Genomic DNA, 68903 nt, shown 5'->3' with positions numbered 1-68903 from the left:
AAAAGTCCACATACATGTCTTACCGGTACAGTATCACTAACTATTTAGAGTTTTTTAATAGTACTTTTATTACGTATTGTTGCATTTTTTAATGTACTTTGTTGACAGATGTTTCGAAAGATCATCCCAAGATGAATTCAGATATGGTAGCTACCTTAATACTACCAACGGTGAAGACGGATCCCAGAACTTCAGTGCTGGTCTTAATTGTCAATATTCGTAGCCAGTTGAGGTACACACCCTCTTACCGCAAGGCTTGGATGGCTAAGCAGAAGACGTTGGAAAAGATTCATGGTGGGTGAGACGCTTCATATAATGAAGTGTGGCAGTAGTGTCAGGTGCTGGAGAGATATGCCCCAGGTTACGTAACAGACCTTGAAACGGAACCTGCGTACTACAACGACTGATTGCTCCATGGATGCCAAGTATTTAAGCGTCTGTTTTGGAGCTTTAAGCAATGCCGAGACGCATTTCTATATTTCAAGTCATTGGTACAAATTGACGGTACCTTTATATACGATAGATATACCTAACGACTATTGCTAGTTGTGACACAGGATGGCAGTGGGAGAATCCTTCCAATTGTGTTTGCAATAACACCGGGGGAGTTAGCTGATGACTGGGAGTTCTTTCTTTCTAAGTTAAGGAGGCATGTCTGCCACCAACCTAATATCTGCATCATATCAGATCGGGGCACCGAAATACTAGCCGCAATTGAGTGACAGGGAAGTCTGTGGCATCATACACACCATCGGTACTGCCTAAGGCATGTTGCATCCAACTACTAGGGGCAATTTCGATTTACAAGTGAAAAAAGACAAGTGACCAACATGGGTATTTAATATCTATTAATAAAATTTCATTTGTAATATTGAATTTATTTTAAATGGAAAAGTGGTATGTAATTTCCGCTATCAACTTATATTAGTAGGGTATGAGATAAGTAAGGACCGTTTTCATGAGATGCTGGCAGTTTTGCATTCAGTTAACAAAGAAGGCGCAGACTACCTTTGTAACATACCTTTCGAACAATGGACACAAGTATACGACTGTGGCCTACGATATGGTCATATGACCTCAAACCTGACTGAATGCATAAATTTTGTTCTAAAAGGAACACGTCATTTGCCGATAACATTATTTGTTCGAGAGATATATTTTCGTTTAGCGGCACTATTTCTGAAGCGAGCAGTGAGTTATAAAGACCAAATACAAAAAGGCCGTGTATGGTACGCAAATTTATTACAAGAAATTAACAAGGCGAAGTTGCGGGTGATCACCATGCACACAGTCTGTCATGATCGAGACAACCTATGGTTTCTTGTGACGGAGTTTGACAGACCACACAAAGGTATTATTGGCGGGCAATATCATGTACACTTGAGAAATAGGACTTGCGACTGTGGGAGGTTTGACGCATTTCATTATCCATGTGCTCATGTAATTGCAGCTTGTCAGAATCTCCGTCTAGATTCCATGAGCTACGTTGACGAAGTGTACAAACTAGAAACCATGTACAACGTGTGGAGACACGTATTCCCACCTGTCCCAGATGAACGCAAGTGACCGTCTATATCGCTTGCTCTGTTTAAGCTGTTACCGGATAGAGAATTGAGTCGTAAACCAAAGGGTCGACATTGCTCGACTAGAATATATACCAATATGGATATCCGAGAAACAATCGATCAACAGAAGTTGTACGGATGGTATTGGAGCCCAGCCCATACAAGTAGATCATGTCCAAATTGAAATAGTTGATAGTTGTCGTAAAAAACTATGTTGTATTATTTATATTTTATTAAATGAAACTATGTTATATTACAATTGTCTTATTCAAAAGAACTTTTATTTTATTAAATGAAATAATATAAAAATTTTATACAAATATATAAAAAAATTAATGTCCGTTGCGGTCGGAATCAGTGCCATATGGGGGTCGTCGACGGGTCCATGCTGGATTCCTCCTACGATAAACTTCCGGCGGGGGTTGTGGTTCCTCCAGCAAGGGATCTAGTTGTGAGTGTTAGGAGGGTAACTCACCTTGATAGAATAATGACTGCGACAGTATTTACATCACCCATGGCAAAGGTGTTTGAATCACATAGGGTGATGGGGATTAGAAGAAAAAAGAGCTCCCCGATGGCGCTTCGTATGATCCCTCATACGATGGCATCCTATAGATCGGCGGTTGACTTGGAGTAATCGGGAACAGAGATGAACCGGGCCATGGATTCTAACCTACCATAGGACTAGGAAAAGGAAACATATAAGGTCTAGGATATGCACTTGGCATAATCTGAAAAGGCTATGATGTGGGTGTCGTCAGTTGAACTGTTCGACCTGGTGATTGTGTGGGCATTGTTGATGGGCCTGGGTCGTCGTCCGTTCTTCTTGGATTTAAAAGCCCCCGTCGTTCCCTTTGGGCACGAATTTGTCGTCGCCTCTCCTCTTCCGACAATAAATATATGTAACAGTCTAATTTAGACCCTAATCAGAACAGTGATTTCGAGACCACGAATTCGAGTCAGAAAAATATTTAAATATTATTTTTCGTGTTTATTATATGTGAATTTGCATGTGTGAAAATTTTGTACGAAAATTTGATTATTTGTGTACTTAATTAAATAAAAGAGCTTAATCGCATAGATTAAAAACTTGATAGTTAAAAGCTTAAGTGCCAAATTGTTAATAGCTTTCTAAGTTGAAGCATTTATGTTACAAATAATCCTTTAGATTATTGATGGTCGAATGTACCCTTATTATGCATGTTTATGTTATTAATTTTACAAGGTTAAATAAGTAAATAAATAACATGTAATAATAACATAAAACATAAAAAAAATAAGACAAAAGTGTTCATACACTTTGCATGACCAAAACTAAAAGAAAAAAATAAAGCTTTAGAAAGTTTCAAACATTCGACACTTTGGAAGCTTGATTAAAGGTTAGTTTTCGTTTGGTTTTCGATGATTTTTATGTTTTTGATATCGTTGCTTCGAGTACTATCCGACCCATGCTTAAATTTCTGATTTTGATGCATATTTTGAGTTACGTTATTGATGAATATTTGTGTTTTGTGATGTTTGATGATGAAATATTAAAAATATGTTTTAGATTAACATGTTTTGTATTGAAGTTTTTGAAGATTTTGAGTAATTAGGACTAAAATGCAAAAATAATAAATTGAAGGACTAAAATGCAAAATAAATAAAATATATGGACTAGTATGAGTATAAGGAAGATTAAGCCTAATTATGATGTGGTGAGATTTTGTGTATTTTGTGTTTTATGCAATTAGGACTAATTTGTAAAAGTACGAAATAATGGGGTAAAATGGTAATTTTCCTATTTATGTGTTGTTGGATTAAATTAAATGAAATTGTGTTTAAATGAGGTTAATTTGAAATTATATAGATAAAGAACAAAAGAAATCAGACTTGGATCGGGGAAAAGCAAAAATAGTCGAATAGCCGATTTATAACATTCGTCGATATCCGAGGTAAGTCTTTAAGCAATTAAACATTATTTATATTGAATATAAATGGTTTGCTATGATGATTCGAATTTTATAGTTGTATGGTAGAGTAGCCGAATGTAGCCTAACTTAGAATTAATGTGGTTGAGTTTTATTCGACTGAGTTAAAAACCTTTGAAAGTTTGTATGAACTACATGAAATATTTGGACGATTCTATATATGAACTGTTTATGGAATGATTTTATAATAGTGATATTAGGGCTTTGAGCCTAGTAAGCTTTGTGCTGGTGAATTTGATTGGGCATTATGCCTAGCAGGCTTAATGCCAGTGAATAATATCAGACCTTGAGTCTAGCAGGCCTTATGCCGGTGTGTGTTTCAGGCTTATGCCTAGCAGGTTTTATACCGGTGATTTATTTTCAAGCCTATGCCTATAAGACTTCACATTGATGTGGATATTGAGCAAGTAAGTTGATCTAAATAATCTTGTATATTCGGCCATATAGGTATGTACTTATGCGATGATGTATTTGATTTGTAAATTTGGCCAAAAGAGTAATGTTGGTATAGAAAGTGAATAATGTGAGTAGATATGAGAAGTATGTTTCGGTTTTATATATATATACATATATATATGTAGTTAAGTTTGATTCATGAGTACATGTATTTGAATGTAAGTAAACTTGGAATAATGTACATTGGGAATGAAAAATTGAATGAATTTATACTAAATGAGAAACAATAGCATTCGGCCAAGGTAACTTATTAGTGTAAAAGTATAACATTAATGATTTAATTTGGCTTTTTTTTAAAATGTTTTGATTATTCTTTTGAATTGTTTAATTTGCTTAAGGCTTACTAAGCTAAGTTAGCTTACTCTGTGTGTTTTTGTTATGCTGTTTTATAGATTTTGGTTGTAAGTTACGAGCTCAGGGATCGTCATCGAAGTCATCCACACTATCGTCAACCTTTGGTACTTCTTAAAGTCTATTTTCGAACTTGTGGCATGTATAGGCTAGTTTTGGAGTTAGTTATTTTGGAAATGAATGTATATACAAGCCATGCGAAAATGGCTAAATTCTTAAGTTGGTTTTGGTTGTTGATTTTGGATGTGGTTTGGTTGATTCGGCTAAAATGTATACATATATATATGTACTATGTTTGGCTTGTTTTATTAAGGTTAGGTATGTGTTTTGATCATAAGATAAATTTGTATGTTAGTTAGGTTAGGTCATTTCATATGTTACTTGAATGATACGCATATTATATGTATGTGAGGTGTTTGATATGTACATGGTAATATGGTTAAATTATTTCGGCAAAGTGATATTATAAGTGAAGAATTTATAATTGTTTTTATCATGAATATTAGTTGTGTTTAGTTATGTGCTATAAGGCTTTATTGTATGTTTAGAAATGAAGGTCGAATATGTATATACAAGTAGTTAAATTTATTTGTTTGGTTAGGTTTGGATATATGATTTAAGTGAAAGTTATCAATGGTCGTTAATTTTCATAAATAAGTATTTTGATTGATGTATAATGAATTGTATATGATGAAAATATAATACTATTATTCGCTAATGATAGTGAAAATGAAAAGGAGTATATTCTTGAAAATAGTTATACTTGATTTGGTTAATGGTTCAATTGATGTATTTATTTATCGCATATTTAGGATAGTGAATGAATAAATATATTATGTCCTTGTATATTGATACATGTTTATATTGAAAATAGATGTATAGTTGAAAGTGATGTCATGATAAATTCGGCAAAAATTTGGATAAATTTAGAAGTATTTAAATATGTGCTTATGTCATGGTTGTAAATGTTTGAATTGGATTTTGACTTCATGGTTTATTTGTTAGCCAAATTGATGATAGGAAACGGTAATGTTTAAACAAGTTTTAAACTCGGTTAGTTAACCATTTAGGTTATAAATCAACTTAGTCATAGAATGAAAATGCATATTGTGCCGATTATGATATGGTCAAAATGTTATATATATCTATATATATATATATATATCTTGATTTGTTTGATTTACATGACTCATGTATGAAAAAATGGAATGAAATAATTATATTAGTTTGGAAATGCGCATATGCTTATATGGTAAAATGATATAATTGATATTTTTGTTTATGAGTTATGTGACTACATATATGTTCTTATTAACAATATTGTATATAAAACCCTGGGATTTTTTGTATATTGAATTGTAGTATGGTAATTATGTTATATTTCAATCGGTAATACCCCGTAACCCTATTCCGGCGACGGATGTGGGTTAGGGGTGTTACAATATGGTTTACCATGGATCCTAAACCATGGCATGTATTCCGGTACACACGCTAACTCTGGAACGATGATCGGTTCCCTAGTAGGTATATAATCATACTGATTTTCCGAAATTTTGATATAGTGTGACCAGAATCTTGGTCAATCCATATGCAGTTGTCGTAAGTCGACTTTGTGCTCATCATCAAACACCTCGGGTGCCACAGGAATCGGTTGTCGCAATCCAAATTGCAGTAATACTCTATCTGACTGGTGCATCTCCACGGTAGCATAGTTCACCAATGGGACCTTCACATGCTAAATGTTTGGATTTTGAAGGAATTCATCCGGAATTACTGGCCGAATTGTCGGATCCTCGTATGGTGTCTATTGAAACTATATGAACATGATAAAAATACTACTTATACACATAATACTTAATACTAAATACTAAATATTAAATACTAAATACGAAACGACTATTTTATTATGTATATATATTTTATTTAATACTTACTTCTGGTTCCGATCGTTGGTCTAATAGAAGCCGTATATCTTCGAGAGAGATAGGTATTCCGACATAACTCGCCGAATGGTTCCACCTAATTAAATAAATTTTTAGCATACAATTATATTCTAAATCTACGTAATAATTGTAAAAATATAAAATTTACTTCGTTATGAGTGGAAATGTATATGGGTGGTCCACTCGAGGTTGTAAAAATGGAAAGCGAAACCGTGCCCATGATTGCAGTAGTGATAAGCAATCTCCTATTTTGGCTTTGTTCGGTCGTGTCGCCTCACACATTTCCTTGTACAATGTTGCCAACACGGAAGACCCCCAACTCAATTGGTCGACTGCTCCAAAATCTACGAGTTTCAGCAGCCATTTCAGATGTATGAGGTTTCGTGACAAGTCTGGCATCAGATAACCTCCAATCATCTCAAGAATGTATGCCTGAGCATATCGTATTCTTTCGAGTTCAGTCGAATCATTGTCCGGCTCCGGAAATGTGTCTCGTAACCAGCCCATCTCGATCCGACCTCTGTTAATATTATCCTGTATAGCACCCAAAAGCTCGTAGTATACGGCTCCCCAATCAGTAGATGATGCAGACCTGGTGACTGCATATCGATCCATTGGCAATCCTAATTGCAAATGCACGTCTTCCAAAGTGATAGTACAATCTTCGCATGGAAGATGAAAAGTGTGCATCTCGGGTCTCAACCTCTCTATCAATGCACTGGTTAGTTTTGGGTCCAACTTGCACCCCCGGCCTATCGTGACCACGTGTCAAAATCTCGCTTCCCGCAAGTAATTCTCAATCAACGGCGATGGAGGACCAAACATATTGCGGATGTAGCATTGCAACACCCGATCTACATACTATTATAAAAATTTATAGAACAAAAATTAATTAAAATTGCATAAGTTAATTAATGCAAACATCATAAATGAAAAAAAATCAAGCAAGATTGAAATTTTAATTATAATTGTATAAATGAATAAAATATCAAATAGTATTGCAAATTTAATTAAATTTGCATAAATTAAAAAATATCGAATAGTATTGAAAATTTAAAATTATCACTTACCATTGTCATTTGATCAACGGAGATGTGCTTATTATCAAGACGGATTAATTCTCCGGCCATTGCTAACACGACCGGATTTTTTTAATTTAAAAAAATTAAATTCAAAAAAATTTTAAACAAAGAAATTTGACAGAATTTTGATAGAATTTTGAAAGAATTTTGAGAAAATTTCAATGAAATTTGATAGATTTTTGAAGGGAATATTGAAAGAATGTTGAGAATTATGAGAGAATTGTGTGAAAAATAAATGAAGGGAAAGGAATTTTGAGAGAATTATAGAAATTGTGAGACATTTGTGTGAAAAAAATGATTTGGGGGGCCTTTTTATAGTTTTTTTTTTGGACCATTGGAAACCAACGGTAAAATTTTTTGCCATTACATGAGCAAAACGCTTCCTTGAGGGGAGCGTTTTGCTAACGTGAACACTAAAGCGCGCTAACGTGGACACGTTTTCATAGAAAACGGCCTAATCGGTAAATAACCCAATAAACGGCCTATTTCAGTAATTAAATTTATAAAAGGGCCTTTTTGGGTAAAATAGCCTATTACTCCTCTATATTTCACATATCTCACAATTTAAGATTTTTAATTATTAATATTTTTAAATAAAATACTTTTGTTTGCTTTAGTTACATCTTATGTTTGAAATGTTACGTTTTAGTCACTTATGTTATCGTGTTATAACATTTTAGTCACCGAGCTGTTAATTGCCGTTAACGAGGTAACGATAAGCTAACACGACACGTTAAATCATCATTTCAAACGAAAATTTTAGGTTAAATTCTACAATTGGTCCCTATATTTTTTCATTTTGAGCAATTTAATCTTTTTTTTTTTGCATTCTCTTTTGCTTCTCCCTCTTTTTCCTCCTTTCTTCATTTCTTTTAACGTAGTTTTTCTATGTTTTCCATTTGTTAAAACAAGCCCACAAGCTTGCCTCACTCGAAAAGATTAAATTGTTCGAAAAAATAAAAGTATAGGGACTAGTTTAACAAATGAAAAATATAGAAAAACTACGTTAAAAGAAATGGAGAAGGGAGGAAAACAAAGGGAGAAATAGAAGAGAACGGAAAATAAAGAAAAAAAAAAGTTAAAAAAATATAAAAGAAAAAAATTAAATTGCTCAAAAAGAAAAATATGGGGACCAACTGTATAAATTAACCTAAAATTTTTTATTGAAATGATAATTTAACTTGCCACGTTAGTTTACTGTTACACCATTAACGGCTCAATGACTAAAATGTTACAACACGATAACATAAGTGACTAAAACGTAATATTTCAAACATAAGTGACTAAAATGTAACCTGAGGTAAACAAAAGTGATTATTTTAATAATTTACCCAAATAATAACTATAATAACATCATAATATTATATTACCTTATCATCAATTAAAATAACCTTTCGTATCTTTCTGATGTCATTGTCATTCAAACATGATTCGATATTTCCTCTTCAAAGAACAATTGATTTAGTGCATACTTCTAAATTATTAGTGCTAAAAGCTCTATTCTTTTACTAATAATTTTTCTTAAATGCTACTTTATTAAATATGTATAACCACTAAATACTATTTATAAATCTAAATTTAAATTTTAATTAGTATACAACTCCCACTAATGGATTTTTTTATGCTTTTTTTTCAAATTATAACTTTATTTTTAAGTAATAAAATATAATTATTACAACTTTTTTAATATAACTAACCTTTAGAAAGTTATTGTATATTATTTTTAACTAATAAATCTAAATTATATTGTAATTATCACCGACTTTTTACTAAAATAACCATAATCTTTTTTTTTCAACTTTTAAAATTACTATCATTTAAAAGAATTACGGTAAGTGATTTTTAACTAATAAATCTAAATCTAAATTATATTATATTATAAGACTTAATTGCATCAAACATCCCTAGACTATGACTTTTATTTTAAATTGGTCCCTAAACTTCAAATCATTTTAATTACACTTATAAACTATTGATGTTATATCAATTACGTCTTTTCCTTATAAAAGTGTTAATTTCACTATAAAATGACACGACAAATCTTATGTGACATAATTTAAAATGGAAATTTTAAATACATATTGTAAAAACATATATTTTAAAATATTAGTTTTGAGGTTTTCAAAATTTTACGAAAGTTTTATCGTTCACTTCTTTTTTTTTTTGAGTTTTACTAATTAATTTTTAGTTTTTTTTCCCCTTTTAAAAGTTATGTCACTACAATCTATTTCTTTAAAAATTTTCATTTTAAATTTAGCTACATAAAATTTGATGTGTCACTTAATGGTTAAATTGACGGTGTTGAATAAAAACAGGACTTGATTGATATAACAAGTAACACCTCATATCCAACTCAATCATTTGGTCTGAGCTGCCACATTCATTACTAAAGCAACTACAATTCCATTTGCAATTTAATTCAATGATTAATACATGCTATTAACATCATTATATATTTACAACATGTTACATAATCGAAAACGAGCTTACGAAAGCTCTTTCGGTAGCCCAAGACCTGTTGAAAACCAAAATGCAACGTTTTTAAAATTTATGGGTTGATTTCGCGACCATGAAAGAATCATGTTGCAAGTTCAAGGGCAGAAGCTTGGTGTTGTGACTTCCATAGTGCAATGTTGTGACATCAAAAACAAGTGGTTGACATTGCGACCTCAGCAGGGGACGTTGGGGGCTGATGTCATGACATTTGTAGGGTGGTGTCGCGATATTAAAGATATTTTCCATCTAAAATACATCAATTGATTCAAACTTCCAATTTTCAAATCCCATTTAGTCTTTAAACCTCAAAATGCATTTCAACTCACAAATATATACTCAATTTGTAATAGTCCGTTTTTGGGTCAAATTGGAATAGTGGTTTTGAGACAAAAAATCTGAATAAAAAATATTTATTTTATTATTTTAATAAGGTCTAATGTATGATAGATTAATTACGTGAAATTTTCGTAAAGAAATTTTACGGTTTAAATGCTTAATTCGGTAAAAAGGACTAAATCGCGTAAAGTGTAAAAGTGGAGTTCTGTTTGCTAAAGGTATTTAATAGCTATGAAATTAAATAGAGGAGGTCCTTATGTTGTAATTAGACCATTAATAAGGTGGTTGGACATTTATGAACATTATTTATGCATGTTTTAAAGTATTAATAAAGGGTAATTAGGTAATTGTTAAAATAAATTTAGTAAAATAACTAAAAAACAAAGCCATCATCTTTGTTTTGTCCATCTTGACCAAATATTATGGAAATAAAATAGCCATGGAAGCTCTTCAAGTTTCGGCAATTGCATGATTTAATTGTAAGTTCATTTTGACTCGTTTTTTTTTTTAAATTTCTACGTTTCTGAGATGGTTGCAACTTAATCTAGCTAGCCCATATCTCTGATTTCAAAACTGTTAGAGTATTTGAATGTTGTCATTTTTGAATGCATGAGTATTTTGTTAGTTGATGATAGAAAATAAATCATTGTTGTTAGATGTACAAGTTTTGTAAAGTGAATTTTGGTAAAAATGTCAATTTTTGGATTAAATTGTGAAATATGAAAATTTAGTGGTTTAATTTTAAAATAAATGAAAATTTTGGTTGATATGAGAATGGGTAATATTCAGCCAGCATGAAGTTGTATTAAATTGAATGAATTGTGATTTTATGTGATAAGGACTAAATTGCAAAAATATGAAATAATAGGGGCAAAAATATATTTTTACCAAAATGTGTAAATTGTGCTAAATTGAATGAAATGATGATTAAATAAGTAAATTTTGATATTATATAGTTTGAGATAAATGAGATTTGGATCTAGAACGGGGGAAAATAAAGTATCGAATTAGTCGACCTAATTCGTCGTTATAGCGAACGAGGTAAGTTCGTATAATTAGAATTGAACATTTAAATACTTTTATTTATTTGAAATGTATGCATATAATTGAGGAATTGATATACTTGGAATACGAGTGCCGAATTGATATAGATTGATGGTTATCGAGCCCTATTTGAACCATATGAATTCGTAGGATACGAATGACATGTCACTAGGGTTATCGTGTTGGTCGAGCTCCTGCATTTTTTGCGGACTCACCACAGCTCGTATAAGCTTATCGATATATCAGCTCGTAAGAGCTTACTATTATCAGCTCGTAAGAGTTTACTATTTTTAGCTCGTCAGAGCTTATCGTTTCAGCTCAATAGAGCTTATTGTATATCAGCTCAGGAGGAGCTTACTGATCATAGCTCAAAAAAGCGAAAATGATAATGAATTGATGGATTACTGATTTATATACGTAATGTATATCACCCGAGTATCCTTTGAAATCCTAATAGGTTCAACGGGCATAAATTCTGTTATTGGTTATGTGAAAAAGTTATGTGTTATCAAATGAATTACTGTTTATATGATTGAGAGTGAAATGTTACAGATGATGTACATGATATATGAATTTAATATGATACACTGATGTATGAAATTGAGATAAAGGTTGATTATATGTATTTATGAGACTAACATATTGATGAATGGTTGTGTATAGGAATTTGGCAAGTGAATTTGATATACTTTGTTTATTTGTTTGATTATGTATAAAAGGGTAAGTTAAATTCTTAATTATACGAGCTTACTAAGCTATAAAGCTTACTCTGTTTCTTTTCCGTATATTATAGAGGTTTGATAGCTTGCTCGATTCGAGTGAAGTCGGAGATACACATCACACTATCCAATTGCTAATTGGTACTTTAAACTTAGGGATATTTGTAAATATGGCATGTATAGGCTAGTCTAAAGATGATAGTTATGGTTACTTGAGCTAGCGATTTTGCTACATGTTGTGTATAAGGTAAAGCCATGTGATTTGGCTAGCTTGGTATAATGTTTTGGTTGTGTATAGGTATTCAATATGGTATGCTTTGGCAAGTAGTAGATGGAATAGAAATATGCAATGTTGTCTTGATATGTGATAAGCATATGAATGGAAAATACATGATATTAATTAGGTATTTGAATACTATGTCGAATTGGTATAAAATGTGTATGAAATGTTGTGGATTGGCTGCTTATTGGGTTATAAATGTTGCAAATTATGCTTGTGTAGGTATGTAAAAATAAGGTGGCAAAATGGCTTTGCAAATAGCCTATTTTTGTCCACACAGGTAGAGACACGGCGTGAGTCTCAGCCATGTGTGACACACGGTCATGTTACACGGTCGTGTGTCCTCTGGTGTTGAAATTAAAATGAAGTTAGTATGCTCAACACGGTCTCACACTCAGGCGTGTGACTGGCCGTGTGGTACAAGATATTATACCCTACAGGTTTGGCTCGGCTTAGCACAAAGCCTGACATAGGGCCACGTGTAGCTACTTCGAAGGGCACACGAGCTAGACATACGGGAGTGTCGTTGGCCATGTGACCCAAGTTAGTATGTACCCCCCGTTTTCACACGGCTGGTGACACGTGCGTGTCTAGTGGCCGTGTGAGATACACGGCCTACCCACACAGGCATGTGTCCTCTGTTTGAAGCAAATTTTTATAAGTTTCCCAAATTCGTTCTGAATTATCTGTTTAGTCTCGAATTATTTCTAAAGCAAGTTTAAGGCCTTGTAGGTTATTATAAGGGACAAATTGATTGAGATAGAATGATGATTGTATAAGATCTAGATTGAATGTATGAGAAAAGTACGGTTATATGTGTTATATGTTCGGTAATGCTCCGTAACCCTATTTCAGCGTTGAATATAGGTGATGGGTGTTGCATTTATTGGTATCAGAGCTACGGTTTAGTCGATTCTAGGACTAACGTAGCATATGTGAGTCTAGCTATACATGCTATATTAAAACCTGTGATAGTGTGATATCTCCCGACTCTTACGAAAATTATTTTAATTAGACAGATATGCTTTCTAACTGAGCTAATTCCGATAGTGCAAAAAGTGGTACTCAAAATATTTGAGCGAGAATGTGTCTATGATGAGTTGAAATTCATAAAGGTATGAATAAAATTTTATAATATTATGTTATTGATGAATGTTATGTTATGTGTATGTATATGTGAGAGTTAAAATTTGAGGCTTTACAACTCTCTCCCCCTTATCAGTATAGTGTTACAATGAAATCTGTAAGAATTAAATTGAATAAGCTCACAAGTGTGGAATTACAGAGTTCCATGATTGAAGGATTAATACTGTGGTCAGATAAAAGAATGAGTCAACAGTAAAGACAGTACTAAAAGAGATATCGGATCGTTTTGAAGGTTATTTGGATTATGCAAAGTCATTATTAAAGAAGAAGTTGAATTCGATGAAACAAAATATTCAGGTATGATATCTAAAGAATGGATTAACTGGAAGTTCTACTTAATGGATTTCTGTTAGTGGTGGGATAAAGAGGAATCAACAATGATAGAATTAAATAGTGGAATAATGTTTGAATTGTAAAGATATCTGAGTACAACAGTATAGTCGAATAGCTTATAATGATCATGATCATTATTCTCAGAGGTATATGTGCCTATTTATTTTCAAATGAAACTTTTATCGTATGAGAACACTAGCTAAACATACTGATAGACGAAAGCATTGTTGGTCTATTTGGGTTATCATCGTCATTGCTCTATCTTTCCCTGGTATACTATTCTATTGTGTTAATAAAAAAGTCGACGGTAAAATCCGTATGATGCTAGTATTCTGTTTCTACTGGTTATTATTCTGTTGAATATACATGAAGATTATATTGCTTCTGTCACAGTGGTGTCATGACATCAAAGATATTCTCCATCAAACTTACATCAATTGATTCAACATGCCAATTTGCAAATCCCATTTAGTCTTTAAACCTCAAAATGCATTTCAACTCATATACATATATATATACACTCAATTACATAGCTTAAATAATTCTACTTTATAATATTTACATAAATGATTAATTATTCGTATGTTTAAGCTAAAATTTACATTTACCAATTCCAAGTCCCAAAATGATCATTTACATTATAAACTGACTCGAAATTAGGTACATGTCATATATCAAAACGTAAAAGAAATATACAAACATTGTTGAGTCAAGAGTTGTGGATTGGATGCTGGATTACTCCTCGAGTCTTTGAGATCTACCAACACTTGTGCATGAAATAAACAAATCGTACGTTGAGTGATAAAGCTCAATGATACTTTTATGATTCAAGTCAATTAATCATTAACATGTATGAACTCGTTCAATATAGTATCTAAATTCAACCAATTTAATTACAATTCAGGTATCAAATGCTAAGATTATGCACATTCTCATTTAACTAAGTTTGTATACACATATCAAGTTATATATATTGTAATCACATAACATATCCATTTCCATTCCATTCCATTTCATACTATCTATTTATTTCTTTATCTCATTCTTTCTCGAATATATTGATTCATTTCATTACCATATCAGCCCCCAAGGCCATATTTAGTCACATTTAATCTATATATATAGTACCATTCTATATCATTATTTCAATTCAACATCATTTATCAAGTTCATATTTTATAATCATTATTAATCGGACTCAGACTTAAGATGGATGCACAAATCATCTAATCAACATACCAATCCGGCACTTTAATGCATCATCGAATAAACTAGAGTAAATATACTAGCACATAGTGTATCATTAGATAAACCGAAGTAATTTGCGCTCAATGCTATCATATCATACTGGCACATAGTGCATCATTGGATAAATCGAAGTATAAACACGTACACAATTTAATCCTGACATACCAACTATATTCGACTCTACCCAAATAGTTAATAGGGTACCAATATTCCAATTACATGTATAAACCAATTCACATATCATTATCTCATACTTTTTTATCGTCAATTCACATCATATATCATTTATGAATTTATATCATGCCCATTTCTACTATATTTAATTCAGTCTAGTTCTCGACATTAAATATCATCATGTATAAACTGAATCATACAATAGTAAGACACTTATCTCAATAGATAAATTTGCAACAATTACATATATATATATATATATATATGCATATGTATATATATTTATGTACTAAACTCGAATCATAAAAGTACAAACCAAATTTGTCACTCGTCTACGACTCTTATCTTTTCCTTCTCTCGCAAATGTTGATGAGTTTACATCCCAAGTTTTCAATGATTATTGCATGTCAATTGGGATAAAAGTTGAAAATCCTGTAACTCATGTTCACACACAAAATGATTTAGCTAAATTGCTTATCAAATGCATCTATCTAATAGCTAAATCATTAATTATGAGAAGAAAAAAAACTTTCTATTTCAGCATGAGATTGTATTGATTTACATGTTGTACGCATCAAGCCAAAAAATTATAAATACTCCCCATTACAATTGATTTTTAGTAAAAAGCCAAATATTTCCCATCTTACAATTTTTAGATGTGCGGTATATGTTCCAATTACTCCACCACAACGCACAAAGATGAGTGAATTCTGAAAGAAAGTTGGGAATATATATTAATTACAAGTTTATTTATGATTACAATTTTGATTCGATAGTTTTCCCTACATTAGGGGGAGAGAAATAATAACTTGTAATGAGTTAGTGGGAGAATAATTTGAATCAGAAGTTCAATAAGGATAACTCATTACAAGTTAACTGTTAGATGGATTTACAAACTTAATGAGAATAACCAAGTGTTATATACCATTTAACATTTTAATTTGATTCAAAGTCCCAGTAGGACAATCAATTGAAATAAATAATAGATTGATCGGTTCCAAATATGAAAATTATTCTAGATGGTCATATAGTAGAGGCGGGTGCTCTAGAAGAGACCCAAGACATAACTAATAAGTAAAATTTCAGAAGAGATTCAGGTACCTGAAATTGAATTTTAAAATAATGAAAATAAGAGATCTCGATAAGTTATGTCAATTCGAGAAAATGTGGAACCGAATAATAAAAGTGGTCGACAATGATTTTGCATGCAGTATTATTATAATGAAATAAAAGGAAGATCCTGAATAAATCTATTGAGAAATATAGATATAGAATAAATTGATCAAAATAGAAAGACGCAACTCAAGTACAATTAAATTTGTGGAGTTTTTGGACCAGTAGTCCAAATATCTAAAGGTATAAAGCCAGTAAAGGTGCAATTAAAGTAATTTTGCAAAAGCAGAATAAAAATATGAATTTTTTCGCTCAGTACTGGCATTGATTATGAAAAGATATAATATTCTTTTGTGGTGGATGCAATAACCTTTAGATATATTATTAAATTGACAATTCATAAACGATTTAACTTGCGTCTAATGGATATTGTTACAACCTTTTATGAATCACTATATAGTAAAGTTTATATTAAAATCCTTGAAGGATTTAAAATGCTAGAAGCATATTGAAATTCTCGAGAAATTTTTCATTTATATGAATTGAAATAATTGAACATATGTGGTAATTTTGACTTAGTCAATAGTAGATAAAAGAGGATTATAAAATGATCCAAAATACCTATTTATATTTTTATATAAAAATCATAATTAAAGTTTGTTATTATTATTGTTGAATCTCTGAAAAGATCAAAATATATTTCCCAAAATTTTCCCTCACTCGTGATTTTTAAAAGAATGGTAATATAAATGCTTAACAAATACATTCAAATAGTCATTTGAAAAACTAGATTGAATACGTAGAATATGAGAAAGTATGTGATGTTTTCATGAAGGGGAGTAAATACGCGTTGTACTCTTTTTTCCTTAATCGAGGTTTCATCCCATTGGGTTTTCCTGGTAAGGTTTTTAATGAGGCAACATATTATGCGTATTATAGATTGTGTACTCTTTTTCCTTCATTAGGTTTTTATCCTCAGGGTTTTTCCTAATAAGGTTTTAACGAGTCACATTATCTACCAATGGACATCCAAGGAAGAGTGTTATGAATATCTTATTAAGTGGATGTCCATCATGATCAAGATAAAGTTTTAATGTATTTTAAATTCTAATAGTTAATAGAATTAGACCTCTACTTCTTTTATACTTTTTATGCCTATAAATAGAAACTCTGTTTATACTTCTTTGTTCTTTATTCTCCCCATCTATGTTTATTTTATAACATTTTATAAATTTTCTTTTTTGAAACTTAGAAATTACCTTTCACATTTTGGTTTCACGTCATGCATCTCAAAGATCGGAAATTTTCATTTTTTTGCAATAAAATAAAATATAATATAAAAAATTATAATATTATTTTATAGTAGAATCATTCCACTGGAATAACTAGCAAATATTATTTTTTTATCACATAATAACTATTACATCTTCCTCTATGAAACAAATCAATTACTAACAAATAATAACTAAATTATTTGTTCTAGATAAATGATCTATGATCACGTTACTTTTTCATTTAACATGTCAATTAGAGGATATCATTTTTCCTTTATTCGGCTATAAAATTTACTATTGTAAATGAAGTTATGTCATGTAAAAGTCATATACCTAACGTACCGATTTTTGGTTTTGTAATTATTCGAACTTAGGTTTTAATATATTAAAGTATATGAGTTAAGCACACATAGTAAATCACTTAGGATAGAGGTAAATCACACTATAAACGTCACAAGAGAATTAATCCATAAACGTATTTATGGTTTAATTCAACTTGAGTCTTATCCAATGTATTGTTAATCCAAATAATCACATCGATGTCTCCATCTTTTAGAAATTAACCAATCTGAAACTTAAGATAATATATCTCTCCATTCGGATTTGATAGAAGCATAATAGTTCTTTAATCAATTTGCTCAATTTTGACTCATCAAATTATGAATCTTTTATATTACCTACTAATACAAACTATATTCTTGCCTTACAATTCGACCACGTAATCTAATTTAGTATCAGTTAAATAATAGGTAATCATTGAGCTAATATTTACTTACATTTTGTTTTTTGCACAAAAATTGTTGAGGACAAATACAAACGATATCAATGTGAACAATGGAATTTTATTTAAATCAAATTGTTTGAAAAATTACAAGTACAAATGAAGAACAAACTACACTTAGAGCACTAAATCCTAAAAGTTCGAACTTAGAGGTGACATTATCGGAAGAAATAATTACGGATTCTGAACATAAATCATAAAATTACAAATAAAAAAATAAATTGATGATAATATACTAACTAAAAAAAAGAATTATTTAAAATATTAAATTCTACTATTAAATCTTGAAATTAATATTTTTTTCAAAACCCAATTCTGCAAGCATAAAGTGTAAAACAATAAAGAATATTGCCATGTGTTCTCTTAAAAGAAAATAATAATGCCACGAGTCTTGATTCTAACCCATTGATTTGAAAGGCCCAGCAGAAGCAGCCCAACTCAGAAGCGTGCCCCACAAGCCTCTTCCTAAATTCACGATTTTATCCTCTCTTTATTCCCACTTCTCACACTGCAACTTGGCCATGAAACTAACCCTTCTTCTCTTTTGAGATTTTGAAACATCACGTTTTCCCTCTTTAATTTTAGGGTTTCCATCGCCCTCCTCTGTTTCACCGTTATGTCATCCACGAGATCGGGTTCAAGATACCCGTATCCACGTTCACGTCACCGGGACCTTTTGTCCGGCTCGAAACGCTTGGAACCGGAGCGGTCATCCCTTCCAAAGAAACAACTACAGTATGCCAGGAGTAACCATGAAGATGATAATGAAAGCGAACTCTGCATGAAAAAGCTTTCCGAGTTTAACGAATCATTGCGGCGCCAACACCAGTCAACATCCACCAAGTTCCAATGGAACCGTCTCTTATCCGATTATCCAGGGAAAGAGGCAGCGGCGGCGGCTAGTAAGCCCGAACCAACCATGCCGAACGATGGAACATCGTCGCCTTATTCGATGAGTCCAATGGGGATTGATTTAACTGAAGAAAATCGCTTCGTTGGTTCAAGGCCACTACATTTGAAGGAAGTGAAGTCGGGTTTTATCAACAATGGCGAACGTTTTGGATACCCAGATATTGGAAAGGAGGGAATGATCGGTGGAACAGTTGGTTTTGATGGGTTTGGAGAAAAATTGGGTTTCGATTCTTCGTCAGTGATATTTCAAAAGGCCATGAGCCGGATTAGGAGGACCGAGGAAGTTACGGAATCAGCTTATAGGAAGATGGAAAGTGTAAGAGCGAGAGCCAGTGCTATTGATTCTATCGTAGATAAAATCAATGGCTCAGGGAAAAGCGGGGCCATGGATATGGAGCCACGTATTTCTTTACCCCAACAGTATATGACTGAGAAAAAGAGAGAAGTTTTGCATGGGGAGATGCTTCCTCGGAGAGAAGATTGTAGCAATCATGCTTTAACTCAACATTATGTTGGTTTTAGTGGAGAAGGAGAGAGAGTTGTGGGTCTTGAGATGAATCATTTTTGTAGCCCAAAGGGAGCTCTTTTCCATGGTGAAAGGCGGCTATTTCCTCAACTTTCTCCTGATGTAAAGGAAAAGGCAGATAGGAATCTGGAGCGAGAAATTGAGGTGGTTGGTAGTTGTTTTAATGGCTGTAAGAGCCAAAATGGAGAGGTTTTTCTTAGTGAAACCCAGCAGGTACAACGTTATGCTTATTTCAGTCGAGAATCACATGATGAGATGAAGCAATATAATGAGGATTTCGGCTCCAGGATGAAATGTCATCCGAGTCCAAAGAGAGTTCCTTTCCATGCTGAAGGCCATTCTTTAGCTCAAACTTTCGTCAGAGAATCACATGTAACGGAGCAAACAAATGATGTTTTCAGTTCAAGGACGACTCGTCCTAAGGGCCAGAAGATGGCGCTTTCGGAAGTTGAAAGACCGGAGTTATCTGCAGATCATACTCTTGCTTTACCCCAACGCTATCTTGATTTTAATGTTGAACCCGATGATAAACAGCAAGCAAATGAGCTTCTGGGTTCTAGGATGAGCCATCATCCTAAACTAAATGTAACGCCTTCGCATGGTGAAGAGCTGCAAATACAAGATGATTTCAGCCATTCCTTGCCTCGTCATCATTTTGGTTTAAATGGAGAATCGCCGGTGATGGAGCAAGAAACTGAAGTTCTGGGTTCAAGAATGTGTTATCCTCAGGATGACAAGGAAGCTTATTTTCGTGGTGAAATGCAGCAGTTGCAGCAAGATTGTGCCATGGAAGTCTATCCCTTTCCGAATGATGATGATTTCAGTACCAATGAAGGTAGCACCCCACATATTTCAGCAACAGAGGAGGTATGCATCAATAGCCAGTCTTCAATGGAACATCCTAAGAAACGTATTATCGACCTGAGGAAGATTAGAGAGAGTTGGATTAGTACATTAACTCAAACTTCTGATGCTTCAGATGATGAGATTCTTGATATCGGATATCAAGGTCAACGATATAGTGACGAAGATTCCAGTCTTCCAAGGAACTCTCCTCAAATGCTAGAATTTACGCAACTCACTAATAGGAAAAGTGTAAAGCAGCGTTTGGGGGGGCCTTGTCGAGTTAATTATCCTTCTCCTCCGCATAGGAAAAGCATAAAGCAACGATTGGGGCCATCTTGTCAAGTTCACCATAATAGGACATCTGTAAAACAGCGTTTATGGCCATCCTATCAAGTTCATAGTTCAATTTCCATTCCTAGGATTGAAAGGCATAAACCGAGCAAACTGGCAAAGGAAAAGGTTAATGAGTTTTGCAAAAGGGTTCAAGCTCGAGGTGTTGTTTCACATCCTGTGAAACGTGGAAGGACTATTCCACCTGAGGACTCCGATGAGTTCGAGCAGCTAATACATCGCGCTTATTTTAAATTCGTCAAAGTGTTGAATGAGAACCCAGCTCAAAGAAGGAAATACACAAATAAAGGAGAAGTTGAGACCATAAAATGCTTTGTATGTGGCAGGTTTGTCATCTACATCTTTGGTATTTGTTTAGAGAGCAGCCTCTTTGAATTCAATTTACTGTTTATTCCATAACCAGTGAACTATATGAGCTAAATGGTTACTTAGCAGCATATGCAACATGACAAGTTTGTCATTGTCTTTCTAACACATTTTCCATAGGAACTCAGATCTCGAGCATAAGATGGGGGTCAGTTGTTTTTATGATGAGTTGTGTTTCACTCTCTGACCTCGTTGGACTTGGGATACTTTTTTTCTCTTGGTCTTTAGAGTTACTATAGTTCTATGCTTTGATTAAATGCGGAGTAAGAAAGATTTCCTTTTGATCGGAATTTTATAGAGATGGGAAATACGCCCATTAGTGAAGTAATGAAAATGATTGTCAATATATAAATATAAGCTTCTGATTTGTGAATAACCTTGCGCTTTTTATGACAGAAGTTATTGACTCTCTTGTCCTATAACTCTCACCAAACTTGGTTGAAATGATGCTTCTAGCCTTCTATAATTTGCTCTTTGTTGACTGATTTTGGTTTAAACATACTCCTTTAATGAGTACTTGACTGTCTTGGTCTATCAGCAAATCCGAAGATTTTGTCAATACTCTAAGCTTAGCGATGCATGCCTTCGCTTCCCAAAAGGTTGGGTGTAGAGTAGAGCACATGGGTTTGCACAAAGCCCTTTGTTTGTTGATGGGATGGGACTCAGTGGCAGTTTCTAAAGGTATATGGGCCCCTAAGACACTGCCTGATGCTGAAGCCGTGGCTATGAAGGAAGATCTTGTTGTCTGGCCTCCTGTTGTTATCTTGCATAACGGTTCTATAGGAACTACAAATTCAGGTGATCGAATTGTTGTAAGTATCGAGGAGCTTGAGGCATTTCTCAGGGGTAAGTCACCTTTACAATAATGGTAGCTGCTGGTATCACTATGTTTTAGTGATGTTAAAATGATAAAATTCATATGGTTTCCACTCTCGGTCCTTATTGACAAAAAAAAATCTTTTTACATCAAAGTTCTCATGGAACTATTTTCGTAACAAATTATTTCTTAAAACCTTTGTTCGGATTTTGTGATTCCATTTCATCATTGCCCTTGTTCGAAATCATGGTAGACACAAATATTCAGATTTTTAACTTCATCATTGTGATTTTAGTTTGGTATGGCCAAATCTTTTGTGGAGCCCAGTGTTTGTCATTTGCCTAGTCATATTGATCTATGCTTTCAAAACTCACTCGATTTAGTTCTCCCCTTTCACAACAAGCTTGCCTTTCATGATTACCCCATCGTAGGACTAATTCTTATGTGATACACTGGTTTCTTTTCCTCTGTGTTTTTTGCTTTTCTTTAATTGCAGAGGCGGGGTTTGGTCGGGGGATATCAAAGGTGTGTCATGGGAAACCGGTAAATCAGAGTATTATGGTAGTTATCTTCCACGGAACCTTTTCAGGGCTACAAGAAGCCGAGAGACTTCATAAGTTGTACGCAGAGAACAAACACGGGAGGGCTGAGTTTCAGCGAGTCAATTGCAACAGTGGAGAAACGCAACACAAGTTGGAAGACGTGTTATATGGCTACTTAGGAATAGCTGGCGACTTGGATAAACTCGATATCAAGACAAAAAGTCATTCGATAGTTAAAAGCAAGAAGGGAATCTATGCCATTGCTGATGCTCATCTTGACACTGAATGAGAAAGAGAAGTGACAGAAAGTAAATAAGAAGAGGTAAGTGCAGGCTTTGCGTTTTTGAACCCAGGCATACTATGGGTGGTGTTTTTGTTAAATGGAAACTACAACTCCAGTTGAAACACCCAGTTTTCTTCACCACAAAAAGAGGTTTAGGGTTTATTTTTAGGAAATGTAAGCTGGTAGAGGATTTGCCTTCGTTTTCACTACTACTTTGACAAAATGACAGATTCGGTATTTGCAAAACAGATTGTAGTTCCACCATCCAAGTTTATCAACTTTGAACTTAAAAAGTTGTCCTTCATTTTTAACTTCAAATCTTTTTGGGATTATTGAAATCGAATAGTTGTACATGGACTATTTTTAGAATTAACTAAATTTATGGCAATTATGAATTTTAGAATTAAAAGGTTAAATACAGTTCTTCGTTAATCTATAGAAAGGGGTAATATAATCATTTATTCTTAAACTTGATACTCACATATGTGATTATACATTCTTTTATCCATTTTATTATCAACACTTAATAACTAGATTTATTTTGATATATTAATTTGAAAATTATAAAAGTTTGGTGATATAATTGTTGTTCCAATAGGGTTGGAAGCGTGTAAATTATTGTACTAAAAAATCACACAAAATTTAATTCCTAGGAAAGAGAGGTGGATCACAAGGATATTTTAAATACCAAGTCTTTCCTTAGTCAGAATATTCCTTCTATTGTAATTTAATAGCATAATTAAATACTACTATTATACCCTTAAATATTGAAAGAAAAATAGGACAAGAAAGAACACAAGATTTTTAATGAGGTTCGGTAAATTATACCTACGTCCTCGGACACTAACACCAGATGATATTTTACTATCTCCAAAATATTACAAACAAATAGAATTCCTTAAGAATTCTCAAATGGGAGAAGAGAGAAAACTAAAAGAGAAAGATTGGTTGGGATAGTTGAAATGAAAAATGAGAAAGTCTATTTATAGTTGAAATTCAGGGACTAACTTGCAAATGGCCTAAAAAATTAGGGACCAAAATTGCAATTATCCCATTCAACTTTTCAACATTCAGTGCAACTTGCTTCACCTTTTTAACAAGTTGCTTCCTACCTTTGTTGACTTTTCAACAATCTCCACCTTGAAGATTTGATTAGGATAATAACATCTTCACACACTTCCTTCAACTCCCCAAATTCGATAAAGTTATCTTTTGTAGTACCTACAAATGCGCTCTCGAGCGCCATACACCTGAAGGTGCTCAAATTCTCAGGATGTTAATCAAGTTCAAACAATGATTAAACTTGATTATTGTTACCACCTTGGTCATCATATCTGCGGGATTATCTGTTGTCGGGATCTTCTAAAGTAGAATTTTTCCTTTTTCAAAGACTTCCCGCACAAAATGATATCTTACGTCGATATGCTTGGTTCTTGAATGATAGACTTGATTTTTCGCTAAATGAATAGCGCTCTGACTGTCACAATATAGACTAATGTGACTTTGAACAACTCCCAAGTCTTTCAACAATCCATTAAGCCAAATAGCCTCCTTAATGATTACAGAATCGCCATATATTCGCGCATCGTAGTAGACACGACTCATGAGATCGTAAGGTAGACTTCCAACTCACTGGGGCTTTAGCAAGAGTAAACAGATACCCCGTAGTTGAACGACGTTTATCTAAATCACCAGCAAAGTCGGAATCAACATATCCAACTACAAACTGACCAAGTGTTTCATCCTGCTCAAAAATTAAACCAACATCTACGGTTTTTCAAAGATACCGTAGAATTCATTTCACAGCTTGCCAATGTCCTTTTCCAGGATCATGCATATACCTGCTCACAACTCCAACAGCTTGTGAAATGTCAGGCCTCGTACACACCATCGCATACATCAAACTCCCAAATGCATTAGCATATGGGACTTTCGCCATATATTCTCTTTCATCTTCAGTCTTCGGAGATAATTGAGCACTGAGTTTCAAATGAGAAGAAAGTGGGGTACTTACATGTTTTGTGTTTTCATTTACACCAAAACATTGTAATACCTTTTTCAGATATTGTTTTTGATTTAAACAAAGCTTGCCTCTCTGTCTATCTCTACTTATCTCCATGTCGAGAATCTTCTTGGCCTCACCTAGATCTTTCATCTTGAACTCTTGATTCAACTGAGCCTTCAGCTTATCTATCTCTTTTTGGCTCTTCGAAGCAATTAACATATCATCAACATACAAGAGTAGATAAATGAAAGATCCGTCATGCAGCTTCTGCAAATACACACAATTGTCATATTTGCTTCTTGTGTACTTCTGCCTTCTCATAAAGCTATCAAATCGCTTGTACCACTGCCTTGGGGATTGCTTCAATCCATATAGCGATTTGTTCAGCTTACAAACCCAATTTCTACCACCAGCATTTGTGTATCCTTCGGGTTGAGTCATATAAATCTCCTCTTCTAACTCACCATGCAAGAAAGCCGTCTTAACATCAAGTTGAGCTAGCTCCAAATTCAACTGTGCTACCAAGGCCAACAAAATTCTAATGAAGGAATGCTTCACAACAGGGGAAAATACATCATTGTAGTCAATTCCCTCCTTCTGAGCGTAGCCTTTTGCTACCAATCTTGCCTTGTAGCGAACGTCTTTCTTGCTAGGAGATCCATCTTTCTTTGCGAATACCCACTTGCATTCGATTGCCCTTTTACCTTTCGGTAATTGCGCCAACTCCCAAGTATTGTTCTTCCGGAGAGACTGTATTTCTTCATCCATGGTGCATTTTCATTTATCACTTTCTAAGCTTTGCATTGCTTCTTGATAAGTGATAGGAATATCATCATCAACAACGGGAAGGGCGTAGGCCACCATATCAGTAAATCGAGCAGGTCTACGAATTTCTCTCTGTGGCCTTGCAACTGCAACTGGTTCTGTTATATTTAATGATTCTTGGGTCAGAACATCTTCAACCTCTAATTCCTCCATTGTGGCTGAAGAATTAGACTTATTAACTGGGCAAATCCCCATCTGCTCAAACTCCACCTGTTTTGGAGTACACTCCACCTGCTGTGGAGTATCGCTTGTCTGAATATCTTCATCTACTACCTTTTTCAATGTGGCGATTCATCAAAGGTAACATCTCGCACTGAGATCATTTTCTTTGTGCTTAAGCACCAAAGACGAAATCCCTTCACTCCAGAAGTGATTCCCATAAAGAGAGCTTTCTTTGCCCTCAGATCTAACTTTGACTCCTTCACATGGTAATATGCAGTGGATCCAAACACATGTAAGGAATCATAATCTGTAGCCGGTTTTCCAGACCATACCTCCATAGGAGTTTTTCTTTCTAATGCAGATGATGGCAAGCGATTAACAAGATGGCGGTAGTATGTCATGACCTCACCAAAATTGCTTGCCCAACCCAGCATTGGACAACATACATCAAACTTTCTCCAGCAATGTTTGATTCATACGCTCTGCCACTCCATTCTGCTGCGGCGTATCCCTAACTGTGAAGTGTCAAACAATGCCATACTCTTGGTACACATCGAAGAACGGATCACTTTTATATTCCCTTCCATTGTCCGTCCTAAGCCGCTTGATTTTCTTGCCAGTCTGGTTTTCGATCATAGTTTTCCATTTAAGAAAAACTCCAAGCACTTCATCCTTAGTTCTCATGGTATACACCCAAACTCTTCTGGAAAAGTCATCAACAAAAGTAACAAAGTAGTGTTTTCCTCCCAATGAAGGTGTCTTGGAAGGCCCCCACACATCTGAGTGAACATATTCCAAAATACCTTTTGTATTATGGATAGCAGGTCAATTTCACTCTCTTTTGCTTTCCCGAACACAATGCTGGCAAAATTTTAATTTGCAAGCCTTTACACCTTTCAACAATCCTTGCTTTGCCAGAATTTGCAAGGATTTTTCGCTGGCATGTCCCAACTTCATATGCCACAACTGCATTGAGTCCAATTCTTTGTTACCGAAAGCTGCAGCGACTGCTCCAATAACTGTACTACCTTGGTAGTAATACAAGTTATTTTTCCTAATGCCCTTCAATATCACAAGTGCGCCAGATGTCACTTTCAAAATCCCATCTCTCATAGTAACAACTGAACCATTGGATTCCAAAGCTCCTAATGAGATGAGATTTTTCTTCAAACTGGGCACGTACCGAACATCACTCAGAACTCTGGTTGATCCATCTTGGTTCTTTAATTGGATTGAACCTATCCCAACAGTTTTACAGGCATTGTCATTGCCCATATAAACAACTCCTCCATTTAGTTCTACTAAATCAGAGAACCACTCCCGGTTAGGGGACATATGATAGGTACAACCCGAATCCAATATCCACTCATCTGAATGGAACGACAATGATGATGCAACCAGTGATAGTTCAGAGGCACTAGTATCATGCTTTGCAACACAAGCATCTACAGCAGCTTTTCCCTTATTATTCAGCTTTGGACAATTTTTCTTCCAGTGGCCTTTCTCATGACAAAAGGCACATTCATCTTTCCCGAGTCTGGACTTTGACTTTGATATCCCTTTCTGAGTTTTCTTCCAAGTGTATGAACGACCTCGGACTACTAAAGCTTCTGTATCTCTGATTGAGTTTTTCTGTTTGTCCTTCTTTCTCTATTCATAACTGTATAAGGCCGCACAGGCTTCGCTCAGAGATATATCACTCCTGTCATGAAGTAGAGTAGTTTCTAGAAACTCAAACTCCTTAGGAAGTGACCCCAACAGCATCAAAGCCAAATCTTCATCTTTGAATGTCTCATCCGTATTTAGCAAATCAGTGACTAACTGATTAAATTTGGTGATGTGATCATTCATTGTGGTACATGGGACGTAAGTGAAGCGAAACAATCTTTTCTTCAATTGGAGCTTATTTTGACTGTTTTTCTTCAAAAAAATTTCTTCAAGTGCCACCCACAACTTATTTGCAGAAGTCTCCTTTGAAAAAACATACCTCTGCTCTTAAGAAAAGCATGATCGAATTGTGCCACATGCCAATCGATTGATCGCCTTCCAATCTTTCTCCTGTACATCATCTGGTTTCTCTTCATCAATGGCAATGTCTAGACCCTGCTGAAAAAGGGCATCTAGAACCTCACTTTGCCACATACCAAAATGGCCCGTGCCATCAAAGATCTCCACGGCTAATCTTGCATTTGCAATTGTCGGTCTTGTCCACATGGACGATGTTGAAGCTCCTAAACCGTCCATCTTCTTTATAATCTTTCAATATACCTAAGGAAATCTTTTCTGATGTGGAAGATCAATTTAAACTACAACCACAAAGCATACTACGATTAACCTTCGGCTCTTGATACCACTTGTTGTTCCAATAGGGTCGGAAGTGTGTAAATTATTGTACTAAAAAATCACACAAAGTTCAATTCCCAGGGAAGAGAGGTGGATCACAAGGATCTCTTAAATACCAAGTCTTTCCTTAGTCAGAATATTCATTCTATCGTAATTTAATAGCACAATTAAATACTACTATTATACCCTCAAATATTGAAAGAAAAATAGGACAAGAAAGAACACAAGATTTTTAACGAGGTTCAGTAAATTATACCTACGTCCTCGGGCACTAACACCAGATGATAACTTTACTATCTCCAAAATATTACAAACAAATAGAATTCCTTAAGAATTCTCAAATGGGAGAAGAGAGAAAACTAAGAGAGAAAACTAAGAGAGAAAGATTGGTTGGGATAGTTGAAATGAAAAATGAGAAGGTCTATTTATAGTTGAAGTTCAAGGACTAACTTGCAAATGGCCTAAAAAATTAGGGACCAAAATTACAATTATCCCATTCAACTTTTCAACATTCGGTGTAACTTGCTTCACCTTTTTAACAAGTTGCTTCCTACCTTTGTTGACTTTTCAACAATAACATTATAAGATCGTATCATATTATTGACTGATTTTTTTTAATAAACTCATAAATTTTCAGGTTTAGGTGATGATTTGGTACAATGTTAAAAGTATTATATATAATGTTTTAATAATCATATTAGTGGTTGAGTCGATCAAATCACTAGTTTCCGATTCAATCAATTTGATGTTGATTTAATCACTAGATCAACAATAATTAATTAGTTAATTAAAAAATGAAAAAATTACTAAACATGTTCGGCTATTGGTTTTTATCATAGTTTTTAGCTATACCAAGTTCAAGCGAATTTTGATTACATTAGTTCTACTTCTTTGTTTAGAACAGTATATCGATCAATTTTCGATCCAACTGATTCAACCAATCAATCTAGTCATATTTTAATAATATTAGTCACATCATTTAAATCTTCACATAATCTAAGTTTATGGATCAAAATGAATTTTGTTGCCAAATTCAAGTGCCAGAGTAAATAAAATAAATTTATGGGTCAAAAATCTTGTTATTTGTTCTAAAATTTAGTTTTATTTTTAGATTTTAAAATTCATATTTAATTGTTAAAAATGTTAAAATTTAATAATGTTAATAATTATATTTGAATATAAAAATACGAAAAGTAGAGAATAAATTTTGAAAATAAAAGTAAATAAATAAAATTTCTAATTTGTAAAAATGTGACGACATTTTTAACTTTGAATAACACTGTTAATTATGTTTCATGAAGAAACCAAAATCTTCATTTACATATCTTACAAGTGAAATTAAGCCAAACAAAACAAAACAACAAAAAAGATAAAATGTAGGGTATGTTTGTGTACATGTAAAAAGTTTTACGGAGAATATTTTTATATTTTTCGTATTAGTTTAACGAGAAAATAGTTTGGTTAACGTAAAATAAGCTATTTTTCTTATAAAATAACTTACCCTTTTGCAAAGCATAAGTCATTTTCCTATCAAATTAACTTAAATTAAGCTTAATATTATTATATTAATAATAATTTTATTTTTATTTTTAAAATATATAAATATTATATTTTTCAATATTATTAAACATACATATTTAATTATTTATATTTAGTCATATAATAAATTATTAATATAATAAATATAATTTATTATTTTAATAAATTATTTAATATTTCAATTTTATTTTAATTATAAATTTTAAATAATAATTTTAAATAATATTATTCACATATTATTGAAAATATTCAATATTAATATTATTAGTCCCTTTACTTTTCAAATTTAAAAATCAAGTCCAATTATTAACATCGTTAAATTTTTTGTCAATTTTGTTGATGTCACATTTTAAATAAAAAATACTCACTTGGTAGTCATGTAATTAAAAATGACGTTGTAATGAACTTGAATTTAACATAATATTTTTAATATATGCAAAAAAAAGTAAAATATAAAATTATAGATAAAAATAAACTCAATTAAATAATAAAAACTAAGAAAATCTCAATTGTATGTTTGTTTTATTGAAAACAACTTTTATGAAATGTTTTAAGAAATCAACCAAACAATAGAAAATATTTTACATGTAACTCATCCAAACACCAAAAATATTAGTTTTTTTCAAAAAAGTAAATCATTTTCTAGAAATCATTTTCAATGAAATAAACAGACTTTATCAAAATATCTAAGGATTTACCAATATTTTTAAGTATATACCAATATATCTAACGATTTATCAATATTTCTAAGAACTAACCAATATATCTAACAATTTGCCAAAATTTCTATATATTTTCAATATTTATGAGACTTCACCAATATTTTCAAATTCTCTAAACACTATATCAAGTCTTAACAATTACCAAAATTTCTATGATTTTACCAAAATATCTAACAATTTACCAAAATTTCTAAGGATTTACCAATATATCTAATAAATTACCAATATTTTTGAAGTTGTACCAAAATATCTAACAATTTCACAAAATTTCTATCGATTTACCAATATTTCTAAGGATTTATCATTATATCTAACAAATTACCAAAATTTGTTGGAGATCAACCTATATAAACTACAAGATAGTAAAAGTAGAGAATGACAAACACAAGTATTTTTCGTGGAAAACCCTCAAAGAGGGAAAAACTATGGGTAAATGAGACTTTGGCTTTTCACTAAATGAGTAAACAAACGAGAGTATAATATTGAGAAAATAAACCTAAATGTACTAAATGTACATTACCCAAAACCTCGAATACAAAGTTCAAAATCCAGAAGAACAAGCTGGTAAACAAAACTCTAAAACTCACAGGGCACTCACAAAAGAGGTATAAAATACTCTCCATAATCACTACGAAACTCTCACCAAAACTCACATGCGACTACATCTTGTCACCTTTAAAAAAAAGTCATTGCTGATTGGTGTATCAAAACATGGATATAAGGCTCCTTTAAATAGGCTAAGATTAGAGTTCTAATCATACTAAAATATCCCTAGAATAATCAGAGTCTAATTGGGAAAAAATAACATAGTATAACTGGGAGAATAATACGAGGCTCACCCCACAAATCTCCACATTGACTCGTATTTATCATGCCTCATTTTCCATGCCTCGTCATGGGCCTAACTTGAATTTTGGAGAATGTAAACCAAGTTTAAACCATAGTTGAACTTGGAAACTGAAAGACTCCTAGTCTTCAAATCAAAGTTGTATAATGCAACAACGGTCGGTAATACCCTAACAGGAGAGAAAACATCAATTCTCTCCACCTGACTATAACCCTTTATGACTAACCTTGCCTCAACGTAATCTATGAACCATTCGAGTACTAAAAACCAAAAAAGGGATGAGATTCTTCTCTAAATCAAACACATGCCTGTCATTTGACACGACACCACTTTACATCGGATTATCTAGAGAGTAAAGAATCATCACCCTTATCATAGGTCACATTAGCTACCTCTGTAATTATCCAAAATTGAAATTCATGATCAATTGAACTTCTCAATATCCAAAATCATTGTTGTGTCACCGAACGAGTCGATCTGCAGAAGCTGAATTGTAGCTCTAATACAAATTTGTTAGGGATCGACCTGTATAAAAACCAAGATAGTAAAAGTGAAGAATAACGAATACAAATATTTTACGTGGAAAACTCTCAAAGAGGAAAAAACTATGGGCAAATGAGGTTTCGGCTTTTCATTAAATGAGTAAACAAATGAGAGTATAATATAGAGAAAATAAACCTAAATGTACTAACCATACATTACCTAAAACCCTGAATACAAAGCTCAAAATCCCGAAGTGCAAACTAATAAACAAAACTCTAAATCTCATAGGAAACTTACAAAAGGGGTATAGAATACTCTCCATAATCACCATGAAACTCTCACCAAAATACATCTTGAAGCATTTAAAGAAAAGCCATTGTTGATTGACGTATCAAAATAAGGATATAAGGCCCCATTAAATAGGATAAGACTAGAGTTCTAATCATACTAAAATATCCTTAGAATAATCAAAGTCTAATTGGGAAAAAATACTAGAGTTTAATTAGGAAAGAATACGATGCACACCCCACAAATCTCCACCTTGACTGGTATTTATCATGCCTCCTATTTCATTCCTGGTTACGGGTCTAACTCGAATTTTAGAGAATGTCAACCAAGTCTAAACTGTGTTTGAACTTGGAAACTGAAAGGCTCCTAGTCTTCAAATCAAAGTTGTAGGGCCAGTAATGCCCGAACAGGAGAGAAAACATCAATTCTCTCCACCTGATTGTAATCCTCTACGACTAACCTTGCCTCAAAACATTCTGCAAACCATTCGAGTCCTAAAGACCAAAAAAGGGATGAGATTATTCTCTAAATTAGACACGTGCCTAAAATTTGACACGACACCTTCAAACGGATTATCAGACACATGCCTAACATATGACATGACACCACCTTCAACCGGATTATCTGAAGAGTAAAGAATCATCACTCTTGTCATCGGCCACAATAGCTACCTCTGTAATTATCCGAAAATAAAATTCGTGATCCATCGAACTTCTCAATATCCAAAATCATTGTTTTGTCACCGAACGAGTCAATCTGTAAAAGCTGAATCGTAGCTCTAATAAAAATTTGTTGGGGATCGACCCGTATAAACAACGAGATAGTAAAAGTGGAGAATAACGAATACAAATATTTTACGTGGAAAACCCTCAAAGAGAGGAAAACCACGGGCAAGGAGGCTTCGACTTTTCATTAAATGAGTAAACAAACGAGAGTATAATATAGAGAAAATAAACCTAAATGTACTAAATGTACATTACCTAAAACCCCGAATACAAAGCTCAAAATCCCGAAGAGCAAGCTGGTAAACAAGACTCTAAATTTCATAAGGCACTCACAAAAGGGGTATAAAATACTCTCCATAATCACCACGAAACTCACATCAAAATACATCTTGTCGCCTTTAAAGAACAGGGATATAAGGCCACTTTAAATAGGCTAAGATTAGAGTTCTAATCATACTAAAATATCCCTAGAATAATCAGAGTCTAATTGAGAAAAAATAATAGAGATTAACTGGGAAAAGAATACGAGGCACATCCTACAAATCTCCACCTCTACTCATATTTATCATGCCTCTTTTTTCATGTCTCGTCTCTGGCCTAACTCGAATTTTGGAGAATGTCAACCAAGTCTAAATTGTGTTTGAGCTTGGAAATTGAAAGACTCCTAGTCTTCAAATCAAAGTTGTATAATGCAACAAGAGCCAGTAATACTTGAACAGGGGAGAAAACATCAATTCTCTCCACTTGACTGTAACCCTCTACGACTAACCTTGCCTCAAAACATTTTGTAACCATTTGAGTCCTAAATACCAAAAAAAGGATGAGATTCTTCTCTAAATCAGACATATGCCTGATATTTGACATGACACCACCTTCAACTGGTTTATCTTGAGAGTAAAGAATTATCACCCTTGTCATCGGCCATATTAGCTACCTCTGTAATTATCTGAAACTAAAATTCATGATCCATCGAACTTCTTGATACCCAAAATCATTATTGTGTCACCGAACGAGTCGATCTGCAAAAGCTGAACCGTAGCTCTAATACAAATTTGTTGGGGATCGACCTATATAAACAATGAGATAGTAAAAGTGGAGAATAACGAATATAAATATTTTACGTGGAAAACCCTCAAAGAGGGAAAAACCATGGGCAAATGAGGCTTTGGTTTTTCATTAAATGAGTAAGCAAAAGAGAGTAAAATATAGAGAAAATAAACCTAAATGTTCTAAACGTACATTACCTAAAACCCTGAATACAAAGCTCAAAATCCTAAAGAGCAAGCAAGTAAAAAAAACTCTAAATCTCATAGGGTATTCACAAAAGGGGTATAAAATAATCTCCATAATCACCATGAAACTCTCACTAAAATACATCTTGTCGCCTTTAAAGAAAAACCCTTGTTGATTGACGTATCAAAATAGGGATATAAGGCCCCCTTTAATAGGCTAAGATTAGAGTTCTAATCATACTAAAATATCCCTAGATAATTAGAGTCTAATTGGGAAAAAATAATAGAGTTTAACTAGAAAAAATACGAGGCACACCCCACAACTCTCCACCTTGACTTGTATTTATCACGCCTCCTTTTTCATGCCTTGCCACGAGCCTAACTCAAATTTTAGAGAATGTCAACCAAGTCTAAACTGTGTTTGAACTTGGAAACTGAAAGACTCCTAGTCTTTAAATCAAAATTGTATAATGCAACAAGAGCCAGTAATACCCGAACATGAGAGAAAACATCAATTCTTTCCACCTGACTGTATCCCTCTACGACTAACCTTGCCTCAAAATATTTTGCAAACCATTCAAGTCCTAAAGACCAAGAAAAAGATGAGATTCTTCTCTAAATCAGACATATGCTTGACATTTGACACGACACCACCTTCAATCGGATTATCTGGAGAGTAAAGAATCATCACCCTTGTCATCGGCCACATTAGCTACCTCCGTAATTATCTAAAATTGAAATTCGTGATCCATCAAACTTTTCGATATCCAAAATCATTGTTGTGTCACCGAATGAGTCGATCTGCGGAAGTTGAACCATAGCTCTAATACAAATTTGTTGGGGATCGACTGTATAAAAAACGAGATAGTAAAAGTGGAGAATAACGAATACAAATATTTCACGTGGAAAACCCTCAAAAAGGGAAAAACCATAGGCAAATAAGGCTTCTGGTTTTCACTAAATAAGTAAGCAAAGAAGAGTACAATATAGAGAAAATAAACCTAAATGTACTAAACGTAGATTACCCAAAACCCCGAATACAAAGACTCAAAATCCCGAAGAGCAAGTCGTTAAACAAAACTCTAAATCTCATAGGGCATCCACAAAAGGAGTATAAAATACTCTCTATAATTACCACGAAACTCTCTTTGAAACTCATATGCGACTACATTTTATCACTTTTAAAGAAAAGCCCTTGCTAATTGGCGTATCAAAATAGGGATACAAGGCCCCTTTAAATAGGCTAATATTAGAGTTCTAATCATACTAAAATATCCCTAGAATAATCAGAGTCTAATTGGGAAAAATAACAGAGTTTAACTGAGAGAAAAATACGAGGCACATCTCACAAAATTGTTAAGGTTTTACCAAAACTTCTAACAATTTACCAAAATTTTTAATGTTTTACGAAAATATCTAACGAATTACCAAAATTTCTATCGATTTACTAATATTTATGAGACTTTAACAAAATTTTTAAGATTTTACCAATATTTCCAAATTTTCTAAACCCTATACTAAGTCTTAACAATTACCAAAATTTGTATGACTTTACCAAAATATTTAAGGATTTACTAATGTATCTAACGATTTACTAATATATCTAACAATTTTCTAATATTTCCAAGGATTTTATCAAAAGATCTTACGATTTACCAATATATATTTACCAAAATTTCTATAGATTTACCAACATTTACGAGGCTTTACTAAAATTTCTAAGATTTTACCATTATTTTCAAAATTTCTAACCCTATACCAGTCTTAACAATTACATAAATCTTTAACTATTTACCAAAGTTTATATGAATTTATCAATATTTCTTTAAATTTACCAAAATATCTAAGACTTTATCAATATTTCTATTATCTACCAATTTTATATGTATTTACTAAAATATCTAACAATTTACCAAAATAATAAACATTTTGGATTTACCAAATATCTAACATTTTACCAAAATTCTTAAAATTAAACCCTTAAAAACTCTTTTTTAACCGGTAACCTACAAGCTTTTTATGTAGAAGCGTAAAGTAGAATAGGTCGTCTGAAACCTTTCTCAAATGATGTCCTCCCCTTGACTATTGTTTGTTGGCAAACATTAAGGAGCTCAGTTGCGGCAACCGGCAGTGAACCATATAAAATCAAAATAATTTATATTTGGGTGATTTTTTATATTTTTTTATCTTATTTAATAAACATGGTCAATATTAAAACTTCAAAAATATTTTCTATTCAATTCTAATATATATTATTAAAATATTTTATAAATATAATTATATACAAATTGAATACCTTTTACTATTTATTTTTATATAATTATTCTTTAATTCATAAAAATCAATAACCTAATTTTTTTAAATTAATTATTTATCCAAACAAAATAATTATAATTGCTAGCATTTTGAATTGTTGAAATCTAAAATGTTAGTATTTTAAAAATCTCTAAATTTTGAAATTCTTCATTCAAACATGCTCTTAATAATGCAATTTTTTCTTAAATTTTTTATAATCTTATTTCATTTAATACACATGGCGGTATTATAAAGATTTAAAAAAACTTCAAAATTTATTTTATTTAATTCTAATATATATTTTTATATTTTATATTATTAAAATTTATATATGTTTACGAATCAAATAATATCCATATTGCATTTGTTGATATTATTTATTTTAATATTATTATTTTGTAATTTGAATTCAATAACCCATTTTTTTTCTAAAAATTATTTATTCAAACAAAATAACCATAAATAATAACATTTTAACAATTTATAAATTTTAAATTTTCTCGACCAAACATACTGTTATTGAATTCTCGAATAAAGCATCTGAATCGAAAAATTCATGGCTTGAAACAGCTATTGAATCTTTTATTTCTCTCTCGCACACAATTATATATGTTGTCATACACTCATAGTCGCCTTTTCTTTATGCTCAATTTTATACTCTCATTTTAAATATTTTAATTAATTAATTTTATAAAAAAACTAATGCATTTAAAGTTTTTAAAATATTTATACTATTATTTAAGAATTTGATTGAGTTAGTGTAACCCATCGATTGAATCTCAACTTAATTATTAAATTATCAAAATTCATTATTTTATCAAAACAACAAATATTATTTTAAGGATGTTTTTGTTTTTGTTTTGTTTTATATATAATCTATATAAATAGATACACATAATAGAATTTCAACTCAAAACATCCTAATCCATATGTCTTAGTTTTATCATTTCAATCAAAGTCTTACCTGAATTTTATATCAAATTTTCATAAATTTGTTACATAAAATTTTCACCCACTTCATGTTCGATAATTTAGTACATTTTATTTTTATCAATAATATATTTTAATTAATAATAATTTAAAGTTGAAAATTTTTAGCACCAAAAATCAAAATATGACAAGTATATTAAGACAAAAGAGTAATTAAATAATAATAACTTTTTGTTGGATCGATTAAATAATAATTAAAAGTATTAAGAAGTCTCACTATATTAAGAGTCGATTGTATTTTGTTCTTTCTATTCAAAAATGGAAAAATGGTCCTTGTATATTAGATTAAAGAGCAACTTAACCCTTCTATTAAAAATTTCATTCATTTCTATTGTTAAAAATTAATTTTTGTAGGTCAACATGAGGCATATATTACTATCTGATTTTTCCACCACTCACATCAATTTTTAACAAAACAAATAAATGAAAATTTTAACTAAAATGACAAACTTGCTCTTTGATCTAACGCACAGGGATTAAGTTATCCATTTTTTAAGTAGAATGAACAATATAATTCGACTCTTAATACAATAACCTTTATAATTCTTTTACCAAATTAATTTGATTACTAAAACTATATTTTGATGTGTTTGAATAATGCGACCAAAGAGAAATTTACATTGATATATAAAAATTCAAAAAATAAATATAAATATTTATGCTAGAGATAAGATAGTTGTTATAAGCATGAGAAAACAGCAAATTACCCGAAAGCACTCCATCATCGCCGAGACCTAAAGTAAACCCAATACCTCACTCCATTGCCTCCACCATTACTGGAAAGCTCCCAACACGACCCACCAATACCAGTGTTAGTTGTTAACCCAAGAAGGCCCTTCAATCCCTTAGCTATCCATATGTAACACACCATTAACTTCTCTCAATGGGCTAAATTAAAACACATTCATTAATCCCAAGCGAACCCCAACCTCCCCATTCATCTCTTTCAACTAAATCTTCTCCACTCGCCTTTCTTTCCATATTACCCCATCACAAGCACCTTCCACCTCTCACTCCACTCTTTTCATAACCTAACCTTATATCGAGATTGCAATGTCATATTATTTATAGTTTTTTTAAATAATTTTAAAACTTTTTTTTACAATTATTTATTAATGTGACATATAAAATAAAATAATGACATCATTATATTCATGACATGTAACATCCTCAACCCAGTCTAGATGTTAGACCCAAATTCGTAAGATTACATTAGCCATCGAAATGGCTCAACAAACTACTGAAGTTTTGAAAATAGTTATTTTAAAACATTTGTTTAATTTAGTAGGAAACATAGCTAAATACCAATTTATTATTCTCAAAATTTTAATTATAATTTAACAGCGGAAAAATGTGATTTTTACTTATGTTTTTAATAAAAATCGGGGTTCATGCATAACTACTTAATAATCATATTTAAGCCTCTTAAAATTTAAATTAGATGTCATGCAATATAAAATCAAACCCAAATCCTAAGTCTTATGCCGTAGTTCAAAATAAAATATTACAATCCTCGAATAATAAAATAAATCTAATAATGAGCCAAAAATAAATGAATAATTAAAACCAAGCCGTGTAATACCCCTACCCGTATTCATTGCCGGAATAGGGTACGAAGTATTACCGGAGTTTACGAATTAATATTTTTTTTTAACTCAATATAACCCCTTTATAGATATCTAACCTTCCCTGAAATTTTAAACCAAAAACAATCCAAATCAACCAATCCAATTCAACATATTTTCAAGATAAATTCATGCATATTTATAAAATAACGTCATCACATACCCAAAACCAGGTTTGTTAACCATACTAATGGCTAACTTTACATTCATTTCACGTTAACATTTACTTTATTAGCTTATACATGCCATTGTTTTCCAAAATAAAGTTTCTTTATATACCGAAATCCTGAGGTTGATAGTGTGATGTGTCTCCGACCAAATCCGACCTCCGAGCTTTTAACACTACAAAACAGGGGAAAATGAAACAGAGTAAGCACTTTGTGCTTAGTAAGCTCATGTAACAAGAATTATACTTACCTAATATTTTCAATACAATACAATAAACATTCCTATATCCATTCAATGCATTATTACCCTAACATGCACAAACTCAACATTCAAGTTAGTACAATAATTTCCATGTACCAATAATATATACTATGATTGATGAGCTCATCAATACATGATTTCCATTTCCTTATATTTTTTTTTCGTATTTATCCCGTTGAATTTCTTGGAATATTCAATGGATTTTCGGAGGTACACTTTTAGTGTACATTCTCGAGTCCGTCAATTCACATTCATGTGCGTACATTTCCATTTCAGAGAGCACACTCCCGCGAACCTCATCCTTACAGCGGGATTACCAGTCCAGGCTAAATTCCCTGTAATATAAACTCATACGAGATTGTTGGGATTACCGGTCGAGTTAAATCACAGCGACAATTACTCTAATGAGCTTGAATCGAATTACCAGTCCGGGCTAAATTTAGACCCTAATTTGGATTAACCGTCTGGGCTAAATCCATTTTACACATATTCTTCGGGAGGGCTATATCAGGATAGGATCACCCGTCCGGGCTAGATCCTTTTACCGTCAATTCCTTTTCAGAGACCCATCGAATTTTCCTTTCATTCAAACGGGATTTCTTCCCATTTTATCAAATATATCAATGTTTCATTAATTTTCATACAATGAACATTCAAATCATATTCACATCAATAACATATAATCTCAAGCAATTTAAGAATATAATTCAAGTTACGAACTTACCTTGATACTTGTTCGTGTACAAAATCTACTAATCTGAACTTTTTCCTTTCCTCGATCTAGCTTCGTATTTGAATCTTCGGATCTAAATAAATAAATTTAATTATCAATTTAATACATTTCATGTTCATATGCAACAATTTCTATAATTTCATTATTATTATTTATAGTTTATTCAAAGTTGTCTATTTGAGTCATAGTCACTAAATTATTTATAAATCGAGCTAAAGAACTCCAAAATAAGATACGTTAATTTTCCTGAAACTGGACTGATATATCTTCTTACCATAAAATTTTCAGAAATTTTGGTTTATCCAATAAGTACAGTTTATTCTTTAAAATCACCCCTGTTCTGCTGTCTGACAGTTCTGACCCTTTTTCACTAAAAATTAATTATCTCTTCATACAGAATTCAGATAATGTTCCCGTTTATTTCTCTTGAAAATATACTCATTCAGGATTCTAGAAATATAAATTTAAGCCCCTAATTATTTTTATTCAATTTTTTATGATTTTTCAAAGTCAGCACAGGGGAATCAAATTCATTCTGACCTTGTCTCACAAAATTCATTATATCTAAAAATTTACAAATCCATTGCTTACAATATTTCTCTATGAGAAACTAGACTCAATAAACTTTAATTCCATATTTTTTTCATCTTCTAATTCGATTTCTAAAATTTATGGTGATTTTTCAAAGTTAGTCTACTGCTGCTGTCCAAACTGTTTTAGTGCAAGCTGTTTATTACCATTTTTCCCTAAGCTTTTAATAAATGATAATTTCATCCCTACTCAATTAGCCTCTCAATTGAGCTGATTTTTCTCAATTAACATTTTATTCTATCACCTTAAACTAGTTTACAACCTTTAGGAATCATAATTTCAGCAATAGACTTTAATTCTAAGCATTTTCACAATTAGGTCCTAAAAATCAATTTCTATTGAAATTACCTAATAAGATCATCTCATAAACAAATTAAAGCTTTAATTTCATTCTATTTCATCATAAAATTACAGAACTCAACCATGGTGACTTTCAATTTCATCCATGAAATCAAAAACTAATGAATTTAATAGTAGGACCTAGTTGTAAAAGTCTTAGAAACACAAAAATTACAAGAAAAAGGCAAGGATTAACTCACTTGGTGCAAAAATTATGAAATACCAGCTTAGAGAACCCTCCTATGGTGTTTTTAACTGCTGGAATTGAAGAGAAATGAAGAGAAATCTAGATATTTCCTATTTAGTCCTAGCTTTATTTAGTTAATTTTGTAATATTCCAATTTTGCCCTTAATTTATCAATTTTCCCGTTGATTTCATGCCCTTGCCGTCCAGCCATAATAAATTTTGGGTCTAATTGCCTTTTAAATCCCTTCTCATTAGACTCTTAAGCTATTTAATCATTCTAGCAACTTTTACACCTATTACAATTAGTCATTTTCATTTAATTGACTACCCAAACATTAAAATTTCCTAACGAAATTTTAATACCACATTACTAACATTTCATAAATATTTATAAAATTATTTTTGACTAGGTTTTATGAGATAGAGGTCCCGATACCTTGTTTTTACCCAATTTCTTCAATAATTTCTTTTTCTAACTAACCACTAAATCGGCAAAATTTTTATATCAATATTTTTATACGATTTTCCTATCATATCAATTTTCATGCAAAAATATTGAAATAAATTTCTCTTTAAATCGGATTTGTGGTTACGAAACCACTGTTCCGATAACTTTGAATTTAGGCCATTACAACTCTCCCCCCCTTTAAGGATTTTCGTCCTCGAAAATCTTACCAGTAAAGAGATTTGGGTATTGCTTCCTCATTGCCTCCTCTGGTTCCCATGTCGCTTCCTCAAATCCCGTGCTTTTGCCATAATACTTTCACCAAATTTATATTTTTATTTCTAAGCTCTTTTGTCTCTTGTGTCAATATCTTGACCGGTTCTTCACTGTAAGTCATATCCGGTTGAATCTCCACTTCTTTCGGAGAAATAACATGTGAAGGATCTGATCGATATCGTCGTAACATAGATACATGAAAAATATTATGGATTCTGTCAAGTTCCGGTGGTAACGCCAATTGATAAGCGATCGGTCCAATTCTTTCTATGATTTCATATGGCCCGATAAATCTTGGACTCAGTTTACCCTTTCGACCGAATCGGAGGACTTTCTTCCAAGGAGACACTTTCAGGAATACCTTGTCACCGACTTGAAATTCAATCTTTTTTCGTTTAAGGTCGGCATGTGATTTTTGACGATCGGAAGCTGCTTTTAGACTATCTCGAATAACCTTTACTTTTTCTTCTGTTTCCCGGAACAAATCAACCCCATGTATCTTCCTTTCACTGAGCTCTGTCCAATATAACGGTGTTCTACATTTTCTACCATACAAAGCTTCATACGGAGCCATTTTAATACTCAACTGATAACTATTATTGTAAGCAAATTCAATCAAAGGTAGATACCTCTCCCAATTACCTTCAAACTCTAGTATACAACATCGGACATATCTTCCAATACTTGAATTACATGAGATTGTCCATCATGCGAGGATAAAATGCAAGTCTTTGAAATACAATGAATACCCAAGGCTTCTTGCAATTTGTCCTAGAAACGAGACGTAAATCGGGGATCTTTATCTGATATAATAGAAACAGGCACTCCATGTAGCCTGACAATCTCAGATATGTGTAGTTCAGCTAATTTATCTAAAGAATAATCCATACGTACCGGAATAAAGTGAGCTGACTTTGTCAATCAGTCAACAATCACCTAAATAGCATCTTTTTTCCTTAGAGACAAAGGTAACCCCGATACAAAATCCATAGTGATTCTTTCCCATTTCCATTTCGGTATAGTAATTGACTGAAGTAACCCCGAACGTACCTGATGTTCAGCTTTAACTTGCTGACATATTAAACACCTTGATACAAACTCAGAGATATCATGTTTCATTCCGACCACCGGTACATCTTTTTGAGATCATTATACATTTTATTACTCCCGGATGTCTGAGACATAGTATCATTGTGAGCCTCGCATAGAATCTTCGTATGAGCTCACGAATTACGAGGTACACATACCCTACCTCGAATAATAAACAACCATCAGAACCAATCTGAAATTCAGAATCATTACCTGACTCACACTGTACCCGTTTAACCTGTAACTTCTCATCATTCTTCTAAGCTTCACATATTTGCTGTAAAAATGTCGGTTTAGCTCTTAATTCTGCTAGGATTGAACCATCATCATTCAATGACAACCGGGTATTCATAGCTCATAAAACAAACAGAGATTTCCGGCTCAAAGCATCAGCTACAACATTAGCTTTACCCGGATGGTAATCAATAATCAAATCATAATCCTTTATCAGTTCAAGCCACCTGCGTTGTCTCAAATTCAACTCTTTCTGTGTCATCAAATATTTCAAGCTTTTATGATCAGTATAAATATGACATTTCTCACCGTACAAGTAATGCCGTCATATCTTCAGTGCAAATACAATAGCAGCTAATTCAAGATCATGTACTGGGTAATTTCTTTCATGTGGTTTAAGTTGTCTTGAAGCATAAGTTATTACTTTACCTTCTTGCATTAAGACACAACCTAAACCATTTAATAAGGTATCACTATAAATAACAAATTCCTTACCCGGTTCAGGCTGCACTAATACAGGTGCTTTCGTTAGTAGATCTTTCAATCGGTTGAAACTCTGCTGACATTCATCAGTCCACTTGAACTTTACATCTTTCTGCAATAATCGAGTCATCAGAGAAGCTATCATAGAGAATCATTGTACAAAACTCCGATAATAACCAGCTAAACCCAAGAAACTTCTAACTTCAGATACATTCTTTGGTGGATTCCAATTGACAATAGCTGAAATTTTACTTGGATCTACCACGATGCCTTGGCGAATACAATGTGTCCAAGAAAACCCACTTCTCGAGCCAAAATTCACATTTCTTGAATTTAGCATATAATCGCTTCTCTTGCGAATTTGTAACACAATTCTCAAATGTTCGCATGTTCTTCTTCATCCGAGAATAAACCAAAATATCATCAATGAATACTACTAGAAATCTATCTAAATGCGGTGCGAATATTCGGTTCATCAAATCCATGAATCTGCGGTGCATTAGTTAGCCCAAGCGGCATAACCGAAACTCATAATGTCCGTACACGGTTCTAAAAATTTGTTTTGGCATATCGACTCCTTTACCGTGGCGATAATAACTCGATCGAAGATCAATATTTGAAAACACAGTAGCACCTTTCAGCTGATCAAATAAATTATCAATCCGGGGTAATGGGTACTTATTCTTTATGGTTACTTTATTAAGCTGCAGGTAGTCGATACACAATCTCAAAGACCCGTCTTTCTTTTTCACAAAAAAAATCGGAGCACCCCAAGGTGAATGACTCGGTCGAATAAAACCCCTATCAACAAGCTCTTGTAACTGTGTTTTTAACTCTTTTAATTCTGTAGGAGCCATCTGGTACGGAGCTATAAAAATCAGAGTAGTTCCCGGAATCAAATCTATAGAAAATTCCACTTCTCTTTCTGGTGGCAATCTTGGTAATTCCTCTGGAAACACATCGAAAAATTCAGATATCACTGGAACTGCCTGTATTTTTGACTCAGATACTTTGGTGCCGAGTACATAAGCCAAGTAAGCATCATACCCTTTTTTGATATACCTCTGTGCTGCCATTACTGAAATCATATCAGATAACCCCTTTGTCTGATCAGATTTAACCCGAAACAACTCACCATTCTGACATTTTATCACAATATATTTTTGTCTACAATTTACTACCGCATCATGCTGGGTTAACCAATCCATGCCCAATATCACGTCAAATTCATCAAATGACAGTAACATCAAATCAGCTGGGAAACAAAAACCTCTTACCATCAGTGGACAATTTTTACAAATTTTATCCACCAACACAGACTGGCCCAGGGGGTTCGAGATTTTAACCACAAATTCAGTAGGTTCAACAGATAAATTTTTAACAATTGCAAGTTTAACACATATATATGAATGCGTAGAACCAGGATCAATCAATGCAGTAATATTAGTATCAAGTAAAGAAAATGTACCAGTAATAACATCGGGTGCTGAGGCATCTTCTCTGGCACGAATGGCATATGTCCTAGCAGGTGCTCATGCCTCAAACCTGCCTGCAATATCTTTCGTAGCTCCTCGGCTACCACTGATATTACTAGATGGTCGAGGTGGTCTGCCCTTCGAAACTGGATTACTTAGCTTCGATATCTGCTCAGCTTCTTTTTCACCTCTTTTTGGACAATCTCTAAGGAAATGGTCGAAAAAACCACATCGGTAACAAGCCCTACTCTTAAATCGGCATTCACCAAAATAGATTTTATTACAGTACTGACATCTCGGCTTAGGGGTACCAACACTGCCAATACTGGTAACTGATGGAATAGAAGGTCTTAGATTAGTGTGTTGAGAACCTCGCTCTCTACCCGAATACCCAGTGGCTGAGGTAGAACGATCTTGATACTTCTTCAATTTCTTTGGAGTAGAAAACTGGGATTTTCCCATCGGTCTTTTACTAAAAATTCGAGTTTCTCTCTTAGCCTGTTTCTTTTCTTTGCTCAATTCTTCTACTTTATAAGCTCTCTCTGCCAATGTAGCAAACTCTCGAATTTCAAGAATTCCGATCAGTAGCTTAATGTATTCATTCAACCCTTCTTCGAATCGTTTGCACATTTCAGCTTCTGACTGTACCCATTCTCGATCATATTTACTTAATCGAACAAATTCTCTTTCATACTTAGATACCGATCTATTGCCTTGTTTCAGCTCAAGAAATTCTTTTCTTTTCTGGTCAAGGAACCTCTAACTGATATATTTCTTTCTGAACTCGGTCTGAAAGAATTCCTATGTAATTTCTTTTTTCGGAACAACTGAAGCTTTAGTATTCCACCAATGGTAAGCTGTATCTTTTAGCAGTGAGACGGTACATTTCAGACATTCTTCTGGTGTACAAGATAATTCCTCCAAAACCCGAGTAGTGTTTTCTAACCAGAATTCAGCCCATTCAGAATCATTATCAACTGCTACTCGAAATTTTTCGGCCCCATATTTTCGAATTTTATCTACTAGAGCTTTCCCTTTTCTGACAGATTCAATACCAGTACCCTGTGGGATCTCGAAAACCGATGGAGGAGCAGGAGGGGGAGCTTGAACTTGTTGCACTACAGGGTTAGTTCTTAAGTATTGACTAAACAATTCATTCATCATTTGAAAGAAGGCTATTTTTGCCTCCTCCCCTCGACCCTCTGTCTCGGGCCTTCTACTGTTAGTTTCTTCTCTTTGTACTGAAGCCGGAGCATGACTCTCAGCTTCCTCAGATTGAGCTCCGTCGGATGACATTACTATAAGAAAAACACGTTTTAAATGGTCAAGAGATATCACACTATCAATAATTTACATGGCATGTATAGCTAATCCCGTATTTGCTACATCGGTCCTAGAATCGGGGTTCATGCATAACTACTTAATAATCATATTTAAGCCTCTTAAAATTTAAATTAGATGTCATGCAATATAAAATCAAACCCAAATCCTAAGTCTTATGTCGTAGTTCAAAATAAAATATTACAGTCCTCGAATAATAAAATAAATCCAATAATGAGCCTAAAATAAATGAATAATCAAAACCAAGCCGTGTAATACCCCTACCCATATTCATTCTTAGGAATAGAGTGTAAGTATTCTAGGAGTTCTAATTAATATTTTTTAACTCAATATAACCCTTTATAGATATCTAACCTTCCTGAAATTTTAAACCAAAACAATCCACATCAACCAATCCAATTCAACATATTTTCAAGATAAATTCATGCATATTTATAACATAACGTCATCACATACCCAAAACCAGGTTTGTTAACCACACTAATGGCTAACTTTACATTCATTTCACGTTAACATTTACTTTATTAGCTTATACATGCCATTGTCTTCCAAAATAAAGTTTCTTTATATACCGAAATCCTGAGGTTGATAGTGTGATGTGTCTCCGACCAAATCCAACCTCTGAGCTTTTAACACTACAAAACAGGGGAAAATGAAACAGAGTAAGCACTTTGTGCTTAGTAAGCTCATGTAACAAGAATTATACTTACCTAATATTTTCAATACAATACAATAAACATTCATATATCCATTCAATGCATTATTACCCTAACATGCACAAACTCAACATTCAAGTTAGAACAATAATTTCCATGTACCAATAATATATACTATGATTGATGAGCTCATCAATACATGATTTCCATTTCCTTATATTTTTTTTTTCATATTTATCAAGTTGAATTTCTTGGAATATTCAATGGATTTTCGGAGGAACACTTTTAGTGTACATTCTCGGGTCCGTCAATTCACATTCACGTGCGCACATTTCTATTTCAAAGAGCACACTCCCGCGAACCTCATCCTTATAGCGGGATTACCGGTCGAGCTAAATCCTGTAATATAAACTCATAGAGTATTGTCGGGATTACCGGTCGAGGCTAAATCCGCAAGCGACAATTACTCTAATGAGCTTGGATCCGAATTACCAGTCGAGGCTAAATTGAGACCCTAATTTGGATTACCCGTCTGGCTAAATCCATTTTACACATATTCTTGGGAGGGCTATATCAGATAGGATCACCCGTCAGGATAGATCCTTTTACCGTCAATTCCTTTTAGAGATCCATCGAATTTTCCTTTCATTCAAACGGGATTTCTTCCCATTTTATCAAATATATCAATGTTTCATTAATTTTCATACAATGAACATTCAAATCATATTCACATCAATAACATACAATCTCAAGCAATTTAAGAATATAATTCAAGTTACGAACTTACCTTGATACTTGTTCGTGTACAAAAATCTACTAATCTGAACTTTTTCCTTTCCTCGATCTAGCTTCAGTATTTGAATCTTCGGATCTAAATAAATAAATTTAATTATTAATTTAATACATTTCATGTTCATATGCAACAATTTCTATAATTTCATTATTATTATTTATAGTTTATTCAAAGTTGTCCATTTGAGTCATAGTCACTAAATTATTTATAACTCAACGTAAAGAACTCCAAAATAAGATACGTTATTTTTCCCTGAAACGAGACACATATATCTTCTTACCATAAAATTTTCAGAATTTTTGGTTTATCCAATAAGTACAGTTTATTCTTTAAAATCACCCCTGTTCTGCTGTCTGACAGTTCTGACCCTTTTTCACTAAAAATTAATTATCTCTTCATACAAAATTCGGATGATGTCCCTGTTTATTTCTCTTGAAAATATACTCATTCAGGATTCTAGAAATATAAATTTAAGCCCCTAATTATTTTTATTCATTTTTTTATGATTTTTCAAAGTCAGAACAGGGGAACCCGAATTCATTCTAACATTGTCTTACAAAATTCATTATATCTCAAAATTTACAAATCCATTGCTTACACTATTTCTTCTATGAGAAACTAGACTCAATAAGCTTTAATTTCATATATCTTTTTATATTCTAATTCGATTTCTAAAATTTATGGTGATTTTTCAAAGTTAGTCTACTGGTGCTGTCCAAACTGTTTTAGTGCAAGCTGTTTATTACCATTTTTCCCCTAAGCTTTTAATAAATGATAATTTCATCCCTACTCAATTAGCCTCTCAATTGAGCTGATTTTTCTCAATTAACATTTTATTCTATCACCTTAAACTAGTTTAAACCTTTAGGAATCATAATTTCAGCAATAGACTTTAATTCCAAGCATTTTCACAATTAGGTCCTAAAAATCAATTTCTATTGAAATTACCTAATAAAATCATCTCATAAACAAATTAAAGCTTTAATTTCATTCTATTTCATCATAAAATTACAGCACTCAACCATGGTGACTTTCAATTTCATCCATGAAATCAAAAGCTAATGAATTTAATAGTAGGACCTAGTTGTAAAAGTCTTAGAAACACAAAAATTACAAGAAAAAGGCAAGGATTAACTCACTTGGTGCAAAAATTATGAAATACCAGCTTAGAGAACCCTCCTATGGTGTTTTTAGCTGCTGAAACTGAAGAGAAATGAAGAGAAATCTAGATATTTCCTATTTAGTCCTAGCTTTATTTAGTTAATTTTGCAATATTCCAATTTTGCTCTTAATTTATTAATTTTCCCGCTGATTTCATGCCCTTGCTGTCCATCCATAATAAATTTTAGGTCTAATTGCCTTTTAAATCCTTTCTCATTAGACTCTTAAACTATTTAATCATTCTAGCAACTTTTACACCTATTACAATTTAGTCCTTTTCATTTAATTGACTACCCAAACATTAAAATTTCCTAACGAAATTTTAATACCACATTACTAACATTTCATAAATATTTATAAAATTATTTTCGACTAGGTTTTACGAGATAGAGGTCCTGATACCTTGTTTTTACCCAATTTCTTTAATAATTTCTTTTTCTAACTAACCACTAAATCGGTAAAATTTTTCTATCAATATTTTCATACGATTTTCCTATCATATCAATTTTCATGAAAAAATATTGAAATAAATTTCTCTTTAAATCGGATTTGTGGTTACGAAACCACTGTTCCGATAACTTTGAATTTAGGCCATTATAAGCCGAGACACTCCGGATGCCGCGCCTGCATCCTAACTTAGTAGGTTATCTGTAGGGTTGAAAATTAAAGGAGGAGTGAGCTATGACCCTTAGTGTGAGTTCCATCACAAGAAAATCAGTGCAAATTATTAAACCAAACAAATAATAACAGTATTCAGTACGGTAACAATAATATAATATAGTAGTATTTTAGGCAATTCAATGATCATGTTTATGCGTGTCGATGCAATATAATACAAGTTCAGTTTAACAGTAAAGATAGGTCCTACCCTACCGCCAAACTCCTAACAAGAGTTGCCTAGAACTCTTATATCCCGGACACTCCAATTTGTGGTTGAACCACAAGTGTTGCAGGTTAATACGCTGCTAGTAGTTGTGAATGCACAATGGGTTTGCAAATAATAGCTACAAATAAAAATTATGGATAAACCACTAGTGTTTGCAGGTTAATACACAGCCAGTGGTTGTAAATGCACAATAGGTTTGCAGATAAAAGCTGACAATAATTTGTGGATAAACCATCAGTGTTTGCTGTTAAAACTGTCAGTACTTCCTCCTTTCGAAGCATCCCGCCCATGCAATGCAGTATGACATGGGAGCATCAATACAATACAAAAATATTAAACATTTTTAATACCTTTGGTTTTCATTTGTTTTTTCTTTCTTTTTATTGTTCCTTTATGCATTCTAACACTTTATTGTTTCTTGTGTTAGTAGGTTAAAGCACGTTACATAATCCTTCCTCCGTACAATAGAATTCTTTGATGTTTAGCCGATTTTTGACTCATTGTGCTATTAGGTTTGCTTTGTTAGTTTGATTCTAATACATTCTGATTGATTGATACTTATTGTGCTATTAGGTTTGCTTTGTTAGTTTGATTTTAATACATTCTGATTGATTGATATGCACTTTTTAAAAAACTTACAAGATTAATTCTTACCTTATTGAGAATTAGATTTTCATTTCTAAGTGCATAACAGTGAGGTTTGCTTAATTTTTATTTTCTTGAGTGTTATGTTCTTTTCAGGTTTTCATAATGATTTGCAATACTATGATTGGGAGGTTGAAAAGGGATCAAGAGGTTTGAAATGCTCGAGATCAGCAATTTGACACTATTCTAAACACGACCAGTAAAAATTTAGAACGTTTACGTACCAAAATTGAGTGTCAGAATTGTAATTGGGAAGATAAGGTTGATCAACCTCGTTTTTGTGTAAATAATGTTCGACGTGTCTCTCGTGCAAATGATGAGACTTCGGTTAATAATGATCGTAGGAAACATTTATTAGCTAAACCAAAGTTTAATATTCCACCATTTTGAGGGAAGTATGATCCCGAAGCATATTGTAAGTAGGAATAAAAAATTGAACTTATGTTTTGTTACTATAAGTGTTGGGAAGAGGAAAAAGTCCAATTAGCGACCCTTGGATTTTCAGATTATATGTTGAGTTGGTGGATTCAACTTGGAATTGATCGTCAAAGAAACTTCGAAAGGGTAATTGAAACATGGGACGAGTTGAAGCAAGTGATGTGACAGCGTTATGTTCCTTCTCATTACTATAGAGAGGTCTCAACGAGACTTCAACGCCTTATTCAAGGTAATGGATCTATTGATGAGTACTTTAAGGAGATGGAGATGCTTATGCAAAGAGCAAATATAAGAGAGAATGAAATGCAATTTGTAGATGGCTTGTATGTTTCAATAACCAATGCTCTTAATCTTCAAACCTATATTGATCATGAGGAGATAGTACACAAGACAATTGAGATTGAGCAACAATTTCAGTAACATCAATTTCGTCCATTTGGCACATCATACTATTATTGATGTACAAGTTATAATTCTACTTTTAAGAATTCAAAACCTTCTTATGTTATTAATAAGTTGCTGCCAGAACATGTTGAGACTAAACCTTTTGAGTGGAAAAGTGGGGCTCCTTCAAAAAAATTCTTCTACATCTTTCAAGCAACTCATTTATACTAAATTTTCATCAAAACAACAAAGATCTCGTGATATTGAATGTTTTACGTGTAAAGGGTGTGGACACTATAGTTATGATTGTGCCAACACGAGACTTTTGTTGATCAAAGAAGATGGTGAACTTTGTGAACCGAAAAAAAAATGATAATGAAATTTTTTTCCTTGAATCTATAGAGTTAGATGAAATAGAAAAGTCATGTTCTCCTATTGAGATATATTATACTGAATTAAATATTCATAATACTTGTGAGGGGATATGGGAAGTGAAGAAAAATCATGTGAAAAGATAGAGAAAAAAGATACCTTTAGTGATGAAAGTCTACTTAATGGTCCAAATTTAGTGAGTGAAAATCCATATGAGGTCAAATTGGAGAGTTCTCAAGTGGAAAAAGAAAATGAGAAGCAATAAAATACCCATACAAAAGTGAGGAATGATTATGTTTTAACTAACTCTAACTTAAATTTGTTTAGTGGTGTTTCTTTGTTACAGGCTTTCAAGGATCCATTGACGGACTCTCAATTATATTACTCTACCATCAATAAACGATTTTACTTGTGGGAAAGAGGTAAGTTGAACATTGATAATTCTCCACAGGTGCTGCAAGGTAAGAAAAGTACTGATACATCGAAAATTGAAATATGTAGGCATACCTTGAATATTTTTTATAAGTATGCTACTGATTTTATTTTTTCTTACGACATGCATTCTCATTGGTCAAATTTCAATAAACAATGGTCTGAAAGTTCAATTGATTTTATGGATTTATCTAGGTATTTAAAGTTTACTTTTGTTGCACTAGACAGGTTTATTAAAAAACCTCATGCATTTGATCTTGCAACAAAATTTTCTACCTTAAACTCTAAATATGAATTTTTGCATAATAATATTAAACTACTTTATTTTTATAATTATGTGAAATTTTTGACTCATTGTTGGAAATTCTTATGGATGACCATGCATATTCAAAAAAAGTTACAAGTTATTTTTTACTTGAACACTCATGTGCCTTATTTCTTTGTCTAGTGTTGATGGTTTGTTTTTGATAAAGAGATACTTGATCCATGCTGATTTTGGATATCAAAATCATATCTTTGATCTTGGAGATAGTTTTGGCGCACAAGAAAGCTTAGATAAGTATTTTATTCATTTTATTGTTATTTATTCTAATCCCTTTTCTTTTTGTGCAGCTAAAGAGTCGGGGATGAATCTTCTTAAGGAAAGGGGGAATGATGCAAGTCTCAAAACAGAATTTCAGACCCACGAATGTAATGGACTTACACTACCTTAAGGCTCAACAACAATGTTAAAGGCTAAGCAAATCAAATCAAGATTAGACCAAAGACAAGATTAGAGGATGAATCTTTTTAAGGAAAGGAAGAATGATACATGCATGGATGGGGTGAAATTTATTAAATTCCAGTCACCAAAGCTGCCAATTTTCAGGCTTGGGAAATCAACAGATTTGCGATGACTTTTTGGATGGGATCCTGGCATTTTTTAGTTGAGATGTCCATATGTGTTTGAAGATCTATCTCTTAGCTTCGAAACACGTTTTGAATCACTCGATTTTGAGTTCGGGAGCTCAAGTTATGATTGTTTTAGTGAAGACTGCGTGAGCAGAATTTTTGAACGGGATTATGACGAGAATTGCGAATTTTGGGCTTTCAATTAGAATTTAAATCATATTGGGTTCGGGTTTTAGGCTAAATTTTTATTATATATAAGCCCAATATTGTATTTATCAGATCTTATTATTTTATTATTATTTTATTCTAAATTTTTTATAATTATTAAGTATTTTAAATTATTTAGGAGTTTTATGTTTATAATAAAGTTTAGTTTAAAACTATTTCTTATTTAGATTAAATTAGAATTCTAGTATACTTAAAAGCTTTATTTAGATTTATTTAGCTAGCCTATATATAGGCCTTTGCATTGTACACAATTCATACAGTTCATTATTATTCAACTTCTCTTTTAAGTTAATAAATTCTCTTTGAGTTTTCTTTTCAAGAATTTCTTTTCAAGAATTTCTCTTGAGTTTCTTTTAGAAGAGTTTTAACAATCTTTTTAGATTGTGTGGATCATCTTCAAACTTTTTCTTGCCAAGTTTTCTTTCTTGAAGGGAAAATTAGAGCCGCTTGAAGGGGGTTGTGGATTCTTTATGTTTCTAAGGCTTCTTAGGACTTCTACACGCCGCGTTCTATCTTTCAATTTATCTTCTTTATTCGCTTCCTTAATCTTTGATTTATTATTTTATTTTAGTTATCTATTTTAATTGTTTTATCTGACTTGGATTCAATTTCGTTTCAGGTTGTGTTAAAATCCAAGTTTCTTGCTGAACGTCTAGAGCCCTAAGTCAAATCCTCGACTTTAACAAACTTTACGATCTGCTTCTGCATTCATCCATCTCATTCTTTATCAGTTTATATCAACAGTAGTAGTAGACATGTTTGTTATGTATTTGGTTCATCAATATAATAAGCTTGTTGTTCATGCAATCGAAAATTTGGTGATACGAGTACAATTAACAATTTATCAGTAATTCAGTCATAGAAGACATGTATTCAACATATATCATGCAAAACTAATCAATCAAATCATGGATTCCACATTATTCATAATATGAGGGGCTTAATTGAAAGAGATAATATACTAAAATAGTTCGAGAATTAATCAGAGACTAAATTGAACAAAACATAAAATTTTGGGAAAAACTGTAAAATATAAGAAATAGTGGACACATGGTCATATGGTTAGGCCGTGTGACAGACTGTGGAAGTGTGACATTTGCATAATCAACCTACAAGGGAGACACGACTGTGTGACAAGTCATGTGGAGAGTCCTAAACCGTGTGAGAATAGAAAAACCTAGGGTTTTAGGGGGAACATTTTAACACCCTGAATTTTGGGGCTCGAAGTTTTGGGTTTTGTGGTTAGGGTCAGAGAGAGAGGTGTGCTATTATGTTTAGTAGCGCATTTAAGAGTCAGAATGGGCCTGCTGGTCTGATGGTTGAGTGCGTGTTAGCTTGTCTTTGGGTCCTTGGTTCAAGTCCTTGTGGGTACTTTTTGGAGGAATATTTTTGTTCTATTTAGTTGTGTTGTTCTAATTTATTATATAATTATTTTGTTATTTCTTTATTTATTTTTAATTTGTCTCTGGCCTGTTATTTTATTTCCTTTTTATTTTTTTTGTTTTGCTTTTTCTGTTACTTTTTCTTCTTCTTTTTTTCGCTTGGGGAAAACGGTTTTCGCTACATAGATATCAAAGATTTTCGCTTCTCTGTCGTCAAAACAGGTGTGGGTTTTGAAACTTTTCTATTTTATTTGTGAATTGTAAAGTTGATTTTGATAGAATATGGCAATCTTAGTGGCTTTTTGTAATACCCTGAAAATCTTTACAGTAATATATTATCCTTGATATAATAAAATAAGGAAATAAAGTGATAAAAAGGGAAGTTTTGAGTTATGGCAACATTGGGAAGTAAATTATGATATCTTGATTAGGAAAGGACTAAATTGTAAAAGTTAGAAAAGTTTTGTTGCCTAAGAGTAAATACTCAAGACTTAAAGGGTTAAAGTGTAAATATGAAAAGTTGAAGGACCAATAGTGTAAATATTTTAAGGGTAGAATGATCTAGAAACAAAGGAAAATGGATGAATTAGGACCAAATTGAATAAGTGAAGAACTATGAGGGACTAAATTGCAATTTTACCAAATTAAATGATGACTCAAGGATGGAATTCTAAAAGATCATGAAGGGCAAAATGGTCAATTAGTAAGAGAGAATTCTAGAATGTAACGATTATGTTAATGATATTTTAAATTAATTAATTAGATAAATATTATTTTATTAATATTTTATGAGATATTTAATATTATTTTATTATTATTTATTTAGTATATAAGGAAAGAAAGATGAAGAATTTTCATCATCTTTCCTTTCCATGCAAACTAACGTGAGAGAAAGAGAGGAAGAAAGAAAGTTTTACTTTCTTTACAATTTGGTCCTTTACCAAAAATTCACCATTTTCACCCAAAATCAAATGAATTTCCATAGCTACCAAGAGAGAAAATGTTAAGGAGAACATGGGAGTTAGAATATCAAGTTGGATTCAAGAAATAGAAGCTGGAGGAGAGAAAATCAAGTTAAAGATTGGTATCAAGAGAATAAGGTAAGTACATCAAGATTTCAATATGTTTTTAAGTTTGTTATTGTTGATAAATCATGGAAATAATGTTATAGTAGAGTTTTATTACATAAGGTCCTATGTTCTTGATATGTTAGTGAAGAGAAAATAAGAGAAAGTGATGAGAAATGGTGTAGAAAAAGAAAATAAGGGTGTTATAACATGGTAATTAATATCTTGCACTAAAACAGTTATGGACAGCAGCAGTAGTCTAACTTTGAAAAATCACCATAAATTTTATAAATTGAATTAGAAGATGAAAAAAATATGGAATTAAATCTTAATGAGTCTAGTTTCTCATAGAAGAAACAGTGTAAGCAATGAATTTGTAAATTTTGATATATAATGAATTTTGTGAGACAAGGTTAGAATGAATTCAGGTTCCCCTGTTCAGACTTTGAAAAATAATAAAAAAATGAAGAAAAATAATTAGAGGCTTAAATTTATATTTATAGAATTCTGAATGAGTCTAGTTTTATTAGAAACAAACTAGAACATCATTTGAATTCTGTAAAAGGAGATAACTAATTTTTAGTGAAGAAGGGTCAGAACTGTCAGACAGCAGAACAGGGGTGACTTTAATGAATAAACTGTACTAATTGGCTAAACAAAAAATTCTGAAAATTTTATGATAAGAATACATGTGATTCTAGTTTTAGGAAAAATTAACGGATCTTAATTTCGAGTTCTGTAGCTCAATATATAAATAATTTAGTGACTATGATGCAAATGGACAGTTTTGAATGTACATATAAGTAAATAGTGAAATTATTGATAATGTTACTTGTTGTATGTTATATAAATTAAGGATGTGGAATGGAGAGGAGGAGGAGGAAAATATGTATGAATATTCATCTAGCATGGCTAATTTGCATGTTTTAGGCTCAGGGACTAAATTGAATAAAAGTAAAATTTTATGGGCAATTTTGTAAAAATGTCGAAATGACTAAATTGCATGAAATAGATTATTTTATTATTTAAATTACAAAAATTTAACGTAATTATCAATTTAGTTCAAGATCGGGAAAACATGTTTTAGGGATTAAATTGAAAAGTGTTGAAATTATGGAAAATTTTGATATTTTATAGAATTCATGGACTGTTATCAATATATATGAGAATAATAGTTGGAAATAAGGATTAAATTGCAAGAATTTTACTTTCGTCCCTAAGGATGAAATCGTCATTAATTAAAGTTTAGGGGCAAAATGGTAATTTTGCCTAGAGCATTAATTAAATGTATTAGAATATGAAATGAATGAAAATGATGATCAAATTTATTTATAAAGATCCGGACGACACAAATACGAGACTTGATCATGGAAAGAAAATATATCGAATAATGAAATAATAAACACGAGCAATCAATGAAGTAAGTTCGTGTAACTTGAATTATATTCGAAATGCTTGAGATTGTATGTTATTGATGTGAATATGATTTGAATGTTCATTGTATGAAAATTTATAAAACATTGATATATTTGATAAAATGGGAAGAAATCCGGTTGAATGAAAGGAAAATTCGATGGATCTCGAAAAGGAATTGTGGTAAAAAGGATCTAGCAGGACGGGTGATCCTATCTGATATAGCCCTCCAGAAGAATATGTGTAAAATGGATTTAGCCGGACGGGTAATCCAATTAGGGTCTGAATTTAGCTTCGGGTGGTAATTGGATCCAAGCTCATTAGAGTAATTGTCGTTGCGAGGATTTAGCTTTGGGTGGTAATCCCGACAATACTCTATGAGTTTATATTGCGAGGATTTAGCTTTGGTGGTAATCCATTGCAAGGATGAGGTTCAGCGGAGTGTGCTCTCGATATGAAATGTGTAAGACCATGGTTGAAAGATACCATGGCAACTTGAGTGTAAGACCATGGTTGAAAGATACCATGGCAACTCGATATAAAATGTGTAAGACCATGGTTGAAAGATACCATGGCAACTGATATGAAATGTGTAAGACCATGGTTGAAAGATACCATGGCAACGTGATATGAAATGAACAAGACCATGGTTGAAAGATACCATGGCAACATAACGAAAATGAGTAAGACCATAGTTGAAAGACACTATGGCATCATGTCAAAGATAAATAAGACCGTGGATGGGAGACGCTCTAGCATCTCATTGAACAATTGATATTCGGTAATATGTATCGGATGACGAATGGTTATATGAAATAATTATGAAGATAGATAAACGAAATAAGTATAAGTACATGAAATATAATTTATGTTAAGTTTGATATAAGCTATTACCTAATAAATATACATAAAATATATGGAAATGATGGAGCATGAAATATTGATATAATGAAATGAATGATATATGCTTATGAAGAAAGCGGTAAGAGCATGATATGTTTCATGACATGTACATATATGATTATCTTTGATATGTTGATACAAGGAAATTATGTAATTGAGACTATTATTAAACTCAAGTGCGATATGTCGAGAAAATAGATATATCGGTGTTGAATTTATATGAGATATGTGCAAGTATACTAACAATGTTGCTGTTTGATGCTTATACAACTGTCAAACTGTTGATTGAATGGTAATATATTTATTTATATGATGCATTGAATCGGTAAGTATTTAAATTTTTTTTAGTGATCTGTAAATGGTAGTAATGCTCCGAAACCCTGTTCTGGCAGCGGATACGGGTTAGGGGTGTTACACTTTTGGGTACGGTAGTTCTGTCGAATAGCATAGAAATTCGCATTTGTTAAGGAAATTCTGAGTTCAATTGGTTGAGGGTCGACTTAGTCACTGAAAAACTCATTTTTCAGGCAGTTTTAGGGTGGTTTCATGACCAAATGGGCGGCCACACGAGCGTGTGCCTGTTCACACGGCCGTGTGGCTAATTTGGAGAAATTAGTCAATTTTTACAAGACCGTGTCCCCTGAGCACACGGGTATGTGCGTTTTGGAATTAGGGTTTGATTTGGTGCCACACGGGTATGTGAGACACTCACACGGTCGTGACAACCCTACACCATAATTTAGTACAAATGGACAAAGAGTTACACGGCTTGTTTCCATGGCCATATCCCGATCCACACGGGCGTGTGTTTCAGTCACACGGTCATGTGCCCCTCATCACAAGGGCTTTTGACCTCCCACACTACCTAGGCATTTCCACACGGCCAGAGCACACAGGCGTGTGGTTCTAAGGCACTTATTTTGGTTCTGCGTGTGTTTACAATCTGAAAATGTGTCTGTGTGTTTCAACTGTTGGCTAAGCCTTAGAAAGGGTAAATAAGACTCTGATTTGGGCTGCGAATTATGTGATTTTTGTAATTGTTGTGTGAGATGTCTGACTCTGGACCCGGTTAGCTAGACGTGTATGTTTGCATATCTATTTCTGTTTGACTATTTGTGGATGTACTCATTGTTTTCTGTGATAATGTATACATGCATACACTTGCATAAAGTTAAGTTTTGGGTGGGATTGCAAAGAGAAGGGAGTTTGATTTTGATCTGATTTGGCAGTTCTACTGTAATTTACTCGTACAGTGATTTATCGCATTGTACTGTATGTGTGTCAGCTTTGCTGCGTATTATTATCTGATCTGGCAGTTAAAATTGCAACATATCTATACAACGAATTACCGCATTGCACTGTACAGTACATACGCTAACTCTACTACATATTGATATCTGAGTGGCTTAGTCCACATATATGATGTGTAGGGTTGGCTGGGCCCTGGAGATCCTAAGCGGTGTGTTTTGGTTGAATGAGGTTAAACAACTTTTATGGGGTGTGATCAGGGGACGAAGAGGTGTGTTGGCTGGATGGATGGGTTATATTATCTGACTGCATTTCATACGTATCTTTTTGTATGTTCTGGGTGCGAGATTAGCTAACTGTACTTTGTTTGCCTGTTTGTGAATTGGTGTGCTCGCGAGTTATGTTCTGTTGGGACGTTGGTTCCAAGTTCCTTTCTGATTCAATGTATATCTGTAAATCTAATACGATAATGAGTTGAATTTCATATTGTGTTTTTAATCTTGATTCGGACTCACACTGAGCTCGAGTAGCTCACCCCCTCTTAGTGTTCCCCTTTCAGGTACCTTTTCAGAATTTTAATGCAGGACCCGATGTGTGGAGGTCTCGGACAGTCTTGGAAAAAAATTCAGTATAAGTTATATTTTTAGTTTCTATTTTGTCATTCAGATTTTAGAAGTGTAAGGTTGTATAAAATTATGGTACAAGTTCCGATTTAAGTTTGATCCGCTTATATATATTATTTTAACTATAATTTTACTGACTGGATTTATAAACGATTAAATGTTTCGGTTTGATAAGACAACTTGTCTTGTTGCAAAAAATCACCTACGATCACTTTGGTGATCAATGTAACATCCGAGATTCAATCTAAACTTCTAGGTCAGGTTTAGGGTGTTACAAACATGACCATGTGAGGGGGTCGTGTGGTCCACACAGTTAGACTACATGCCCGTGTGGTCCTATTCCGAGGCACGATTTGCCTCGATTCACTTGTAAAAGAACACACACACTTGTTACTAAGGTCTCGAGCGACATTTTTTACGTTCAAGTCTGATCCGGGATACCTAAATTGGGTCCTTCAATGGAAAAATACTCTCGGATTAACAATTAAATTAAGATTTGTCAAGATTTTCAAGAATTTGGCAAGAAACCATAAAAGGTTTGATTAATCGGATGAAAGATTTGTGTCAAGGTCATGATATTACGAAATATAAAATTCAATTGATGAAACGGAGGCACTTACCGATTCTTGGCAAGGTTTAGAGATGCAATTGATGGCGACATGCTAAACTGATAGAAAAACGAGCTAACGTAGATTAATTTTGATTCGAGAGGACGAAAATAATTTCAGTAATAGGGAGCAAATATGGTGTAAAAGAGATGATAAACAAAAAAGGAAGTAGAAATTGGGAATAAGGGAGCAAAATTCAGTTTTAATTTGGGAAGGAAATTATAGTTCTTTTGTGATTAGGAAAAAAAATTAAGTACTTAGGATTTTCAAACTTTAGGGGCTATTTGGGTAATTAACCCATCTTATAAAAAATAAAAAGGGAAATAGGGGTGAATGATGTGACTTAAAAACGCAAGATACAAGTGTGAAAGGAGTAATACTTAACCATTTAAATTGTTGCTCATTCTTATTAAGTTTCTACTCTAAATAATATTTATTTTAGAATGATTTTCATCCTAATTTGTTGAAATTAAATTGAAAAGATATAAGAGAATAGTGGATAGAACCTAAAATCTCTAAGGAGCGTTTTATTTAATCTAACCCTATATATTTTTAGGTGTTACATGGCATGAGACGTCATCATAATAGGCTAAATCAACAACCATTGATGAACATATTATATCAAACATTAAAACTTAATAGTCAATGATAGTTAACGCTATAAATAAACATACACCATAAATCAAAGGGGTACTTGATGTATGTTCTAAACTCAATAGCTTAATTGGGTGTAAAAAGTGTGCATAAACTTAATTGGTTTAGAAAAAAACTTCAAGAAATTTTCAACCCTTAAGCCTAATAATTATTATAATAATCTATAATCTAAAATATATATTATATTAAGCCTCAAGCGAGTTGGTGTCATGAGTTAACTAGACACTATTTTAACTAAGTAATGACTAAAATACTATTACTTTACAAAGTAAATAATATTATTTCAAAAGTGTTCTGGTTTTTTTATATCTTTTATATAAAAATAAAAAAGTACACCTACATAATAAAATTTGAACTTAATATATTATTGTTTTAACATCTCTATTTTATCATTTCAATTAAAGATTATTTTTATATTAATTTTTATAAATGTTTATTATATGATTTTACTTTTGACCTATATCATAATTCATAATTGAGTCATAATTTGACAATAATAATAATAATAAAATAATAATGACTCAATTATTTTAATACAACAAAAAGCCCCCGCTTTTTGCAGATTTCGTAACATTCACCTTCTAATAATTAATGTAACATTACTATATATATATATTTTAAATAATTTTATTATATATTTTGATCATATATGTTCTTTTAACACAATTTTTAGAATTAACTTATAAATAAAAGGATAATGTACTTTAGCACACTTAAAATCACCTCCTCCGGCATTAATAACAATACTTATACTAATTGAGCTAAAACTCAATCAACTAACATTACTTTATATTTAGTACCAAAATAAATGTGTGAATATTTTATTTAAATATTTAGATAAATATTAATCTAAAAAAAGAAATACTTAGATAAATATCAATAAGTATCGAATGTATGAAATTTTAGATTCGATTAGTTTGACTCCAAAAAAAATAAAATAAAATTAATCATCCAGGGTGCATCTAGGTGGAGGTTAAACTATTTATGGATCAGACCAAGTTTAGATAGTAAATATGCATTTTGCAAGACTTAATTCATCAAACTCAAAATTTTATATTACACTTGAGTTTTAAAACCACAAAACAACACTTGTTAAATATATATATATATATATATATATATATAAAATTATATTTATTTATAATAATTTTAAAATATTCATTAATTTATAGATAATTACAGTTTATGAATAAATGGTAAGTGTATTAAATACAAACTCATGTTATATTAATATTTTTTATAATTAAATTTAATAAAAATTATTTTATCTATTAAAAATAAGTTATTAGGTCAAGTTAGCTTAGGGTGAAGCCAAAAATTTTTCTTGGGGATTGAAATTAAATTGTATATTTTTATTATAGCAAAATGTAAATTTTCTATTTTAATAACCTATATCTTTATAAATTTTAAAGGATTAAATTAAATTTTTATCATTTTATAGATAATTTTATTATCACTAAATGGAACATTTTTAAATTTTTAGTTGGGGAGGGAGGGTTGGTTTTCCAAAAATAATTATTCAATTTAAATTATTTTAACATAATTTTTAAGCTTTAACTCTCTTGATTCTTTTAATTATGTGATTATGTGATAGGAAAAACTTGATTGCAAATCTCACAATGAACATTAACATAATATCAAATTTATTTCTTTTATTATATCAAAACAATCATTAGGCGGCTTGCTTCCCCAAAATTTTTGAAAATTTTTATTTTTCCTTTGAAACTTTTAAAAGATTTTAATTAGATCCTCTCACATTTTTAAAAGTTTTCATTATAATTTTAACTTTTTATGAAAATTTCAATTAAATTCCCTTAAAATATTTGAAAATTCTCATTAATCTCACGAAAAATGTTAAAAAATTTAAGTAAACACCAAACTTTTCTTTTTAAAAATCTCGATAAACTTTTAATATTTTTGAAAATATTCCAAAACCTTCCAAAATTTGATCTCAAAATCGGGTGGATATATGTTAAATGCAATAGCATTAAATGTGAAAAGAGTGTCATTATCATATAGAAACATGAATGAGAGAGAAAAAAATATTCGTGAGGGTAAGAGAAGGCGAGCAGACCAAATCAAAGCATTAAAAACAGATATGGACTATTCAAGCCTTTCAATCCACAACTAAGTCCATTTTGTCTTGGTATATTTGTACATCGCTTGCTTTGATGTGAAACATGCCGCCCATCATCATGGTGCCTTTGCTGCTAATTCCACCCTCTCTTATTTCTAGTAGCCTTATCCAACCCTATTTTTCACTATGTAACTTATTTAACCATATCAATATCCACAAGTTTCTTAAGTAGCAAACCAATATGATAATAGACTATTTTGTTAATAGACCATCGGATAATTAAAATTTGACTTCTTAGCAAGTCCTTATTGTATTAGAAACTCAACAAATGGGGACAATTGAAGTCAATTCATAAATCTTAAAATTTTACATGAATTATGATTTAATGTGTAATTGTATATATGAACTTTAATTTTGTGTAACTTTATACATGAAATTTTAATTTCATCCAATTCTTGTAAATTATTAACACAATTAATGATAATATCATGTTATGTTAATATATTACATACATAAATAATTATATTTATCCAATAAAAATAAATTGACGTATTTATTTTTTAAATACGTATATTTAAATTAAAATTAAAGTTTCAAGTAAATATTTGAACCAAAATTAGAGTTTTACATGTGTAATTGCACCAAATTAAAGTTCATATATACAATTGCACATTAAATCAAAATTTATATCTAATTTTGAGATTTACCCTATTTAAATTGATGTGAAAAGAATGGCTAGTGTAAATGCATAATTGATTTTTTTAATAACAAAAATAAAAATGGAATATTACTTTTGAAATTTTGAAATAATAAAATAAAATAAAAAACTTGTTCAAAGTATTATAAAAAGTTCAAAAATTACATATTTTAAAACTCAAAAAGTTGTTTAAAGAAAATTCTTCAATTTATAATTTTTAAAAGGATTTTATTATATTTTAAATATTTAAAATTCAATTAATTGATGATAGACATATGTAGATATTTTAAAACCTTATTGTTATACTATATTTATAATCGTAAACCGTATTCATTTATTTTTATTTTATTTATTTATTTTAACTCATTTTTAATAATATCAGTAACTAAATTGCTCCATTCCTAGGATCGACCTTGATGGGTTGTGTGAAATAGGCCAGCATTAATTCGTACGGACGTGGGACTTTGTACAAAAGGGACCGACCAGCCTATTTTGATGTGAATGACTGTCCTAATCTCATTTCATTTTTTTTATAAAAATCTAATTTTATTTCCAAATCGTTGAAATGAAAATTTAATTTGTAATTCTTTTTTATGAATTAATTAAAAATTATTACTTTATTTGACAATACCTTTTAAATTTCATTCAATTTATTTTGATATTTTAATTATCCTTTCTAACCATGGTTAAATTTCAATCAATAAATATTTAATTTTTCAAACCAATAAACTTTAATCTGTACCTAAAAATAATTTATGACATAATAACTGGTTTGATAACCAACAAAAACTTTAGAATTAGAATTAGAATCCATAAATAAAGTTTTGAGTCGGCAAGTAACATTTATTAACTACATTAATTGGAGTAAATTAACCTCATAAATGGTGTTTGATTATAAAAGTAGAAAAAGTACAGGGAGTCAGACGATTAGTTAGAATGCTTTATATGAAAGTAAATTTATAACATTTGCTACTTTAATTTAACACTTTTTCTTAATTTGGTATTTATATTTTTTTCACCCAATTTGGTACCTGAATTTCATACTTTTTTCAATTTGGTACATAAATTTTTTGGGGCCTAATTTTGTACTTAAACTTGACATTTTTTCTTAATTTGGTACGTAAGCTTTTTTTTAGGTTCAATTTGGTACTTAAATTTATTAAATGTTATACAAATTTTTTTGTTATGCTACAAAATATTACTAACATTAGAGGAAATTCATGTTAAAAAATAGGTATTGAGCTATGCTTAGCAATTAATATTAAATAAGAAAAAAGATTTTTTAAATCCCAAACTAAAAGAAATTCATTATTTTCAATTAATAAATTAATTAATTAATTAATTGAACATATAAAATGGATAAATATCCTATAATCATCACATGTCGGTCATACATTGATTACTTTTGCTACCTCATAAAAAAATTAACATTGTTAGTATATGAGAGTAATTTGTAAAATGTTTGGCAAGTACCAAATCAAACAAAAAGAGATTAGATACCAAATTAGGAAAAAGAGTTAAGTTCAAGTACCAAATTAGACCTCAAAAAGTTTAAATACCAACTTAAGAAAAAGTCTCAAGTCTAAATATCAATTAGGAAAAATTGTCAAGTTTGGATACCAAATTGGACCCAAAAAAATTTAGATACTAAATTAGGAAAAAGTGTTAAGTTCAAATAATAAGAAGAAGAATAAATGAATATATTAATTGCATGATGCTGCCCACGTTAGATGTGGCTTAATTTGAGTCTATCCAAATTTAATTTAAATAATAAAATAATTTAATATTTTAAATTGAAATTATAAAAGTATGTAAGTAAAGTTATATAAGCATTAAATAAAATGGCATATTTATTTTGTGAATTAAGTTGTACTTAATTAGTGTAAGTATTATTGTTAATGTAGGAAGATATGAGTTTGAGTGTACTAAAATATATTATCTTCCTATTTATGGATTGAATAGGGACTATAAGTAGTTATAGACATTGTGTCAAAAATAACAAATATGATCAAAATCTATAATAATATTGTTCAAATATATATATAATATTGAATTTAAACTAATATTGAAAAATATATTTTATATTAAATTCAAATAAAAATTAAATATGGGTGCTTTATGGAAATTTTGATTTACTTATAAATAATTTGGAATGTAATTCAAATGGACTGACATTTTAGTTTTCATAAGAAAAAAGGGAAAATAGTGAATAATGCGTATAAAAAGGAATGAGATGGATGCAATTGAAGTGTGTTAATTGTAGTTGAGTAGCAAAACAAAAAAGAAAAAAAATAAATTGGTGACCATAATAATCCCAAAAAATAGGTCTATATTATAATTAAACTTGACGGATACACCCAGCCACCACAACATAAATTCAGCCATAATATCAGTCCTTTTTATTTGTTTCCTTTTATATGTATATTAATTGTCACGGTGCAAATAAAGAAAAATATGGGCCCGAACACCAAATCCGATCCATCCATCATCCCCTTCAAATATCAAATACACTTTCTCTTTCACCCATCTGTCTCTTTTTTCTCTTCTCTCGCTGTTATCAATGGAGCCGTTTCTCGACGACTTAGCCGACGATCTACAGAGCTTAAGCTTCACCTCCACTTCCACTGCTACAATTAACCGCAGCACCAGCTCAGGGTCTGCCTCCAACTCCGGCTCTTCCTCTCTTGCTCCCTCGGCTCACGGCTCCTTCTCTTCCAAAACCATCCGTTCCGCCTCCCTCTCCCTAGCCGACCTCCGCTTCTCTATCCGCCTCGGCTCCGGCGATATAGGCTCCGTCTACTTAGCCGAACTCAAGTCTCAACCCACGCCTCCCGACACCAATGCCGCCGATGCTAACAACAACAGCAACAAAGGCAGCAAAAGCGATGTCGTTTTTGCAGCCAAAGTGATGGACAAGAAAGAGCTAGCGTCGAGGAGTAAAGAAGGGAGAGCGAGGACCGAGATGGAAATACTCGAATTGTTAGACCATCCTTTTTTACCTTCGCTTTACGCCGTTATCGATTCCCCTAAATGGTTCTGTCTGTTGACGGAGTTTTGTCCAGGCGGCGACCTTCATGTCCTCCGTCAACGTCAACCTCTCAAACGTTTCCCCGATTCCGCCGTCAGGTACGTCCTCCGTTAAAAGAAAAAGAAAACGTTTCCTTGTTTTTGGATATTTGAGAGTGATGGATCGGGCGGAATGAGCTCAAAAGGGTGGGGGCCCCAATCGACTGTAAATCGGATCAGATTCATTTCGTTGTTTTTGGCTATGATTAACGGTAGATCCGGGGGATTGGCTCGGGCTACTAAGGTCAAATCATGTTTGAGATTTTGACTTTTTTAGCCAGTAAACCAATAACTTTCAAACGCGTATCCAAGTACATTTATGAACTATAGTGCCTAAAATATCGCATCAAGGCCACCTTGACCCCGTTTTAATTTTTGGGTAAAAGCGCCAATTAAATTACTCCTGTTGCCTTATTATATTCTTAAAAATACATAAGGGAAAGCCAGCTCAGCTCAATAACACGGCAGACAAAGCAATATCATGATCCCATCATTTAGAATTTCTTTTCAATAATAATTAATTAATTATTAAACAACGGGTAAAATGAGATGATAAAGATCTCTTTTTAGGTTGGATTTTCATTTTGAGTATGAAGCATTTTAAAAATTAGTACTTACAGACACCAGAACCAAAAAGAAAATAAATAATTATTAAATCTTTTATTATGTTATTCTATAACTTCATTTTCTAGGCTTAACTTAGGTACCTTAATACATGTGTGCATGTCTAATACTTATTATGAAGTTACTCATCACGTTTGTGAGCTTTATTTATAAATTTATATATGTTCAAGTAAATTATTATGAGTGAGAAATTTAGTAGAATAGGATTAGCTCTAAAGCAAAGTTGTGCATCTAAAATAGTATTATGTGCTTCCAGATTGTATTAATTAGTAAATGGTGAAGCCATTAGTTTTATGTTATTTATTTATTTATTGTTTTAAAAAAATCCAATACATTTGGATAGAAAAAATGTTACTTTATATTCTCATCTTCAACGTTTAACTCGAATAACATGGGTAATCGAATAATTAACTTTTTCCCCTTTGTTTGACCTCAGGAAATTCAGTTTTATGTTGCTTTAACTTTTCTGTACTTGAATCTACCTTGTTCAGTATAAAATTTACTTCTGCAACGATATAAAAATTTAGGAAAGAATTGAATATAGGATACAGCCGGTTTCCGAGCTCTTAGAGTTGAATACCCTTTTTCTTTTCTGGATTTCTGGGATTTGTTTTAGCATCTTTGATGATGGATGGATGGATGGTAGACCCTGTTTTCATTTCATTTTATTTTATTTTATAAAGCTCTCCGGTCCCTCTCTAGTTAGTCTCTTGTCTGTGTCACTACCACCTAGCCATCCATTACTAATAATGACAACGGTGATAAGATGTTTATATAACCACCATTTATTTAGGGGGAATTAGCTTTCAAATCAAAGAAATCATTATTATTATTTGCTTCGACTTTGAATGGATCTTGTAGTTCAAGAAGGTAAGGTTCAAGAGATAACAACAAACTTTATGCAAATAGTTCCGCTTTGATAATGAACACTAAGTCGTTACATGATTGATAAAAATGTTGTTTCCTTTATGCAATTATACAATACTACATGATTGAGA

General features: G+C 32.1%; 2 protein-coding genes across 2 annotated transcripts in view; both read left to right on the top strand.

Moving 5' to 3' along the window:
* The first annotated feature begins 18721 nt into the window (after positions 1–18721).
* On the top strand, positions 18722–23247 carry LOC108483914 (uncharacterized). The gene is made up of 3 exons (XM_017787457.2): positions 18722–21272; positions 21851–22158; positions 22626–23247. The coding sequence occupies exons 1-3, from the start codon at positions 18928–18930 to the stop codon at positions 22958–22960; spliced, it is 2988 nt and encodes a 995-aa protein (XP_017642946.1). The 5' UTR covers positions 18722–18927; the 3' UTR covers positions 22961–23247.
* A 43393-nt stretch (positions 23248–66640) lies between these two features.
* LOC108457344 (serine/threonine-protein kinase D6PKL2) overlaps positions 66641–68903 on the top strand; it is a 3830-nt gene continuing 1567 nt past the window's right edge. Inside the window, exon 1 of the mRNA XM_017756699.2 lies at positions 66641–67341. Coding sequence (XP_017612188.1) covers positions 66776–67341 — 566 coding nt within the window. The 5' untranslated portion in view covers positions 66641–66775. The remainder of the gene's footprint in view (positions 67342–68903) is intronic.

This window comes from Gossypium arboreum, chromosome 7 (genome assembly GCF_025698485.1).
Source record: "Gossypium arboreum isolate Shixiya-1 chromosome 7, ASM2569848v2, whole genome shotgun sequence".
Lineage (NCBI taxonomy): Eukaryota > Viridiplantae > Streptophyta > Magnoliopsida > Malvales > Malvaceae > Gossypium > Gossypium arboreum.
The sequence above is the reverse complement of the archived record's forward strand: the minus strand, read 5'-3'. Positions and strand labels throughout refer to the sequence as shown.

What these genes read in the sequence shown, in the direction of transcription:
- LOC108483914 (XM_017787457.2), top strand. Translation starts at nt 18,928, where the DNA reads ATGTCATCCACGAGATCGGGTTCAAGATACCCGTATCCACGTTCACGT. An exon ending in AAATGCTTTGTATGTGGCAG is followed by an intron (nt 21,273 to 21,850) that starts GTTTGTCATCTA and finishes TTGGTCTATCAG; the next exon opens with CAAATCCGAAGATTTTGTCA. An exon ending in GCTTGAGGCATTTCTCAGGG is followed by an intron (nt 22,159 to 22,625) that starts GTAAGTCACCTT and finishes CTTTAATTGCAG; the next exon opens with AGGCGGGGTTTGGTCGGGGG.